The sequence below is a fragment of the Gorilla gorilla genome, chromosome 13 (genome assembly GCF_029281585.2).
Source record: "Gorilla gorilla gorilla isolate KB3781 chromosome 13, NHGRI_mGorGor1-v2.1_pri, whole genome shotgun sequence".
NCBI classification, from domain to species: domain Eukaryota; kingdom Metazoa; phylum Chordata; class Mammalia; order Primates; family Hominidae; genus Gorilla; species Gorilla gorilla.
In genome coordinates, this window is record NC_073237.2 from 131,467,723 (window position 1) to 131,537,692 (window position 69,970).

Below are 69,970 nucleotides of genomic sequence, written 5' to 3' on the forward strand. Positions count from 1 at the left end.
CAGTAGATCTACCATTCTGGAGTCTGGAGGACGGTGGCCCTCTTCTCACAGCTCCATCATGTGGTGGCCCAGTGGGGACTCTGTGTGGAGGCTCTGACCCCACATTTCCCTTCTGCACTGCCCTAACAGAGGTTCTCCATGAGGGCCCCACCCCTGCAGCAAATGGGCATCCAGGCAACAGGGGATGTTTCCATACATCTTCTGAAATCTAGGTGGAGTTTCCCAAACCTCAATTATTGGCTTCTGTGCACTTGCAGGCTAACACTACATGGAAGCTGCCAAGGATTGGGGCTTACACCCTCTAAAATCACGGCCTGAGCTCCACATTGGCCCCTTTCAGCCATGGCTGGAGTGGCTGGGATGCAGGGCACCAAGTCCCTAGGCTGCACACAGAATGGGGACCCTGGGCCTGGGCCATGAAACCATTTTTTCCTCCTAGGCCTCTGGGCCTGCAATGGGAGGAACTGCTGTGAAGACCTCTGACATGCCCTGGAGACATTTTCCCCATCGTCTTGGGGATTAACATTCGGGTCCTTGTTGCTTATGCAAATTTCTGCAGCCAGCTTGAATTTCTCCTCAGAAAATGCAATTTTCTTTTTTTGTCACATTGTCAGGCTGCAAATCTTCCAAACTTTTATGCTCTGCTTCCCTTATAAAACTGAATGCCTTTAACAACACCCAAGTCATATCTTCAGTGTTTTGCTGCTTAGAAATTTCTTCCACCAGATATGCTAAATCATCTCTCTCAAGTTCAAAGTTCCACAAATCTCTAGGGCAGAGGCAAAATTCTGCCAGTGTCTTTGCTAAAGCATAACAAGAGTCACCTTTGCTCCAGTTCCCCACAAGTTTCTCATCTCTATCTGAGACTACCTCAGCCTGGATTTCATTGTCCATATCATTATAAGCATTTTTGTCAAAGCCATTCAACAAATCTCTAGGGAGTTCCAAACTTTCCCACATTTTCCTGTCTTCTTCTGAGCCCTCCAAACTGTTCCAACTTCTGTCTATTACCCAGTTCCAAAGTTAATTCCACATTTTCAGCTATCGTTACAGTGGTGCCCCACTCTACTGGTACCAACGTACTGTATTAGTCTGTTTTTATGCTGCTAATAAAGACATACTCGAGACTAGGTAATTTATACAGGAAAAAGTTTTAATGGACTTACAGTTCCATATGGCTGGGGATGCTTCATAATCATGGCGGAAGGCAAGGAGTAGCAAGTCATGTCTTACATGGATGGCAGCAGGCAAAGAGAGAGCTTATGCTGGGAAACTCCCCCTTATAAAACCGTCAGATCTCATGAGACTTATTCACTATAATGAGAACAGTATGAGAAAGACCTGCCCCCATTATTCAGTTACCTCCCACTGGTTCCCTCCCACAACATGTGGAAATTCAGGATAAGATTTGAGTAAGGACATGGCCAAACCATATCACCCACCAAGCCCTTCACTTGAGGATCTGGGCTGGGCTCTCAGGCGAAAATCAGGAGGCACTGAGTTGGGATTCAGTCCAACAATGGCAAGTGGACGGCATGTCCTGGCTCAGGGTTGGGCAGACAGGGCCTCCCTCTGGGGTTCACACTGGTTCTGAATAACAAGAACCATGCTGGGGCAATGACCTGGGGCCTGAGCCCTGCTCTTAGCCTGCTGGGCACCATGCCAGCCCAGGGCAGCCCACCAAGGCTGTCCACGTGGCATCCTCAGTGATAGTTTCTAGGGCTGCTTCCTTGGCCCCTGACCAGCCCCACATCCCTGGACCTGGGCTCTGTGGAGGACCTCTCTCTGCCCTTCGGCTCCCATCCTCCCATCCTGCTTCCCCTTAGGGGAGCCCCTCCAGCCTCATGGGTGCTGTCTGTCCCCACTGGTCCATCTCCCCCTACACTTGGGCCCTGGACAGCAGACTGCCGTGTCCAGCCTCCTTTTTGGCATCTCCACTTGGGATCTCCTCCCAGGCTCTGACGCCTGCAATGCCCCACAGTGTTCCTGACCTCCCTCCCTTACCCTGCCTCTCTCTGTCTTTGTGCAACGAAAGCCCCTTACTCACCCAGAGCCCCCAAACCAAACACGTAAGCTGTGTCGTTACTCATGTGACCCCTTCCAGTGGCCCCTGGAGTGAGCCCCCCTTCCCTGTAGCTCCCTGTGAATCCTCCTCATCCATTCTCCACAAAGAGGCAGGGTTTTCAAAGGACAAATCAGACACCATCACTCCCTCACTCAAAACCCCAGTGACTGCCTTTTCATGAGGCTGAGAGCTAACGGTCTGTTCAGGGCTGGCAAGGCCCTGCCTGCTCCCCATGCCCTCCCCCTGCACCAGTCATGCTGACACCAACCCCCAACCTTTCCCCAAAGCCACCTACTCTCACCCTCAGGCCTCTGCATGGGGTGCTCTTCCCCACGTCATGGGCCATCTTCCCCCAAAATGCTCCCCGAGTGACTCCGGGCCCAGCATCCTATTCATTAGGCTCACACCACTCAGCCGTGGCTGACGTTTACCAAATTCTTCTGTCTGCTTGCTTGTTTGTTTTCTGACTGTCCCTGCAATTGGCTGAGTAACAGCCCTCCAAGATCTCCATGTTCTCATCCCTGGAGCTGGACATGAACCTTGATGGGTCTTTATTCAGAAGAAGTGGGCTGCAGATATGGCCACATCCAGAGTCTTCCGATCCTCCTGGCTTCTCCCTGTGGGTACTAAATTCAAGCATCCTTATAAGAGGCGGGGGAAGACACATGTGGTTGGGGGGAGACACATGCAGGCGGGAGATATATGCAGTTGGAGGGACACATGCAGGAAAGGAGACACATGTGGGGGGGAGACACATGCGGGGAGGGGAGACACATGCAGAGTGGGGGACACATGCAGGAGAGGAGGTGCATGTGTGGGGGAGACACATGCAGTTGGGGGGACACATGCAGGAGAGGAGGCACATGCACGGGGGAGACACTTGCAGTGGGGGAGACACATGTTGGGGGGAGACACAAGTTGGGGGAGACACATGTGGGGGGGAAGACACGTGGGGAGGGGAGACACATGCGGGGAGGAAAACACATATGGGGGAGACACATGAGGGGGGGAGACACATGCAGTGGTGGGGGACACATGCAGGAGGGGAGACACACGCCGGGGGAGACTCATGCTGGGGGGAGACACATGCACGGGGGGGGAGACACATGCAGCGGGGAAGACACACGCTGCAGGGAGCGGTGGGGACACAGGCAGAGGGGAGAGACACATGTAGGGTTGGGGGAGACACATGCGGAGGAGCAGGGGACGTGGAGATGCAGCAGAGACAGCTTGAAGGTGCTGGCCTGGAAGACGGGAGCAGCCACAGGCCAAGGAACACCTGGGGCCTCCAGAAGCTGCAGGAGGCAGGAAGGATCCTCCCCTAGAGCCTCTGGAGGGAGGACAGCCCTGCCAACACCTTTGTCTTGGACTTCTCGCCTCCAGAACTTGGAGAGAATGAATCTCCGTTGCCTTAAGCTTCTCGGGTTGGGGTATCTTCTTACCATCAGCCCTGTCTGATGTAATAACGCTCTCTCTCCCTCACTAGGGCTCTGTTTGCCTTCAGGGAGCTCTAGTGAGGGAGAGAGAGCCTTACTCCATCACACAGTAAGGAAAGCTAAGAAAACAAAGCAGAGTCCAGGGCCTGAATGAAGCCGGGGCGGGATTCACATGGCGTCAGGGACAACAGGCTCCTGGCAGGAAAGCAGGCATGTCCCCAAGCAGCCTCAGGGCAGGGCAGTGCAGCCGAACAGGACTGAGCGAAGGGAGAGAAAGGGGGTGGGATATAAGAGGTGGTGGGGACCTAATGACAGAGGACGGAGGGCTCTCAGCCCTGTGGGAAGCCTCTGCAGGGTCAGGACCTCAGGGAAGATTCTGTAAATCCACCCTGGCCGCAGGGTCAGGGAGGCGGCAGGGAGACTGGAGGACGCAGTTGAGTGGTTGATGACTCTGTGGGGCGGTGCTGGATAATTCAGGAGGTTGGCCCGAAAGACTTGCGGGTGAGTTGGATGTGAGATTTAAAAGGAAGCGGGTTGCCCGGCATAGCTCCTGGAATTTGGGCCTGGGCAACAGGAAGGGCGGAACTGCTGTTCCCTGGACTGGGAAGGTGGGGCAGGAGCTGGCTGGGTCTCGGGTAGGCTACAAAGAGCCGTGCTGCAGACTCGCCAGGTGCACAAGCACGTTAGATACCAAGGGACACTGTCAGGTGGTGCAGTATGAGCTGGGAATTCAGAGAAGAGGCTATGCTGAGATGTAGGTGAGGGGAGCACAGCAATGGGAGTTCCTGTCCTGCGCTGGAGGAGGCACCTGGCGGGGGGCCATGGAGGACAGAGCCTTGAAACACCCAACCGTTAGAAGGTGGGAAGGTACCAGCCTGGCCAACATGGTGAAACCCCGTCTCTACTAAAAATACAAAAATTAGCTGGGTGTGGTGCATGCACCTGTAGTCCCAGCTACTTGGGAGGCTGAGGCAGGAGAATCATTTGAACCCGGGAGGCGGAGGTTGCAGTGAGCCAAGATCGCGCCACTGCATTCCAGCCTGCAGACAGATTGAGACTCCATCTAAAAAAAAAAAAAAGAAAGAAAAGAAAGTGGGAAGGTGGTGAGGCCCAGCACAGCACAGAGCCTGGGGAGGAGCAGCCAGGGAGGGACGAGGGCATGCAAGGCAGGGGCATGCACCATCCAGAGGAAGCGAGGCTTCCAGGGTAGAGGGAGGAGAGTCTGTGCCGGGTGCCGCTGGTTCCCTCCAGTCAGATGAAGGCTGGCATTGCCACCGTTGCGTTTGATGACGAGGAAGTCGCTGGTGAGCTTGCCCAGAGCTGTGTGGAGGAGCAGCCTGGAGAGATGGGATGTGAACATTCATCTCTGCAAAGGAGGACAGAGAGTTGGGGCGTGGCTGCAGGGGATGAACAGAAAGACATTTCTTTGGTGAAGATGGGCAAAAACGGCAACATGTTTTCGAAGAGAGGACAGGGGTGGGGAGACAGAGCAGGGAGGGAGCGAGCTCCCGGGCCCATGGAATGGTGGTCCTGCATGGGGGCAGAGATGATTCACCTCCTGTAAGGAGCAAGGCAGGGCCAGGCAGGGGTCTGGATGGTGGATCTTGTGATGGGAGCTGAGAGTTGGGCTGGGCCTTCCTCGCTGCAGTGAGAATCATGTCATCTGCCGGGGTAGAGGTGTGAGGAGGAGGGCCGAGGGGCAGGGGAGAGGTGTGAGGAGGAGGACGGAGGGGCAGGGGAGAGGTGTGAGGAGGAGGGCTGAGGGGCAGGGGAGAGGTGTGAGGAGGAGGGCCGAGGGGCAGGGGAGAAAGAGTTAGAGCCCCTCCAAGGGAGTTGGGGCTGTGGGCAGGGGGAGGCAGAGGCAGGATTTCAGGACTCCCTTGGGCTGGGAGGTCATGAATTCAAACAGGGACCAGTCCACAAGGCGGTGTGATTTCCCTGGCCCTGCTCAGCTGTCAGGGAGCAGGGAGGGGTGGACAGAGGGTTGGGTGTCGCCAGGAAGACAGGAGGATGGGCAACGCCAGGGAACTGAGAGCACGGGAGTGACTTCTGGGGGAATCACAGCTGGACAAGCAGGGAAGTGACGAGGGGGAGACCACAGAGCAGGGTTTGGTGCTGCCTGCCCCGGCTGAACATCTGCAAGTGCACGACTGACTCCCATGAACATAAATGTGCTCCTAGGCTGCAAGGATTTAGTGAGAGAATGGCATAAGTTTAGCACGTGCCCAACACACAGTCGGGCTGAGAACTCCAAACCACCCAGGTGGTCCCAGAAGCAGAGCTGGCCACCCTTTCCTTGCTTGACGGCTTCCAAACAGAAGCAGCTGGTTGCTGTGCACAAGTCCAGGGAGCTGATAAGGAGGGGCAGCCTGGGTCCTCTGTGAGCCTGTTCACCACCGCCCCAGGCCGGTGTCCCCAGGGGCCAGGGAGGCCATTTGGGTGCTCGCTCGGCTCAGCTGGATTTGGAGAGGGTGAAGCCGACAGCCTGAAGGCTCAGGGCACAGGCAGCCGATCGCGTGGGTTTTGGGTCCCATTTGCTAGGAAATTCGCAGAGAGGAGGGGAGAGTTAGTGCCGTTGCCTTGGCAACGCTCTGTCACATTCTAATGGGGCTCAGCCGTAGAAGGAGGCTTGTCTTAGAGGAGCACAAAGCAGATCGATTTGCTGGTGTCCGGAGGCAGCTCAGCGGGAAAGCGGCTGCTTCCCAGGTGCCTGCTGCCCAAGCTCCATCAGGAAGGCAGCAGAAGAGGGGTGGGTGGGGGTGTCCCAGGACCCACGGTACCCACCAAAGAGTGAGGCGGGGCTGATGCTGGGTACCCACTTGGCCTCATCCCAAGGTAGCTCAGGATCTCAGAGCTGGGGTGGAGGAGGTGGGTAGCTGCCCCAGACCGACTGGAGCTTTGGGACCCAGGCTCCACGCCCACCTCTACGTGGAGCCTCTGCTCTAGGGAGCTTCCTGATTTTGCAGACAGGAACGCCATGGGATGAGGAAAAGACAAGCATCTAAGTCTGTCAGCAGTGAGGTGTGCTGGTGTCACGGGCTGTGGCCTCCCTGTACCTGAACCTCAGCCAACCCCAAAGGGGTGGACGCAATGAAGAACTCGGAGCAACCTCCTCGAGGGGCCCGAGTGGATGCCAGATTCCCCAAAATCCAGAACTAGAGCCAAATAGCTAGGAGCTTGGGTTGCAGGAGCAAATATAAATATTAAAAGTATGGACAAGATACAAATAATACAAGCAGTACAGATTGAGAGGAGGGACAGGGTGGCCAGAGAAAGAGGAGCTGAATATTACCCACGCTTTCAAAAGAGGAAGTGGGCGTTATTGTCAAAAACGAGACCACGGGATAGAGAATGTCTAATTCCAAACAGTTAACGGTCTTCATAGACTTTTCCTTCTCAATCTTAGAAGGTTCTTCTAGGAAACAATGCCTCGCATGGTGAAGATAAACGCGCTTGAAGTCAGCAGCATCTTCGGCTTGACTTTGTTCCCCTTCCTTCTTTACATTGCAGTTCAATCTAGTATTTCTGGGCTGCAAAGCCTGAGAAGGATGATGTCATCTTTTACACCAGCATTTGCCCATCCTTCCTATTTCTTTCTAGCCATTGCCACATGCCAGGCACGGTTCTAAATATTTGGCATGGCTGTGGCTCCCTGACGCCACTCAGCTGGGCACTGAGGTGGGGCTGCCATCATCAATCCACCCCCAGGGAGATAAATGGGGCCCAGAGAGGGTGACTGGCCCAGGGCCTCAACAGCTCCCAAGAGGGGGGCTCTGGCTTGGAACCCAGGCCATTTGGTCTTAAGGCCACCCTCTTACATTTGCACATTTTGCATTTCCTGATCACGTGCACAGAGGAATGCCTGCAGAGCAGCCCCATGGTCAACACTGGCTATTCTGGGTAGGGGGCTTTCATTACTTTTACATTCTTCTTTGTATTTTATCTTTTTAAAGAAATACAATAATAAGTCTGTATTTAAAAAAAAAACAGCTTTATTAAGATATAGTTCACAGGTGGTGGCTCATGGCTGTAATCCCAGCACTTTGGGAGGCCGAGGTGGGCGGATCACGAGGTCAGGAGATCGAGACCATCCTGGCTAACAAGATGAAACCCCGTCTCTACTAAAAATACTAAAAATTAGCTGGGCGTGGTGGTGGGCGCCTGTAGTCCCAACTACTCGGGAGGCTGAGGCAGGAGAATGGCGTGAACCCGGGAGGCGGAGCTTGCAGTGAGCCGAGATCGAGCCACTGCACTCCAGCCTGGGTGACAGAGTGAGACTCCGTCTCAAAAAAAAAAAAAAAAAAAAAAAAATATATATATATATATATATATATAGTTTACATACCATACAATTCACTCATTTAAGGTGTACAATTCAATGGTTTTTGGTATATTATATTACTATATTTTTAAAACTATGGTTACATATGTGTAACATAAAATTTACCATTTTACCCATGAAGTGCACAAGTTTGTGGCACTGATGACATTCACCATATTGTGCCACCATCACCACTGTCAACTTCCAAAACTTTGTCATCATTCCAGGCTTAAACTTGTACCCATTCACTAATCATGTCTCAACCTCCTTTCCCTTAGCCCCTGGTAACCACTAATCTACTTCCCATCTCTGTGAATGTGACTACTCTAGGGACCTCATAAAAGCAGAATCCTGCAGTACTTGTCCGTCAGTGACCGGCTTATTTTGCTGAGGATAATGTCTTCAAGCTTCATCTGTGTTGTAGCATGTGTTGGAATTTCCCTTCTCTTCATGGCTGGTAACAGTTCATTGGATGGAGCGCATTTGTCTGTTGATGCATCTATTGATGGACACAGGGGTTGTTGCCACTTTTTTGTTTGTTTGCTTGTTTGTTTTATTAAGATGGTGTCTCGTTCTGTCCCCCAGGCTGGAGTGCAATGGCGTGATCTCGGCTCACTGCAACCTCCGCCTCCCGGGTTCAAGCGATTCTCCTGCCTCAGCCTCCTGACTAGGTGGGACTACAGGTGCCCATCACCACACCTGGCTAATTTTCGTATTTTTAGTAGATGCTGGGTTTCACCATGTTGGCCTGGCTGGTCTCAAACTACTGACCTCAGGTGATCCGCCCGCCTCGGCCTCCCAAAGTGCTGGGATTACAAGCGTGAGACACCACGCCCTGTCTGTTCCCACTTTTTGGCTGTTATGAATAATGCTGCCATGAACGTAGGCGTGTACATATCTGCTCCAGTCCCTGCTTTCTCTTCCCTTGGGTGTGTACTCAGAAGTGGAATTGCTGGGTCACCTGGTGTGTAACTTTAAAAATAAAAACCATCCTTGCTAAAATTGGATCTGAGGCCTCAGTCCACTCAAGGAAATCAATGCAGCCTTCCTCCCCAGCCCACAGGAACAAAACCCCAAAGACGGGGGTCGCACTCCAGCTCTATGGCCATGTCACATGTCTCCCAGAGCCCAGACATTTATTAGCGGCCACCTGGAGCATTATTGTGAATGCTGAAGGAGAAACCTGGGTCGAAGCCCGGGGTGCTGTGCGTGCCCCATGCACGTAGAGTTCTTATGCATATAGAGTGTGTTTATTCCCACACTGGATCTCCTCTGCAGCCCCGAGACCTGCAGTATATGCACCATTCATTCCCATTCGACAGATGTGGGGACTGAGACTCAGACAGCCACTACCCGGAGAGCCCTTCAGCTCCAAACACAGGGTCCACTCCGGCCCCTGGCTGCCTCTCTCAACGATCCCCAAGGGGCTTACAAACAGCTTTCCTCCATTCTAGGACAACAAAGACACTGGGGGTAGTAACATGAGGGGGGCAGAGAGAAAAGAAGCCTCCACAGCTGCACCCCCCCCCAATTTCATCCCAGCACCATCTCCTTGAAGAGTCTTGGGGGCCACCCTGCCTCAGGGGCCGTGGCATATCACCAGGAATGCCACTGCTTAAACTCCTCTGAGGCTGGGAAGCCCACCCAGACCAACAGGCGGGCCCTCTGGCTTCCCTGGAGGGAGCTCTGTCCCCAGGGCTCAGAGAACAGAGTCCCCACAGCAAAGGCCCTCAGGGTGCAACGGCCGTGTCGGAGGGCCCCTTCCCATCTTCTCTTCTTCAGCATATGTGCCCAGCTCCTGCACCCAATGCCCAGGGGATGCCTCCCAGATGCCAGCAGCATGGTGGCAGGGGCAGGAGGTGGCATTGTCCTTATTCTGGATATCCCTGGGTGACCCCAGTACGTGACTCCCCCGAACTCCAGCGGCCTCATCTGTGACACAGGGGGCCGGACCACATCATCCTGGGCAGCGCTGCTCTCTGCAATTATTGAGTCTGGAGTCTCTTCTTGTCAGAGATTCTCTTTAGGGAGTTTATTTTCCATAGACTAAAGACTAAACAATAGAGAACAGAGAGAGGCTTCTAGATACCTACTGCAACCTTAGCTTCTCAGAAAATACAGGTGCTTGGGACTCCTCCCACAAAATCAGGAATTTAAATGGAAAACTTGAGCCCCAAGACAGCTCCTTTAGTCAAAGGGTCTGAGTGCACATTAAAGGAGGGTGGAGGGAGAGAGGACATAGAGAGGGAGGAAAGAGGAGGAGGGCACCAGGAAGGGCAGAGCCAAGGGAGTCCTGGGGGTGGATACGCACGTGCCTGTAAGGGGCCCTGTGGTCCTGGCATGTGCCTATAAGAGGCCCTGTCATCGTGTGTTAGGTTGTGACACAGCTCTGCCCGCCCCAGGTGCCTTTTCTGAACCAGGAACCTAAGAGGAGCTCTCCCACCAGGGCCAGGGACGGAGGGCACCAGGACGGGCAGAGCCAAGGGGGTTCTGGAAGTCCCCGGCCCTGGTGGGAGAGCTCCTCTCTTAGGTTCCTGGTTCAGAAAAGGCACCTGGGGAGGGCAGAACTGTGTCACAACCTAACACACGATAACAGGGCCCCTTACAGGCACGTCGTATCCACCCCCAGGAGCACACAGACAGACTCTCGTCCACATGCCCTGTCTGGGGACAGGAGCCCAGCACCCAATGCTTGTTACTGCTTCCACCCCTTTGCTGACCTCCCCACTCATCAGGGCTGCGTGCCAGGTGACCAGGGTTCTAACCCTGGCTTCCTCCCTGACCCCTCCTCCTGGAAACATCCTTCCTGACCCAGCCTCAGTTTACCTCATTGAAGGGTGAATTTTAAGGACCCATTCAGCTTTTATCTCCTGTCACTCCATAGACATCAAGACTTAACATCCCATCCCTCCCACTCCCAGCTGTCATTCCCCCTCCCCAATCTTCGGCCCACTCCCTGTCCAGGGGCCCAGGTCCTCAGCGCGGGCAACCCCTCTGTCCCCATTCCCGGGACCTGGAACCCGCGAGGGCTCAGGCCGGCCAGGATGGAGTTCTCTATCCCAGTTCAATTTCCCCCGCCTTTTTGATGTCACATCCTGTCCCAGCCTGCTTCCCCGCCGGCCGCCGCCCTCCTCCCCGGGAGAGAGCGAGGCGCGCGGGTCCCTCTGCGCCACCCCCGCCCCCGCCCCTTCCGAGCAAACTTTTGGCACCCACCGCAGCCCAGCGCGCGTTCGTGCTCCGCAGGGCGCGCCTCTCTCCGCCAATGCCAGGCGCGCGGGGGAGCCATTAGGAGGCGAGGAGAGAGGAGGGCGCAGCTCCCGCCCAGCCCAGCCCTGCCCAGCCCTGCCCGGAGGCAGACGCGCCGGAACCGGGACGCGATAAATATGCAGAGCGGAGGCTTCGCGCAGCAGAGCCCGCGCGCCGCCCGCTCCGGGTGCTGAATCCAGGCGTGGGGACACGAGCCAGGCGCCGCCGCCGGAGCCAGCGGAGCCGGGGCCAGAGCCGGAGCGCGTCCGCGTCCACGCAGCCGCCGGCCGGCCAGCACCCAGGGCCCTGCATGCCAGGTCGTTGGAGGTGGCAGCGAGACATGCACCCGGCCCGGAAGCTCCTCAGCCTCCTCTTCCTCATCCTGATGGGCACTGAACTCACTCAAGTACGTGCATCCAACGCCATTTTCCTCCCTGCCAGGCGCCCGGCCCGGCCCCCCGGGAGCCCCACAAAGTCCGGGAACGGCTCCGGCTCCGCGCCGCCCCGCGCCCCCGGCCTGGGCGCCCGAAGTGCCGGGGTTGGGGAGGGGGCCAGGGCGCTGGGCTGGACCTGGGTGGGAGGGAGGGGTGCAGGCTGACCGGAGACGGTGCTCCTCCAGCCCCGGCTCAGCAGAGCTGACAGCTGCCCCCTTTTTCCTAGGACTCCGCTGCCCCCGACTCCCTGCTGAGAAGTTCAAAGGGCAGCACGAGGGGGTCTTTGGCTGCTATTGTCATCTGGAGGGGGAAGAGTGAGAGCCGGATAGCCACGACCCCAGGCATTTTCAGAGGTGGCGGGACCTTAGTCCTAGCCCCAACACACACCCCTGAGTGGCTCATCCTCCCTTTGGGCATAACGCTGCCCTTGGGGGCTCCAGAAACAGGCGGTGGGGATTGTGCCGCTGAGACCTGGAAGGGCAGCCAGCGTGCCGGCCAGCTGTGTGCATTGCTGGCTTAATATGCAGGGCTTGGGGGGCTGTGGCCACATGCCCGGCAGGAGGTGAGTGAGGAGCCCTGTGGTGTGCCGGTGTGGGGATCGTGGGCATTTCAAACGGGCTTGTCGTCCCCTGAACAATGTATCGATAGAGAAAGGTCTCTGCTTGGTATTCTCCATTTTAAAGATGCATATTGGAGCTGGCAGGTCGTGGGGGAGGAGAAGGGCTGTCTGTGAGCGCCGAACTGGGAGGGTTGCTTTGGCACTATGGTGCTCGGAAGAGCCTGCCAGCCGAGGGAGCCGGGCTGCTTGGGAGTGACATTAAAATGCCCTTTCAATGATGCCACTGTGCCATGCTCTGAACTGGGAGACTCTGGCCCTTTGGAGTTGCAAGTCCAGGAAGTGATGGGCAGCCAGTACCTTGGCCCCAAGCCCCAGCTGCCCCTGACCCTCCTTTCCTTCCTCCCTTCCTCCATCTCCCTCAGAATAAAAGAGAAAACAAAGCAGAGAAGATGGGAGGGCCAGAGAGCGAGAGGAAGACCACAGGAGAGAAGACACTGAACGGGCTTCCCTTGTTTTGCCTGGAAGCCCGCGCTGGCTCCCTGGCTCTGCCCAGGACGTGCAGTCCAAATCCCAGTCCAGCAGTGGGGTTACGTCGTCCCACTTACCCTCAGAGCCCTTCTCCTGGTGCTGCCCAGACGATCAGCCAGTCCCCCCTGGAGAGGTTCTGCATGGCCTCTAGGAGAGAAGTTTTCTTGGCCCCAGGAAGGCCTGGTGGAGGGGTGATGGTTGTGCACTGTTGCTGGACAGATGCATTCATTCATGTGCACACACACACACATGCACACACAGGGGAGCAGATACCTGCAGAGAAGAGCCAACCAGGTCCTGATTAGTGGCAAGCTGCCCCACAAAGGGCTATGCCTGTGTCTTATTGAGACACCTTGGCAAAGGGATGGCTGGTTCTGGGTGGTCCTGGACATGGCCGCACCCAAGGGCCCTCCAAGCCTTAATGGCACCCTGAAGCCTCCATGCCCAGGCCAAAAGATGCTTTTCCTCCCTAAGTTCTCCTCTTTGTGTCTTTTTAAAGATTCCCTGTTCTGGGGAGAAACTTTTGGTTCAACTTCAATCAGAAGCCTTGTCTCAGTGGTGAAAGTATTTGTCCATCCACACGAAGGGTGCTGGACATCCGAACCCCAGCCAGCCCCTGGTCACACCCCTGCATCCTCACACCCTGGAGTCAGGGCCCAGCCAGCCACCTTCAGGACCCTGGTCAGCTCCGCCAGCCCACAGCCTTCGCGGGTCAGGAAGGGAAATGCTGCTGTTTTCTTTGCTGGCCTGGCACGTTCCTCTCTCTGAAGCTGAACCACAGGCTGTCTCAGGGGAATGTGTCCCTCGACTCAGCCAGGAGGCACCTCCCACCCTCACGGTACAGCTCCACCTTCCCAGGGCTGGCTTCTGATAATTGTGCTTTTGGAATCTTGCATTGGAGGCCAGTTATCCTAATGTGTTGGGATTTTGGAGAAAAGCCTCAGCAGGTGAAATCACGTCAACGTTTCTGAGTCTCTGAAGCGGGCAGAGAGTGGCTGGCTCAGCACCAGCACCCGAGAGCCTGGCTACCCTAGTCCCCACCTGGGTGGGCCCCACTGGGGTTACGCCAGGTGACTTTCATCTTTGACCTCTAAGGTGGCATCTGGGGTCGGGAGTGGGTGTGGGTGCAGGACCAGCCTGCTCTGATTCCAAGAGCTACTGGGGGACATCCATCCCCAAGCATCTTACTTTCTTGATTCCAAAGTTATGCGTTGCGGGTTCCCTGAGCAATGCTGCTCATATTTGTGAGTGAGTGAAGAAGCGTGTCTGGGCTTCAGGAAAGGGTGCTGGAGCTGCCTGGTGTCTGCCTCCCGCTTCCACTGTAGGTAAATTGCTCCCAACAGCCACATCCTTGCTTTTAGCTCCTTCCAAGGGATGGACATGCGATTCTAGGGCCACTGTGTTTCTAAATGAGCGTACGTCGACATAAGAAGATGTCAGAAATGCCTGGATCCTACCTGCACTTAAGAAATGCTGCCTGGAGGATTTAGGCGGGCAGGCAGGGGGAGTGGAGCACATGGCGGGGCCATCTGTTCTCCCGACAGCTTGCTTACGATGAGACACTCAATCAAACGCCAACCGTTGATGGATGGCCTATGACACGCAAGGCTGTGGGGCCAGGTGAACTTTGTCCTCAGACAGAAAGACATTTCACATGGTCTTGCTCTGTGATTTTCAACAAAAGACTGGTATTTCATGCTCTTAGAGAAGCAGGGTAAAGTGGCATCGTACTGAGCTTCCGGGGCAGGGTCCCGAGGCGTTGATCTCTGGGCCTTGGGGAGGGCGGGGCAGGGCAGGGACTCCCTGGGCTCCAGGCCCACCGCCACATCCCCCAGGCTTCCCTTCAGAGTGAAGCATGTCTTTTGTACGTGATAGGGTAAAAGGGGCTGGGAAGCTTTGTAGCAACAACCTTGAACCCAGATGGCCTATTCTCACCCCAATCCCACCAGACACTGGCTGTGTGACCTTGAGAAAGGCCCTTTAACCCCTCTGAGCCTGACCTTCCTTGTTTCACAAGGAGGATTAAACAAGATGATTCTTGAGTAAGATCCCTTCCTGCTACAGACCCCCAACGTCATTCTTTCGTTGGCTCACTCGTCCTCTCCTTAGACAAGCATTTCCTGGGTACCAGCTGGTTGGATTTAACTCGGTCAATTCTGGGCTTACAATGTTGAGTGAGTCCAAACCCTTGCCGCTTGGCACCTGGGGCTGGCTTGCTTTGAGGGAAGACCCCAGGCTCTGCCATAATCATGTGTTTCAGTGGCAAAAGAAGTGTCTGCACCGAGTGCTCTGGGTGGGAGTTGGGGAGTGAGTTCTGTTTCGGAAGCTGGAGGCAGCTCTGGAGAAGGAAGATATTTGATCTGGGTCCAAGGTTGCACCTGGGTCCACTAGTGAACCCCGGGGAAAGAAGAGGACAGAGGCTGGGGACGGTGGCTCACACCTTTAAGGCCAGCACTTTGATCACTTGAGGTCAGGAGTTCAAAACCAGCCTGGCCAACATGAAGAAACCCCATTTCTACTAAAAATACAAAAAATGAGCAGGGCGTGGTGGCAGACGCCTATAATCCCAGCTACTCAGGAGACTGAGGGAGGAGAATCACTTGAACCCAGGAGGCAGAGGTTGCAGTGAGCCGAGATTGCACCACTGCACTCCAGCCTGGGCGACAGAGCGAGATTCTGTCTCAAAAAAAACAGAAGAAGAGGACAGAAATGGCTGCAGACAGAGGCTATAGCAGGAAGAAGGGCCTGGAAACCCTGACTCTCACATGCAATGCTCAGTCCACGTGGGTTGAGGGTATTTGAAGTGTTTGAAGATGGAAGCGGAGCTCTCCTCATTAACCACGCATCCCCAGGCCGGGCCTGGCCTTTCCTACATGACGCCTCTGGATGCCCCTGGTGGGGTTCAAGCTGTCAGTGAACACAGAACAGGCTTGAGTGGCAACCGTCACTGTGACTGTTCGCCTTCAGGTTTTATTGAGTGACTACTGTTTGCTGGGTCTCGGAGTTGGGCCAGCTGTTTGCCAGTCTAGGTGCCTGCATTGAGAAGTGGGCGGACACTGGACTGCACTTGGGGAGTTGTGGGTTGGTGTGAACAGGGCAGACGAGAAGACCAGGGAGGCGATGCTGACTTAGCCTTTCAGAGAACCCCAGTGAGGCCCATCCCTCTGAATCTGTTCCTCATCCGCCCATTTAGCTCATTCTAGAGCTGAAGACCTCACTTCACTGCCCTGAGCAAATCCAACAAGTAGAAATGGCTAAACACTTTTACCTGCTGCAACCTAAGCTTGGGCCAGGTGGTCTGGATGAGCTGTCTTGTCCCCCTGCCAGGCCCTCTTCCCCTCCAACTTCTCTGCCCCCTCTGTTTTGGACATGCTGGGAGGATACAGTGTTTGTAGAAGGGGATGGAGTGCAGGGGTAGGAGGAAGAGTTCAGGTGAAATTGGGGTCTTTTCCTAAACCCATTATTTCAGAATACATGGAATTCATTCAGTCTTTGCACCAAAGTTGGCCGTGGCCTCTCAGGCTGGCAACGCCTCTGGACACACGGAGGGAGAGGGGCACCCTCCCCTTTCCCATTCCCGGGCTGCCTCCCCTGGTGGAGAGGCTCTTGACACCAGGGGCGCTGAGCTGTCAATCCTGCCCATGAGGCCTCTGCTCCGTCTCCTAAAGCAATTTGCTTCTCATTCCACTGACTTCAACCTTCCCCAATCAGAAGAAAGGTAATTTCCTGCCTTGGGTTGTATTTATTACTAAAGTTATCAGGCCCTGTAATCAGTATTAACATCACCGTGTAAAGTAATACAAAACTAATTACTAGCTAAACTGAATTAGATACATGGCAACCACGAGCTGGGCTGACAGGGCGAGCAGCCAATTTCCAGCTCTGAAAGATGCGTCCTGGACGCCCTGCACGCTCGGAAACCTCAGCGCTGTCCCGACCGGCACCGCAGGGCGACCGAAGGGAGGGGAAGAGAGAACAGGAAGTAAAAATGCACACCTCTGAGTTTTTTTGGATTATTAAAATAATAATCTAAATATTATAAATAATAATGATAATAAATAATATACTATATAAGATAAATAATATAAGAAACTGGAGCCTACCCAGAGTTAAAGCCCCAGGAATCCCGCCAGTGGCGAGGACTGATACCGCATGTCACAAGTGTAAACTTTATCATCTTGCGGCGGTCCCAGCAATCCTGGGCAGTTGTCCCCATTCTTGACCTGAGGACACACAGGCGTGGGGAGGTTAAGCAGCCTGCCCAGCCACCCAGCACATATGTGATGACCCCAGATGGCGCTCTAGGTCTGTCTGACACCTGAGAAACCTGAGTTCTGGTGCTTGTTAAGACAGAAAGAAAATGCAAAGTTGAAAAGCAGCGCACTGTCACCGAACACCAGTGCAAAGGAGGTGCTGGCGCTGCCGCCGGCTCGCCGACCTCTGTGGAATGCACCGCAGAGCCCATCAGCTGTGCCTTTCCAACTGTGTGGACACGTGCACGGCCTGCTGCTGACCTTGAAAACGGGCTTTTGAAGGAGAAAGCAGGGCAAGAAGGAGGGGGTCCGCTTGTGGTTTCCTTGCAACCCCTGAGGATCAAAGACCCCAGCAGGCACGTCCACCCCTTGGAGACGGGGATGCATCTAGGAGTGCCTGCCCAGCCGCCTCAGTTCTCTGGGGTGTAAGGTTAGGGGTTACGTAGGCAGCCCTGTGCCCGTTAAATGTCCCAGCATGTGCATGACAACTTGAGATCCAAGAAGTCAGAATTAGGGGCCAGGCGCACTGGCTCATGCCTGTGATCCCAGCACTTTGAGAGGCCGAGGCAGGTGGATCACTTGAGGTCAGGAGTTCGAGGCCAAGAAGTAAGAAACAGGACCTACAGGTCCTGAGCTAAGGTGGCCTCTCAGTGAGGCTCTAAACTGCCCGACACGTGCACCCGACACGCCCGCGGGTCCGGTGACCCCCTTTGTTGCACCTGGCATGCTTTGCACAAGGTGGCTGGAGGGGCCGCCATGGAGAGAATCCGCTGCGTTCGCACTGACCCGTCCTCGTGTGTGGCTGCTCACCTGGAGAAGGTTTCCTGTCCCTGCTTCTTCTGTGCTCGTGTCAAAGCTCACGCCCCTGCCTGGGCTCCAGCTGGTGATGGCAGCTGCAGTGTTATCAGACCTGCTCGCCCCAAAAGGACATCCCAGCAGCAGGGATCTTGCCCGTATATTCCTTATGCATGGTTCAATGACAGTTAAAATCTGATTGGAGAGTGTGTAGCCATGAAGAGTTGAGATGAAAGAGTGTAAGGGGGAGATGGGAATGAGGCCGGCTCCCCAGCCCTTGTCCACATTCAGATCAGCAGTTCACAGCATCGCTTTGGGCCGTCCCTGAAGTGGTTCCATTCCATCTGGTGGTTTTAGGTATACGAGTTGTCTTCGGGGAGTTTAAACCCTGCCGCGGGGATTTCCCTACCATACAAAATGGCTCTCCTGAGTGGTGCTGAAAAGAAAGTCTCCCCCACTTGCTTCTGGTGATGCTTCGGGGGCCTAAGAGTCAAAGAAAGAACATCAGTGTATCGTAAATAACTTTACTCCATGCACTGAAGGATGTGGTTTTTAGACAGTGCAGCGGGACTCAGAAATGGGGAGCCAGCCATTTACCAACAATTTGGCTGTCAACTTGAGTCCTTGAACCCCCGCCCAGCCTCCTTCCCAGCCCCCAATATGCACACACAGGTTTCCGTTCCCAGGCCACTCATCCTCAGCATCTCGTCCCACAGATGCACAGACTGAGTCAGCTGTGAGTGGCAGCAGGTGAGGGGTGTTGACGGACCCAGGGGTGCTTTTTTCCATCAGCAATACAAAGGACGATGAAACAGGAGATTCTCCCAGAGGCTGCAGCAGTCTTGGTGAGAGGTGGCTAAGAACGTTTCCAAGGCCAAGTCCAGGCTCCACAGGGCAGGCCCCATCAGTAATGCCCGGGACCCTCCTGTGCAGAGGCCGGGTGTCGTCTGGATGCAAAGAACTTTGTTTGGAATCTGGCAGCACCAAATCCTTGGCTGTAAGCAAATGGTGCCACCTGGGGCATTTTCCACATTCCCAGCTGGACCCTGGGATTGACTCTTTGATGTTTCTCATCACCATGTCACCTTTGAATTCATGTCAGGATCAATGACTGATTCCACAGAAACCGGGCTGCCTTTCCCAATTAGTTACGGTGAGTTTCCTCACCTGGTAAGCAGGAAATGATTATGTTTGTGGGGTCCCCGAAAAACGTGCATTCAGCCCAGAGGGTGACGTGTCTGCTGAATTATCTTGTCCCTGTTCTTCAAAGTACCACTCCCAGAATTGGCCTCTTTTCCATTCGGCAACTAAGGGAATACAGAGCTGTGGCTTCCCTTGGCCTGGCTGTGGCCAGGCTGAGATGATATCCATGAAAGAGGCGTGGAACCTGCCAGGGAGAGTGCGGAGGGTGCATGAAGGGTCTGGGGGGATGGGGGCCATGGACAAGTCAGCTCTCTGGATGGACAAGGAACTAGGACTGAAGAGCTGGACACGAGGCCAACTGCTGAATGGAGGAAACGTCCCCCAGCAAGAGCCATGGGTCTGTGGGATGCTCTCCCCAGGGCAAGTAGCTCCCCGTCACTGTCACTGGGGGACTTGAAGAGCTGACACTGAGGGAAAGGGGGAAGGACGATACCTCGGAGGAAGTTGAATCTCCTGGGTCGGCAGCTCAGGCCAGCTGTGCTCACAAACCCCAAGCACAGTGGCTCATGATGGCAACGGCGTGCATAGGGCACAGGCTGCCTGGGGGCACCTCTGGCTCACATGTCCTGTCATTCGAGGGCCCTGGGCAAGGGAGGGGCCCTCTCTGGACCTGTTTTCCTCATGACAGAGGCAGAGAGACAGGGTGTGACTGAGACATTTGGCTCTGAAAGCTGCTCAGTCGTGGCCCTTAGCCGTTCTCCCTCCCGGGGCCAAAATTGCAGGTCACACAGCCACGCCTGATGCAGGTGGTGTTTAGGAGACTGTCAGCTTATGGGAGGTGCTGCCAGGCACAGGGAGCCGGGCCAGGATGGAAATCCTCTCCAGGGTAGGGGATGAGGAGCAGTTACGCCTCCACCCATGTGTGAACCCAGAGGCCTCAGAGGAGGGGGGTACAGGGGACACTTGGCTCAGAACACCCGTGCTGGTCTTCTGTGGCTGCCGAGAGGGAGTGCTTAGGGGACCTGTGGCTCCTCCCATTCTGCCTGGCTTGAGGCCAGGTCCTTTCCTTGCTCCTGGAATGTTCCAGCACAGAAAGGGAATGAAAAATGTACATACAACGTAGAAAAAGGAGAGGTGGCTCCATGTGGGACCTCTCTCTGTGTCTCTTCTCTCTCTCTGTCTCTCTGTCTCTCTTCTCTCTCTCTCTTCTCTCTCTGTCTCTCCTCTCTCTGTCTCTTCCCTCTCTCTCCTCTCTGTCTCTATTATCTCTCCTCTCTGTCTCTCTTCTCTCTGTCTCTCCTCTCTGTCTCTATTGTCTCTCCTCTGTCTCTCTTCTCTCTGTCTCTCCTCTCTCTCTGTTTCTCCTCTCCTCTCTCTCTGTCTCTCTCTCCATTTCTTTGTCTTCCTCTCTGTCTCCTCTCTGTTTCTTTGTCTTTCTGTCTCTCTGTCTTTGTCTCTCTCTCTCTCTTCTTCTCCCCTTCTCCCTCCCTTTCTTCCTCCCCTCTCCTTGTTTCCCTTCAAGATATTTGCCAATAGCCTGAGGAGAGTATGCGTATTTTTAAACAGCAACCGGGCATCCAAACTGTGTCCCTTGAGGGCATCCTTTGCCAAGGAGCATCGGGAAGTGGCCCAGAGACTTGCTTCCCTCCAAGCAGTCACTCCTGGCTCTGGGACCTGAGTAGGTTTGCATCCTGCGGACCTCACTGTTCTGACTGTGGGTGTCGGTGGTCGCCTGACTGTGGGTGTTGGTGTCGTCTGTGCCCTCTCAGCTCACCATGTGGCTGTCCTAGGGCTTCTCGAGGTGATTCTCCAATAGCCCACGTGTGTCCGCCTCTTGTAAGGTCTATAGCAAGCTGGGCAGGAGCACCCTCTCACACGTGCGTCTTCTCAGCTCTGAAGCCGGGAGATACAGAGGGGGTGTGCTTGTTTTTATGTGTGTTGATGAATTTGTACAGAGTCCACCAAGGTCAAGGTCTGTAAGGGGCTGGCATGAGGATAGAGACGTGGCTGGTCTAACATGTCATGACAGGGAGGCTGGCGCAGGCTCGTGCCAGGACTCAGAAAGGGGTGGGCAACCTCCTGTCCTTCCCACGAGCGTGGAAGGCAAGGGCCCATGAAATGTCTTCTGGCGGCCTCTGTGGCTCGTGGAACTGTGCGGACAGCCAGGGCTGCTGTGGCCATGCAACTCATGCCACTTCTGGGGCTCGTGAGATTTAACTATGGCCATGACATTTATAAGACGAGGATGCTACCCTGTGTATGGGCTTAGCCCTGGAAATAGGCTGTCACCATATGACCTTGGACAGGTCTTATCATCCTTCTAGGCCTGAGACTCCTCATCTATACAGTGGAGTAAATGCCACCACACCATGCACTTCAGTAAGGATTGGGTGCCAGGCATGGCAAAGCCCCAGTGCCACCAGGGGCGCAGCACCTGCCCCATCAGTATTCGTGTGATTGTTCAGAGCTGCAGGTGTGATGAGCCCTTGCTTTAAGAGAAGTCATGAAGAAATTGGGATTGAAAGTCCTCTTTAGGAACACTTGGTATTGGCTGGCGCCATGGATCCCCTAATCCAAATGCCTTCATTCTTCAACAATCCATACTTTCCTTCTGGAATGCTCCATGGCCTTCTAAATCCAATTACACTTACTCAAACCTTATCTGACGACCCTTTCAAAACCATTATGCCCACTGAATCACAGATTTTAGAAACTGGACAGGACAGTTTGGAGCAGGTGCAGGTTGGAGCCGCTCAGGCGCAGGTTGGAGCCGCTCAGGCACAGGTTGGAGCCGCTCAGGCGCAGGTTGGAGCCGCTCAGGTGCAGGTTAGAGCAGTCCAAGTGCAGGTTAATCTTGTACTTCGTTAAATAAATGTCTATGGCTTCTGAGATGGCCTGACAGTTTTGTGGATTGGATTGGGTTGCATTTGAATTTGTTCCCGCAGAACAAGTGGTCCTTGTCCTTCCGCAGCGGGAAGCGGCGTGAGTGATCTGGACAGACATGGCTTGCGGCCTTGAATCGGTGTTAAACATGCATGGCCAGAGGAGGGGGGCAGAGCCAGCCCAACCGGACTTGTGTCTCGGCCTGGGCCCGGTCCGTGAGCCGGACCTGCAGTCCCAGCTTACACTGGGAGATGGCGCCCTTCCCCAACAGTTGGAATTTCCTGGCATCCGACCCAGCCCGGCTGCCTGAGATTACAGCATTAATCAGAAAAGCAGATCTGAGGGGCTCATTTAACTAGCGGGTCTCACACCCAGCACTCAGGCCAGGATCATCTTGGCTGCAGCTGAAGTCTCTTCAGCCGAGGACTGCGCACACAGAGAGAAAAGCCCCAGGAAGGCGTTGTTCCTCTCAGGCGGGCGCCAGGGAGGCGCGCTCTTTCCGGCCCGGCGTCCGTCTTTCAAATCCCATCCAGGAAGGGAGATTAATTTTCGCCCAGACAGAGAAGAGTCTAGTGAGTGATCTAGAGGATTCTTTCCTTCCCAAATGGCTGGGAAAGCTTAATGGAAGGCCCCGGAGGAAGTGGCTTTCATCTCCGATTAGAAGCCTTCTGCAAATGCAAAAGCCCCATTAACGTGTTTGACTCAGTCAGGCCTGCGCTTCGGGTGGGACTGACACGCGTGAGTCCTGCTGCGGTCGCCGCAGAGGGCCTGGAAGAGGGGCAGCGTGCGCCACTTGCCCTGCCTCTGGGCCTGGGCGCCATGACTCGAGCGCCACCTCTGAGTCAGTGAGGACACCCCCCAACCCACACCCCTCCACCACAGACCCCAGTCCCCGCCCCACACACCCACCTCCCCGCCCCACACACCCACCTCCCCAACACCACGCTCATGGGCGTGGTCCTTCAGCTCCTGAGGTCCAGGCCTGAGCCCCAGACCGTATGCAGCTCCTGCCGGGTGTGCGCCCTCCCAGGGCTCTCACTGCGCACCGCGGGCCACAGCGGACCACCCCAGCCCCCGCCTTGCTGTGCAGGTGTCAGGAGTGCCGGTGGGCTCCCTTCCTCCCAAGCAAGGCCTTAGGGCACCGCGGCTGCCCAGGGATCGCAGGGGCGCCTTTAACTCTCTACCGATGCCCCGACGCTCCCCTGGCGCTGGAGGCCCTCGCGAGTCTGGCTGCTTTTCGGAGCCTGCCCTGCCTGCTGGGTTTCAGGCGAAGGCCCAGGCTGGCTGGGACCCTCGAATCACCGCGGAAAAGGGCTCCAGTAGGCAGGACGGCGCCGTCTCTCTGCCGGCAACCTTTGCCCCAAAGCGGACCCTCTGCGGGGATCGGAGAGGGATGCCCCGGCGTGAGAATGGGAGAAGCCCCGGGGCGGGACGGCCGCGGGCCGTGCCCCCAGCTGGAGTCCCCGCGCCGCCGCCGGGTATTTTATGATCTGGGGGTGGTGGTGTGCCCGTCTCCTCATGTCACCCTGATTCCAACTCCTGGGCGGACTGGAGTTTGCAGACCTCGCTGCCAGCAGCCAGGGGGCGGCGGGGAGCCGAGCGAGAGGAAAAATCCACCCATTTCCTGGGCGGATTGCGTCGGCCCCGCCCGGCCGAGCCCCGCCTCCCGGCCGCGGCCCCCGCGCGCAGCCCGCGCAGCGCTCAGAGCCGGACGGCGCTTCCCGGTGGCGGCGGAGGAGCCCGGAGGGACGCAGCCGGGCAAGGCAGGGCGCAGGGCGGGCGGCGCGAGGCGCAGGGCGCGGCGGGCAGAGGCCGCCTGGCCACCTTCCCTGGCGCCCGGGGAAGGCGCGGCGATGGCCGGGGCGCGCGGGGCGGCGGCGGCGGCGGGCGGGCGGCGGCGGGCCGAGGGGGCGCGGGGACACAGCCAGGCGCCCCTGCCCGCCGCGGTGCCCGCCGCCTGAAGGCCGCCTGGGCGCGGGAGCCGGTGCCAGCTCGGAGCGGGCGCTGGAGGCAGCTCGAGGCGCGATGTCGGTGCCGCTGCTCAAGATCGGGGTCGTGCTGAGCACCATGGCCATGATCACCAACTGGATGTCCCAGACGCTGCCCTCGCTGGTGGGCCTCAACACCACCAAGCTCTCGGCGGCCGGCGGCGGGACGCTGGACCGCAGCACCGGCGTAAGTGCGCCCGCCGGCCGCCTTGGCGCGGCTCCTCCTCCTCCTCCTCCTCCTCCTCCTCCTCCCCCTCCCCCTCCTCCCCCTCCCCCTCCTCCCCCTCCTCGGTCCGGAGCCCCGGGCTGGGCGGGCGCCGCGCGGGACCCGAGTAGCCCAGGGAGGCGGCGGGGAGCAGGGCGGGCAAGGGCAGGCGTCGCGGGCCGGCGCAGCGGTGGCGACCCTGCTCCCCACTCCCCCAGCCTGGGCCACTCCATCTCCGCCCGCGCGCCCCTGGGGCGGTGTTTCCTTCGCCTGGGCCCCTCGCCGCGGGGCCGGGGGAGCTTGGTGGGTTCTCGGAGGCTTGGAGTCCTGGGTCAGTAATCATGAGCCCCCCACTGAAAAGGTTAGGAAACTAAGGCTGGGGACTTGGGGACTTGTCCAAGGTCACACTCAACGAGTGAGGGGTGGAGCCGCCGCTAGACCCTAGTCTGGGCTCGGTCCAGCGGGGACTCTGAGCCCGCCCTAGTTTGTAAAAGCCAGACTGGCCGGACCGGGCTGGGAGTGGGGCCCCGGCCGGTGGGCTCCGGAGCTCCTGCCCGCGCCTGCATTCCCAAAGTCCCAAGGCGCCCTTTCCTCCCCAGTCCATAGGAGGGTTTGTTCCTTCTCCTCCGAGGACGGTGCCGAGGGGCTTGGGTGGGGCCCCTGGGAGCCTACCCTTGGGCGCTCACTCCCTCGCCTTTGCCTTCGTCTTCTGCGCGCACCCCTCCCTCCTGGCCTCTGAAATTGAAATCGCGTCTCCCTCTCGAGCCTAGCGGGAGGGGAACCGTGGCCAGGGCTGCTTCTGGGCAGAGCTGACTTAGATGGCTGAGCGAGGCTGAGCTGAAACCGCCACCCGGAGGGCAGCGCGCGGGGAAGGGGCCGTCGCCGGGAAGGCGCGCCCCAGACCACTGGCCCTTTAGGCTGAAAGGAGAGGTGAAGGACGTGAGTCTCCCTCCCTCTCTCTTTTTGCTGCCAGAGGTTTAGTGCCCTGCGAAGAGGGCTCCGTGTTGTGGCTCCCTCCTAAGACCCCTCTTGAGGCCGCCCCCCTGCTCCTTCAGGAATCGGAGGGCGATTCCTCCATGATGACTTTGTTCCGGCCTGCCGGTCCCGATCTTCTGGGGTTGGGAATGAATGAGATTAAAGATATGACTACTATAGATTCTACCCGCCCAACTTCTCCTCCCCATCTTCATGCTAAAAATAGCAGAGAGATGACCTGATGCCACCGGAGGGGAGCGTGCTCGGAGACAGTAGGGCCAGCAGCAGGATGGAGCGTGTAGGCTCAGGAGTGCCCGCCCCGGTACCTGGCAGGGCTGGGCTGCAAGGTTAGACCAGACATGGGCAGCTCCGGTTTCTTTGGTGATCTTTGGGCAAACCTCAGGACTGAGGTTGGGGGTGACCCCTGCACAGCATGTCACCAGCAATTTGGCGACATCCACCAAATGGCTCATGGGAGGAGCCCACAAGGAGTTGGAAACCTAGTGTTTTCTCGGGTCAGCCTGTGCCACGCTGTCGGCTGGGAGGTTGCTGTAGCTCGGGGTTCATCACAGCTCTGGGCGAATAGGCTGCTGGATCTGGGGCTGTTACAGTGGGTGCTTCGTTGCAAGTGTCAGGGAACGGCAGGGCGAGGCTTGGTGGTGCCGGCCACCCGTGCTTGACTTACGGGAAGGATATCCTGTTTCTGAAATACGTGCCCGCTGCAAGCCACCCAGCGTTTGCTTTCCTGCCTTGCTCCTAGTCCAGCCTGTGGCCTCCAGTTGCCCCTCACATCCACCCAGCAGATCAATTTGGCCAGACGACGAACTCCAGACATCCCTTGAGTTGAACTTAAATTTTAAGAATGTAAAGGGTCTTGCCTCTTTGACATCATTCCAGCCCTGGGCCCCCTAACAGGAGACCTGTGCCTCTTTGTTCCCAGGGACCCTTTCTTCCCTTTGAGTCAAACATGTCTTGGGACCATTTCCTCCCATCTTTTCCTTGGAGGTGGATGTGGACAGTTTCCCCTGGTTGTTGGCTCTGATACACAACCTCATGGTCTCCCTTTCTCTCCTTCCCTCTCCCTTCCTGCCCCGCCCCTCTCCAGGTGCTGCCCACCAACCCTGAGGAGAGCTGGCAGGTGTACAGCTCTGCCCAGGACAGCGAGGGCAGGTGTATCTGCACAGTGGTCGCCCCACAGCAGACCATGTGTTCACGGGATGCCCGCACAAAACAGCTGAGGCAGCTACTGGAGAAGGTGAGTCTGCACAGTGTGTGAGTTTGTGTGTGTGTGTGTGTGTGTGTGTATGCCTGTGTGCTCACACCAGCACCAAGGCTTGGCTAGCTTGCAGGCCCCATTTCGACTCTTTCCTGGCTTGTCTCCACTCAAAATATTTGTGAATGAGTGGAAGGGTGGATGGACGGATGGGTGGATGGGTGGGTGGATGGATGGATGGATGGGTGAATGGGTGGGCAGACAGACAGGTGGATTGAGACTTCCAAGGGTGGCCCAGGAAGAGAGGACTAGACCTGCCTCCCTGTCACCGCAGGCTCCACTGAGAAGTCACATGGGCATGGTGAGACGGGACACAAGGCTCGTCTCTGAGTGATGTCATAATCTGTGTGCACAGGGCTGGGGCTGTCACCCAGCAGCTACCTTGGAGAGCGCCCGTGGGCCCAGGAATGCATGGCCATTTGGATTTTACGAGATGAGATCTTTTTTCTGCCCTTGAATGGTTGTACCTGGCCAGTGGCTGGACAGGTGCTCATCACCATGAATGCCTTCCTGGGGCTAAAGCAGGCCATGCTGTCACCTTCAGAACCACATGGGAACAGCAGGTTTGCATATGTCGTTTGCATAACATATTTTGAATCCGTTATTTCACTTAATCTTCACAAGAACCATGTGAAGTTGGTGGGATTTTTCACTCCAGTTCAAGAAAAGGAAATTTGGCTCCTAAGAGGTGGACTTATTTGTCCCAAGCCAAACAGCTGTTAGTAGGGAAGTGGGCACTCGGACCCACATGGCCGAGCTCATCACCTGGTTCATTCTCCTCCACTCCCCACTTTAGTCAGGGGGCCTTCTCCTAATGGGCACAGCCCACCAGCCTTTTGGCACATTCCACCCAAGGACCCCGTATTCTGTGGTTAACCTAGGTTCTGGGGGCCCCATAGGAGAGTTACCAAGGGAACAAGGAGGAATGGTGGGCCCTTCTGTTCCACCCATTGATTCCCCAGAAGAAAGGGGCATTTGCATGTAGTGCCTATGGGCAGGGAACTTTCCCACCCTGAGGGAGTGGGGTCACACCACACACACGCACACTCACACATACACACTCACACATAGTCACACACACACAGTCACACACACACTCACAGTCACACATACAGTCACACACACACTCACACATAGTCACACACACACAGTCACACACACACACATAGTCACACACACTCACACATACAGTCACACATAGTCACACACACAGTCACACACTCACACATAGTCACACAGTCACACACACTCACACAGTCACACACACTCACACATAGTCACACAACACACACAGTCACACACACACTCACACATAGTCACACACACACAGTCACACACACACTCACAGTCACACATACAGTCACACACACTCACACATAGTCACACACACAGTCACACACACTCACACACACATAGTCACACACACTCACACATACAGTCACACATAGTCACACACACAGTCACACACTCACACATAGTCACACAGTCACACACACTCACACAGTCACACACACTCACACATAGTCACACAACACACACAGTCACACATACACTCACACATAGTCACACACACTCACACAGTCACACACACTCACACATAGTCACACAGTCACACACACACACAATAGTAAAGCCGTGACTCTTCCTGCAGGTTGGCCTTGGACTTTCTGGAATGGGCGTCAGCTCAGGAGTATGGCAGGAGGCCTGTGAGGGGTGGGGGGCCTCTGTGACTCAGGGTTGGCTCCATGCTGGGGGGACAGATGGTGCTGTCACTGCCCACCTCGTTGGGGAAGGCGGGAGCAGCCTGGTGAGAGGACAGCATTGCCCCCACTCGGGTCCACATTCCTGGTGCTGAACCACAAACCCTCAGGAAGCTCGAGACAAAGCAAGTCCCCTTTCTTGGGGAGGGGGAGGGTGGGCTAGAGGTTTCGAGCGCCCACCCAGCTCTGACGGGCCTTGAAAGGTCCGAGTCACTGTCTGTTCTGTGTCCCAGTCCCTGTCTGGAATGGCCACAGGACCCTTGTTTCTTGGGCAAGAAGGATGCATCATGGTACCCAGGGCAACTGGCCTAGTTCGTAAAGCATGCTCACCTTGAAGGAATAGAATTTGTTTTTTCTTTAGCCACCTGAGTAAATCATTTTAAAAGAATTAAAGTAAGATGCATTTAACATTCCACCAACATTTATTAACACCAAACTAGACCAAAGCCTAATTGAGCCTTTAATTATTCAGAAGCTTAGACGGGGGAGGCGGCACTTGGAGGGGCCTCTGGGCTGTGGGGGCCGGCAAGAGTCAGGAGGGGAGAACAGAGCCCTGAGCCCAGGGAGGAGGCATTTGCGGGGAGAGCAGAGAGTTGGGAAATGGATTCCAGAATGCTCCATGAGCCCCTGGGACTGCAGGCCCTGGAATGTTCCTTCCTGCCTGTGCGTGCCACAGCATTACTGCTTAAAAATTTAAAGCCCCATTTGATACCATAGCGGGCACTCTATTTTCAGAGGGCATGAGCCATTTGCTATGAAAGAGGGCCCTTGCTCCTTAATGCACTGTGCATTTTAGCAGGAGGCAGCGCTGCTCCGTCCTCAGCTCCCCCGCACACCCTGGCCTGTGTGCTATTTTCTTTCTTTCCTCTTTCTCTTTTCTTTTCTTGCTTTATCTTCATGGGCAGAAGCAGGACAGGATGCTCCAGAAACCTCAGCCCATTTGCCCTGTTGATAGGGCTGGGTCACAGCTGAGCATATTCCAGCCAGGTCGGTGTTTCTGTGCCCTGGCTTCACCTTTAACCCACCTGGTGAGGCTGCAAGGTACTGAGTCCCAGGCCCCACCTCCAGAGTCTCTGATTTCTGTTGCCCTGGGGTCCCTGTGGGGAACCCAGGCATGTACAGCCCTGGAAGCCTCACCAGGTAGTTCCATGCAGCTAGGGTCGAGCACTGTAGGGACACAGATAGTGGCAGGCGTGTGGCACGGGCTCCGTTCTCTTTGAAGAAGCACTTGGCTCTGGGTTTGAGAGTGTAGGCTTTGGAGCCAGTCCAGCTTGAACTGGCAGGCCTCCTGGCTGGGTGACAGTAAGCAAGTTGCTTAACTTCTCTGAGCCTTGGTCTCCCTATGTGTAAAATGGGACTCAAAATAGTATTTATTCATTTCCCGGGGTTTTGTAAAGATCAAATGAGATAAATAACACAGCAGACTCAGTGCAGTGCCTGGAACATGGGAAAGGATGGGTAATTATTAGCTGTTAGTTATCTTGAGGCCAGGTGTGTCTTCGTGCGTTGCTGGCCCCCCTCCCGCTTCTTAATGCCTGCTGCCCCGTTGGGTAGGGTGTGGGATAGACTGTCATCCCATAGCTCTGTGACCCTGAGCCTGCCAGTTGGCTCCTCAGAGACACATCCTGCAGGCAAGAAAATGAAGGTGCTCAGAGGAAGGGCTGTGCTCAGAGGACCGCCTTCCCTAGGGTTGGGAGATGGGTGTGTGATTGCAATCCTAGACTGACTGTGAGCTGGAGGCAGACCTGTGCCTGTGCCTTGTCCATGGCCAGAAAGGAAAGTGCATTCAGGGTTAGGAGAACTATAGGAGAGTAATTGTTTGGTTTTAAGGCAGCTGAAGAGCTTGGTATCTTTAAAATTTGTTTTTTAAATCTAAAGTCTAATCTCTGAAATCTTTTAAAAGCATTCCTTCTCTGGGGAGCAAAAAGCCTACAGCATCGTGTGTGGTCTCCTGACTGAGGCCAGCATGAGCTCAGCAGCTTCTCCTCGGCACTTGTGGGCCTTCACTCCTGGGGATTTTGCCAGGAGGGGAATGGAGAGAGGGGTCTGGACTGGCGCCGCCATTGGTATTGTTGCTTCCTCCGGCCATGTGGCTGCAGGAGCTACTCCTGTGCACTAGATTTACTGGACTTTGTGCAGGGGTTACAGATGTGGATGAGACCCAGTGTCACTCCCCCCATGAGCATCCTGTCCAGAAAGCTTTGGGGGGACAGCTGTGTGGCTCACTCCTAGGCAGACATTGTGCCAACAAAGTGACGTTGTTGTTTCCAAATAGTTTGCAGCTAGTTTTAACTCAGTTCATCAGAGAAGCCTCCCTGGAGGAGGTGGCATTTGGGCTGGGCCTTGAAGGACGAATATAGACAAACTTTACATCTTTTCTTGAAAAAGGTGCTGTAGTTATTCAAAGTGACAGAGGAAGACAACAAGGGAATCAGGCAGGTGGTATTAGAGGTATGCTTCCATTTCCCAGGGAAGAGAAGGGGTGAGAGGGAGCTAAAGCCACCCCATCGTGTACTTTACAAACTTAAAATTTCAAGATGAGTTTGTGTGTGTTACATTCTAATAACAAGATATGAAATTCCTTGCATTTTGGGGTACTGAGATTGGCAATAGTGGTTTTCCTTCTACTGACGAGGCTTGGTTTGCTCTCTCATATTTTACTTTATTTGGCGGGGTGGAGGATGTATAGTAAGAAGTAGAAACCACACTGTCCTCTTTTCACACTGACCAGGCAAAGCTAAGCCTCATCACCAAATGGTTTTGTTCCTAGAAGGGAGAGTATTTTCAAATTCAGCAAAAAAGTCAGGAGTGAAGATTTGCTGTCATGGAGGTAACTTCCTCTCTAGTAATTGGATTAGATTCTGAGAAAATGACCCAAACACCACTGCAGCAATCCTCAGCTTCCTCCTGCCTCCCCACAGCCCCGAATGCATTTGCACAGAAGCACACGCCAGTTTCCTGCAAATAAAATGCACTGGCAGGTGGCTGCACTAAAACTGTTTTTCTTTTAAGCTCCCTGGAATCCTGTTGAATATTAAAGTTCCATCTTGAGGCTAGACTCAATTCAGATCTGCCTGTAAAGATGTAAAACAGCGATTCTTCATTTGCTGGGTGATTGATTCCTGACTCTATGCTCAGAATGTACATGTTTGCAGAGCAGTCATCTACCTATGATACTGTGGGGTGTGATGGATGGCATAGCAGATAGGGAAAAAAGCTTGATGCAGAGTCAGGGAGAGCGGCTCCCTTGTTCCTTCACTCTGCACTTAAGTAATCAACCTTATCAGCAAGACAGTCAATGAGATTTAGGAGGAAGGAGAATTTATACCTGGGGGCGGGGCAGCCTAAGAGTGCCATTCCTCTCTGCTGGTGTTTATGCTTGCCTAACTAATGTTGTCCTGCAACAGAAAGACTAGGAACAATCCCCACCCACCACTACCAAAAAAAAAAAAAAAAAGAGAGAGAGATCAAGAGAAATCACCCAGCCTGTGCCTGGAGCTACAACGAATAAGGGAACTTGAGTCTCCCACACCCCTGATTTGCATCCCTGATGATAAGAACAGGTTGGCAAAGAAAATGTTTACCCAACCAATTTGCTGTGTTTGGGGAGTGCTGGCGATCACCTTGTAAATAATGCATGGGCCACTTCTGGTTCCCAGTGTGCTGGCTGTGTGGGAAAGGGCAACGTCGGTGCGAGCAGGCAGAGGAGATCGCCTGGCACCTACTGCGGCTGCTTCGCTGAACCTGTTGCCCTTTTGACAGGTGCAGAACATGTCTCAGTCCATAGAGGTCTTGGACAGGCGGACCCAGAGAGACTTGCAGTACGTGGAGAAGATGGAGAACCAAATGAAAGGACTGGAGTCCAAGTTCAAACAGGTGGAGGAGAGTCATAAGCAACACCTGGCCAGGCAGTTTAAGGTATGCATGTTCCTCCCCCTCTCCCTCCCCTTCTCCTCCTCCTCCTCTCCTTCCCCTCCTTCCCCTCCCTCCTCTCCTCCTTCTCTTCTTCCTCCTCCTCCTTCTTCCCCTCCCTCCTCTCCTCCTCCTCTTCCTCCTCCTTCCCCTCCCTCCTTCCCCTCCCTCCTCTCCTCCTCTTCCTCCTCTCCTTCCCCTCCTTCCCCTCCTTTCTCTCCTCCTCCCCCTCTCCCCTCCCTCCTCTCCTTCTCCTTCCCCTCCCTCCTCTTCCCCTCCTCTTCCTCCTCCTCCTCCTTCCCCTCCTTCTCCTCCTTCTCCTTCCCCCTCCCTTCCCTTCTTTCCTCCTTCTCTTTCCCTGCCCTCCTCTCCACCTCCCTCTCTTCTTCCTCCTTCTCGTCTCCCCCTCCATCTCCCTTCTCCCCCTCCCCCTCTCCTCCTCCCCCCTCCCCCTCTCCTCCTCCTCTACCCCTCTCTCTCTCCTCCTTCTCCTCCTCCTTCCCTCCCCCCTCCTCCTCCTCTCATCCTCCTCCTCCTCCCCCTCTCCCCTATTTTCTCCCTTTCTCTTCCCCCTTCCTTCCTCCTCCGGCTCCTCCTCCTGTTCTTCCCCTTCCTCCTCCTCCCCCTTCCTCTCCTCCCCTCTCCTCTTCCCCCTTGCCCCTCTGCCTCCCCTTTCCTCTCTCTCCTCTTCCTCCCTTTTCTCTTCCTCATCCCCCTCCTCCTTTCTCTTCCTCCCCCTTACCTTCCTCCTCCTCTCCCTTCTCTTCCTTCTCCTCCCCCTCCTCTTCCCCCTCTCCCCTCCTCCTCATTCCTCCCCCCGTCTTCTTCCCCTTTCTCCTCCTCATCGCCCCTCCTTCCTCCTTCCCCTTCCTCTTCCTCCTTCCTTCCCCCTCTCCTCTTCCTCCCCCTCCTCCTCCCCCCTTCATCCTCCTCTTCCTCCTCCCTCTCCTTCTTCTCCTCCTCTGAGGCTGGGTATGCTTTCCCTTCATGCTCTCCCTTTCCCTGCAGAAATGGTCATTTGGGGCAGGGAGAAGCATAGCAAAGGTTGTTCTGTGCCTTGAAAGGACTGTTGCCCTTGGCAGTAGGGAGGCCACCACTGGCCCTGGCTTGGCAGAAGCCACCTTGACAGGGGCGGCCTGAGTGGTGGCAGCAGCATACACTCGCCCCCAAGCCCCCGTCAGTGTGGTTTGGAAGCCAGGGGTCTGAGATCCTGCGCTGCCCGAGCCAAGTCGAATATTAGCTGGGAAGGGACATCGTTATTGGCCCTTGTCATTCTGCAGCTGCTGCAGGTAAATCACATTAGCCAAAGATTAGCTGAATTGATGAGGGCCATTCTGGAGCAGGAATCTCTCAGGGCAGTTTTCACATCTGTCCTAATCTAGCCATGACAAGGCATACCATAGACTTGCAGGGAAAAAAGAGAGAGACGCCAGCCTCCTTTCCACCTCGTGGGAAGTGTTCTGCTTCTCCGGGTAACTCTGGACATTAAAACTGGTGTTTGTTTGACCTAAAATCATAGATACAGATGTGCAGCCAGGTAGAGAGATGCCCACAGTTGACTCCATCTCAGTGCGATTCGACTGAAACGTTATATGCCACCTTAAAGAAGGTATACATGCATTTTAATTAGAAATCCAGCCCAGATGTAAATGAACAGGTCAAATTACATAGCCTCGCCTGACTGGAAACTGCTGGTGTGCTCTGTCTCTGTCTTCCCGTCCTTTTTATGCTAATGTTTTTCTTTGATGTGCTCCCTGCATGAGGCAAGAACTAATTCTCTTTTAAAAATGATACATTAAATAGATGAAATGGCAAGCTAATGAAATTATAAATCTATATTATAAATAAAATAATAGCAGGCCCAATCCTGTTGAGGTGAAATGAGCCGATTGTGCTCATCAGAGGCAGGTGGACATTTTGTCCTTGCATCTGGCTGGTCATCATGAACTACTCTGGAAGGAGAGATGTTGACCTGTCTAACCAAAAAGCATTTATGTCTCTGAGCCAGCACTCCCTTCTCTGCGGCCGGCAGACTCCTGTAACGATGGGGGTGTCTTCAGCAACTGGGAGGTAGCTCATCTTGGCAAACGTTGTTGACACAGGCATCTCTCCAAGTTTCCAATTTTGGGGTGCTGTGGCTCTGGGGGAAGAAAAGCAAGCACTTGCCTATACTGTGCTAAACCGCATTAAAAAAATTCCAACAGAAATTGTGATGAGGGAATCTCAATAACTCTTAAAGCCGTTTGTTTTGACTAACTCGAGCATTACAGTGGGATTTTTCTAACTGACCATGCAAATATGTGTTTCCTGATGGCTGTCTGTTTCAGGCAGGCTAGTGAGCTAGTTCTTCAACGGTATTTCATTTTCTTACTTGCAGGGCTAACTTAAAAGAGTTTTTTCAATGCTGCAGTGACTGAAGAAGCAGTCCACTCCCATGTAACCATGAAAGAGAGCCAGAGAGCTTTTTGCACCATGCATTTTTACTATTATTTTCCAATACTTAGCACCATTTCACTAAGGAACCTTGAATACAACCAGGATCCTCCTTTGCATGCGACTGTAGCTGCATTTCATGAATAGTTTGAACCCTTGTCAATGCATTTTTTGAAAAAGAAAGAAAAAAAAAACTTCGTGTATGTGACTCAAAGCATGTAACCTTAAGATGTTGCATTCTAAACTGACAATAAAGACCTTTCCCAAATATGCTGGTGTTCTGAGGACTGTTTAATATGCTCTTCTAACTCATTTGGACCAGAACAAATAAGCCTGTAAATAAAGCGGGAATATACACACTTTCCCTCACCTAGGGAGAAGCCAGGCCAAGGCAGGGTGTGAGAGTTCTTGCATGCATCGCACTGAACCAGCTTATTTTAACCTTGCAGGCGATAAAAGCGAAAATGGATGAACTTAGGCCTTTGATACCTGTGTTGGAAGAGTACAAGGCCGATGCCAAATTGGTATTGCAGTTTAAAGAGGAGGTCCAGAATCTGACGTCAGTGCTTAACGAGCTGCAAGAGGAAATTGGCGCCTATGACTACGATGAACTTCAGAGCAGAGTGTCCAATCTTGAAGAAAGGCTCCGTGCATGCATGCAAAAACTAGGTAGGCCCAGTACCCTGCGGGACGTGGCGCTGCACTGCCCACCTCCGGCACACGCACAGGCTTAGGGAGTGGTGCTGAAGTGGACAGCGCCCGCCTGGCTTCGCGAGGTGATGGCTGGATTAGGGCTCCTGGGCAGGGCTATCTTGAGAGACAGCAAAGGAGGAGCGTAGGCTACACCCATCCTAGGGCATTATTCAGAGCCGGGTCTTGTGCAGAGGCCACAGACCCCGCTGAGTCGCACATCTGGAAAAAAATAGCATACCATCTGGCAGATTGTGTGTGTGTGTGTGTGAATCGTATGTGTGTGTGCATTGAAGACACCAGTTTAATAGGGCTGGCAATAACATCTCAGATTCCTCTGGATTGAGAACGGGGGCTGGTGGAGCTCCTGAAATATTGAATCATGCATAGTTTGAATAAAAAAGGGAACAAAATTCAATCACATCTCAGTAGAGCTGCCATTCACAGCACGGGAGGGAGCCCCCGCTCACAGCCTGGAAGGGGAGGAGACTCTGAGCAAATGAACCCCTTCCTCGGGTGTGTTTCCTAAGAAAGACCCCCAGTGTGGGGTGACCCATTTGGATTCTTATTTCTGATTGATTACCTATTCACCTTATCAACTTTCCAGTTAATTACTAGGAGAAATATTAACACATTAGTGTCTGAGTCTGCTTTTAAATAGCACATTTCAAATCCCAATTCCACTTTTAGTTTTTCTTAAGAAATATTAGCCATCCATCCTCACCAAGCTGTTTTTGTTTTTTGTTTTTTGTTTAATAACACAAAGGTTGTTGTTTTCATACTACCTACTTTTTAGGGTAACTTAGGGTAATTTTAGGGTGATTTTGCCTTATGAAGTTTATCTCAGGCTTTCTCTGATGTTCTAACTGGATTACCTTTTTATTTCTACTCTGCCTTCCACACACACACACTCCAAGTGCCTTATGATAAACCTAAAACATCCAAAAAGAACACTTAAAAAAAAAACCTCTAATGTTAGTCAGGTGAAGAGAGAGAATATTCAAGGGGAAAGAAAAGAGTCAGCCAAACCCTTGGTTTCCCAGGTTCTCAATTTAGGTGATTTTTAAACGCTCTTCTAGGTGTCCTCAGTGAACGCACAAAGCTTTAAATTCCCCAGTCCCGAAACAGAGACAATAAGAAATGCTTGGAGTCAGAGAACTAATCTGTTTTGATGTGTGCATGCTGGCTGTGTCCCACGGGGGCTGCTAACTGCATTCTTTCAGCTCTGTGCTCCATGGTGCCCAGCCCTGGTATGACAGTGGCTGGGTGATCTCAGACAGTCCGAGGAGGGGGGTCTGGGCCAGATGGCCTCTACCATGGCTTCCCAATTTGACTTTCTAGGAGTTGGTGTGAGTGTTTGACTTTCTAGGAGTTGGTGTGAATGTTAACGATGATAGGGCTGTATTAACGATCATGGGGCTATATGACTATTTCCCTTGGGTACTGTCTTCGGCTTGCTACCCATCATGACCTTGAGTGACCTCACCATTGCCCCTCTCTCCAGGACCTCCAAACACTCCCACTTATGGGGTCTCCCTCGGCCTCCGAAGAATCCAGTGGTGGGGTCTTTTTGTTGTTATTATGTATTTCCCCATGAGCAGTGTCTTCCCTCCCTGGAATAGACAGGGCACATCATGGAGAAACCCAGAGAAAACCTCCACATTTTCCAATCAAGGAATCAAGGGAGCAAAGTGAGGATTTGGAGTAAAAAGTTGCAAATAGTGAGAAGCCAAGGGCCTTTCCGAGGGGGCACCACCCCTCCCGGATGAGCTGGCCTTCCCATCTGTGCTTGGCCTATTTTTAGTAGCTGGGTGAGTTTACCTTGCGGCTTAAAATCTTGGGTCTTGTGAAAGAGATCACATGGCTGTCCTTGGGCTGCTAACACCATTGATTTGGGAGTAAAGAGAGAGGGTTAACAGGCCTCCAGAGGCCCTCTTTTTCCCACCTTTGGAGTGCAGCTGCCTGGTTTCACCTCTGCGTTTAATTCTTTCTTTGGAAGGGCTGCGACACGTAGGCGGAGCTGCTGAATCAGAGCGTCTGCAGGTGGGGCCCTGGCATCTGCCCGTAGCCAGCACCCAGCTAATCTTGACACACAGCAAACTGAGCTCCCCCGTTAGAGGAGGCAGTTTTGTAAGGTAGTAAATGCCACTCGATAGCTGTGCGACTCCCCCAAGGCATTTCCCCTCTCGAGTTTCAGCTGCCTCCTCATCTGTAAAATGGTGCAGGGAGTCCCTGAGCTCTGGGGTAATTCACGGAATGGTAATTCATGGAAGTCCTTCAGATCCTGAGCTCAGCACTGTGCCCGGCAGAGGAGGTGCTGGTAGGCAGGTAGGTCGATGGATAGAGAGGTGATGATAGCTGACTGATAACTGGATAGGTAGTTAGATAGATAAATGATTGATTGATTGATTGACTGATTGATAGATGATTGACACACAGATAGATTTAGCAGCTGCTGATCTTCCTCCTCCCTCTTCCCAGGCTTTCATTCAAGCTCAGTAACTTAAGCACCAAATTAATATCCTGCAGCTGCTTAATTTAGCTTCATTTTAGCCTTGCAAATAGGTCCCCATCTCAGGACCACCCTGGCAGCCTGTTTCCTTGCTGGGAGGTTGCTGAGGAGCCTGGCCTTCTGCAAGGTGGAGCCGGCACCCGCTGCCGGCCGTCCTGGGTGGTGAGGGCTTCTGTGAGACGTGGCATCCAGTAGTGGGAAGTTTCCTCCCCTGTCCCGGACCCCGCAGTTTCTTGGTGTGCCTGCTGTTCCTGCTGGTGTGAAGTGTGACTGTAGGTTCCATGGTCTAGTGAACAGGGTCCGGGTTCCCTTCCTGCGGTAAGCCTGGAGGAGAGGCTCTCCCAAAGTCTTCCTGATAGTTCTCTCCTTGCTGCTGCCTTCTTCAAGTCACTGTTGCTGACAAGCCCAGAACATACTCAGAAACAGAGAAAACAAGGACCAGGGCTCCATCAGCTTTCAGTTTCCAATTCTGAAGATCCCTCTTTTGATGGCATTATATGATTTTCCTAATGGCCCAGCCAGAAACTTGAATCTGAACCTCTCCTCTCGGGCATCCTCTGGAAGGGAGGCAGTTTGCCGGTTCCCCTGGAGCAAGTCTTGTTGCCAGGCAAGGGGAGAGGCAGTGCTGCCCCGTGCCCCTGGCCTCGTCCCCTGAGCTGGGCATGGGGCCCTCTCTCCAGGGGAGCCTGCAGAGGCAGATGCCCCAGCAGCAAAGCTGAGCGAAGCCAGAAGCGTGAGGGTCAGTGCACAATGCTGCTCTACCCATGGAGCTCCCGGGGCGTGGCATGTGCCTGTCAGCTTCAGGCCTCCGTGGTCCGCTCTATAAATGAGGGGTGAGGGGGCCAGCTGATTTGAAGGGCTCCTCCCAGATATACCATCCTGGCACTCTGGTGCTAAAGGCTTCCTTAGTTTCTTTTTTTTCCCAAAGGGTGAGAAGGAAGCCCCCAGACACCCAAAAGCACAGACAGAGCCTGGGCTTCAGGGTCAGTCGAGTCTTTTTGTTTCACTGGAACGCGTCTTAACAAAGCCCGCTGGCTCCAGCTTCAGAGTCCCCTGTCAGCCGCTGGGAGCTGGGCCTGCCTGGGTATCTAGGTTGATGCAAGTCCAGTTGCAGGCCCCCGTCCCAGCTCGGGATGGCAGGGCACGGTGCTTGGCTCTGGCACCATGCCCTACACTCTGTCCTGGGGGAGACAAACCTGAAGCCTCCCTCTTGTTCCCTGACCCTGAGATGTGAGAAAAGGTCAGCCAGGCAGAGAGAGGGTCTGTCTTCTCCTGCCCCCGGCCCTGAGTGGAGCTAGACAGTGAGCCACTGTCACCGGCACACATGGTGCGTTCAAGGATAGAGAGTTAAGCCCTTGCCGGTGGATTCTGAAGGAAAACCCACTAGAGTGACAGGGGAGGAAATAAACCAAAATCTAAAAAGCCGCTCAGAAGCACTGACTGAGTGGGGCCCAGGCGGCCAGGGCTTCTCCCAGGAAGTTCTCCAGATGACAGGCGGTGAGAGTCTCCTGGAGGCCCGCCCTTCCTGCCATGTGAGGAAGAGGGTCTGCCGTGACCCTTTCCTCAGTGGCCGCCCCAGCCCAGGCCCTGGGTCTGATCTCGAGGCCTGGCGGGGATGCAGCATGGTTCTCAGCTTCTTTCATCTGCATTTTGGACATTGGTTTGTCCAAGTTCCCAGCTTTGCAGACTTCTTCCAGCTTAAGTCTTCCCGGATTGCAGGGGATAAAAGCTGGGACCAAGGAAGATAGGCTCAGAGGACAGGCAGCAGGACAGGAACCCCATCTGCCTGCTTCAGGGCACTCAGCCCTCCTGGCCTGTCTCCGTTGTTGCCCAGAGACCCCTCTGTCTCTGGCCTGAGGTCCTCAGTGGGCATCTCCCCGGGCCTGTTCTATGAGATCGTCCATGCTGCTGCGTAGAAGTGGCCTCCTGCGAATAGCAAGAGGCAGGTTGTCTCATCCGCAGGGGCATCAGCTTGTCCAGGCTCCGGCCTTGCACAGCGCTCTGCCTTCTGAGCCCGTCTGGGGCCCTCGGGGGGCCTCTGCCCCTCCAGCTGAGCATGCTGGCCCTCCAAGCCCAGGCCTTCCTAGGAGAGAGAGCCCGTTTGGGCCATTTCCTGAGCCTCCAGCAGTGCAGGAAGCCCGGCCAGCCCTCTCCTGCCTCTCCCCTCCTCTTCCCTCCTTGTGCGTGCATCCTGAGTGCTCGTGACTGGAGAGGGACGCTTTCCTGAACTGCATGTGCCAAGATTCTGCTGAGGCTCTGCCATGGGCTTTTTTGGATCCTGTCAGTTCCTGAGGTCTTGGCAGAAGCAGTCTGGATGGAGAACCAAAAATAACTCCCTGACTCAAGGAGGGCAGGTGGCCTCCAGCCCCAAGGGCCCTGGGAGCTGTGCCTACAGCCAGCAGTTGGAAGATCAGGGTGCAGAGCCAGCCTCACCCTTCCCTGCCCTTGCTAAGCCAGGATTTTAAGGCTCATTTCAAGGGGTCACTTTTGCATTTAAAAGAGGGAGCTGGAGAGGGTGATGCTCAGCTCTGAGCCAGTGGGGCCCATGCAGGAGGGAAGAGGGAGCCCTTGGCCCGGGGCAGGGTGGGCCTGGGGAAGAGCCACCCTCTGGAGAGCAGAACTGCAAGGTCCAGGGTGGGCGGGATGAAGTGGGAGGGGTGAAGACCACGTCCACCTGGGCTCGCCTTTTCTGCACATCCTCAGGCTGAATCCCCAGTGATGCCTCCTGACCTCTGTGGAGCTCTGACTCTGTGGCAGGTGCTATCCCAAAAGCTCTCTGGTGGTCCCTGCCCTAATTCTCACAGCAGCCTTCCGAGGGGGCACTGTTGTTATTAGCCCATCTATAGAGAAGGAGAGGGAGTACACAGCAGCCCCCAGGGAAGAGGGTCACCCTCCCTCCTTCACTGAGACAGAGAGTGAAGCCTTCGACTTAGGAGGCTTTTCTGAGCAATGAGTCATTCGTTCATTCATTAATTCATTCCATACAAATCCCCAGGCTGAGTTTTGGAGGAAACAGAGTGAGTGCAGGAAGCTTCTTCCCTGGGGCAGTAAGACCCAGACATTCCTTGGCAGCCCCATGAGATGTACGGTGGGAAGCTGGCTCTGGCTTCAGTGAGGACAGGCAGACCAGGCAGAGTGAAGGAGGGGCACGTCTTTAGGGCAGAGGTGTCAGTTTGGGGCAAGCCAGTGAAGGTAGGTGGGAAGGTGGGGCTGGGGCCGGCACACCAGGTGGAGGGACAGCTGGAGCAAAGCTGCGTGAACCAGCAGGGCGGGGCTCTGGCCAGGCGGCGGAGAGGAGCCCGGCACTGACTTGCTGCCTCTGGCCTCTGCCAGCTGCCCGCAAGGTGGAGGGCAGACACCTGGTCTCCTTCCGGTAGGTCATGCGACTGGGATGAGTCTGCTGCGGGTGTGTTTCCGGGCATTAGTGTGGGCCAGCATCACGGAAGGCCCCGCGTGTTGACTGAGGAGGCTGAAGTGGCCAGAGCCCGTGTGCGCTGCTGGATGGAAACCCAGCATGGGGCCGCCACTCCTCTAGGCTTCTCCTTCCGGACAACTAACAGAACCACGGCGTGGAGAGTCCTCATGGGATGTTCACAGGGCCAAAGCACTGTCTTAGGGGACACCAGCCTCTGGATGGCAGGGAGGGCTGCAGAGGGGCTGTGAAGGGCTTCTCCCAGCACCCACCCAGTGCAGAGGGAGCTGCTGTCTCCCCCGAAGCCCAGGGCCCCCCAGCAGCCGGAGGGTGAGCCCAGCCATGGCTCCTGCCTCCCACCTCCTGCCTCCTGCTCCTCCAGGGCCTTAGTGAAGCCGCCCTGAGCTCCCCCTCTCCGCCAGCGAGTTGCACTGGGGTGAAAATCTGGGCCGGGCTCTCCTGGAAGAGGAGTCTCTTGTGAGACTTCTCAGACCCCCCACATCTTCTTACTTCTCATCCCCATAGACGCCGGTCAGCTGTGGCCATCTCCTCTCCGTCCCTTTCTTCTGCTGCTTCTCCTCCCACAGATGGGGAGCATGGCCTGGCCCAGAGCCCGTGTGGACCACGGCCGAGAAGACCCTGGCAGCCTCTCACCCGGCCCCACTGCCGGGAAGCCTGCAGCCATGAGGGGACAATATTTACTTGGGAAAGCACATAATTCCTCCTGAAAGTAGGAATGAGGGACTAAGCACGGAGGAGGAAGGGAGGGAAGGGCTGTGACATTTCTTCTTCCAATCGGGGCAGAGGCGGCAGCCCGGGAGCCAGGTTGCCGGGGCCTTGGAGCAATGCAGCCCGACTCGATGGGAATTTGGGGGCAAACCCAGTCTTTTTCTGTGGGCAGTGGGCTCCTCGTCCCTCTGAAAGCCCCTGGTGCCCGGATGCACGCTCTCCCGCCAACCCACAGAATCGGAGAAGCCTCCACACCGGCGGGGCCGGGAGCGTTCCTCTTTCTGGTCTTGTGTGATGCCAGTAACAGGCCACTTCCAGTTGGGAGAGAGTGGGAGGCACCCTGAGACCCGCGCTGAGCATGGGAGTGGCCGGGCCGCGTCCTCCCGGGGACCAGCCTGGAGCCTGCCCCACCCTGCTTGCCGACGGGATTATCCTGGCTGAGTCGAGGTCCGGGCGCACTCACCCGCAGTCTTCCCCCACACGTGGATGGCCTCTGAACTCGTGTGCTCGTGCAAGCCCACCGAGGGTGCCACGCACCCTGGCGGGCTTGGCCAGGAGGGACAGGGAAGGGTGCGGGGGCTTGTGGCGGAGGGGCCCTTCCTCTACCCTCCCCAGGAAAGCCACCCACTTCCCATCCAGGGTCCCTGTTAGAATCAGGAGCGTTTGGCCCTTCAGAGGGCGGCCGAGGCTCGTGCATTCCGGAAGAGCTGCGTGGCTGCGCAGACACACCGGCCTCCGGGCAGGAGGAGTTCTGTTCCTGTGCAGTGGGTGTGGAAGCCGCCCTGAGCCCTCGGGGGTGTGGGGGGCTCCAGCCTCAGCCCAAATCACCGGGTGGCCCGGGTGTGTCCCTCCTCACCTCCATGGTCCTCTGTGAGACGGGAGGGCTGCTGAGGTCACATCCAGGATCCCATCCGCCCTGGTGCGCTCCAGCCTGGGCTCCTCCCACCGGCAGAAGCAACCGGCTCACGCCTGTGGGAGAAGCGTGCAGGCTCTTCCTGCGGGAAGGCAGCTGTGGCCTTTGTCCCGGGTCAGTTCCGGAGCAGCTGGTGGTGCTGCTGCTCCATCGTGGGACAGGGCCTGCCTGGATGCAGTGTCTCACACTGGGCCTGACTGTGCCCCACGCGGGCTGGGCTGTCAGGGCATGACCTCTAATGCCCTTGGGGGTGGAGCCGCTGCGTTCCCATTTCCAAGAGAGGAAAATTGAGTCTTGGCAAAGCTGACCCCCTCTCCTAGAGGTGCTGCTCCAGCACCCCCATCCCCAGGCCATGGGTCCAGCAGGCTGAGGAGGCGTGAAGCCTGGGAGGGCGGCCGTCTGCCCACGGCTCTTCCCTGCTATCCTGGCCACAGCTGCTCTGTTTTGGGGAGGAGGTGGCTTTTCCGAGACTGGGGGAGTTGTCTGTGAAAACAAGGGCGTGAGCAGCTTTCCACAGCACCCCAGACCCCGAGGGCAAGAGGAGAAGCCGCCACATGGCACGTGTGCTCTGGGCAGTCGGGGTCAGGGTGACCACCGCGGGCCAGGGCCCCCGCCCTCCCTCTCCTGACCTGCGTGCTCTTTTCCAGCTTGCGGGAAGTTGACGGGCATCAGTGACCCCGTGACTGTCAAGACCTCCGGCTCGAGGTTCGGATCCTGGATGACAGACCCTCTCGCCCCTGAAGGCGATAACCGGGTGAGTGTCCCCTTATGTCATAGGGGGTCATTTGGGCAAGGGCGCTCTCGGACACCTGGTGGGCCCCAGACATGGGTACAAGCCACGCCCACCCTCCAGGGCCTGTGGACTGGGCAGCTTGGTGCCTGGGGGCGTTTGTTCCTGGAAGACTTTCAGGAGGGACCCAGGCCTCTATGCTAATCCAGAGCTGTAGATCATGGGCCAGGGAGTGACATGAGGTTGATGGTATCCCATGACATGGCTGTAGACCCCTTCAAGGCCTCCTCCCCGGCCCAGTGGGCTGGGCTGGGCTGGGCTGGTGCCCCAAGTCCATTTCTCTGGAGCTGAAACCCAGCCCTGACTTTTCCGGTCCTTGCATCTGCTTCAGGAAGAGAATTCATTAGGCCTTTCTTGTTTTAATGACATCTCATTTGTATTTCATTTGCCATTCCTTTCATGGCTGATGGAGACTCATGTTCCTTTTGATTTAGGAAAGAGGCCATGTTCTTTTTTCCCAGGCTTTTCCCCCCTCGGTGAAACCTCAGAAGAGGAGAGAGAAACAGGCATCATATTTGCCTTTATCTGGGGAGCTGGGTTTTATGTTCGAACCCCTTTGAAAAATGGGGAAGTGAGGGTGGCTGCCCGACCGATGGTGAGGCCCGGCCTCGCTCGGCCCCTGGGCCCCAGACCCCTGGATACAGGCAGCGTGGGCTTGTAGACTCCCTCCAAAGCGAGCACCCTCTGAAGGCTCTCGATGGGGGAGGGAAGCTGTCAGGGCTTCGCTGTCCCTTGATTTGCAAACTGACCTCTGGCTGCCAGAGTGGGCATTTCTCACCCAGCAACCCCTTCCTTCAGGGGTTTGCAGGACACTTAGAAAATAAACACTTAAAAACAAACAACCCAGCTCTGCCCTGGGCCGACTGAGAAAGGCCCTTTGAAATGTGAGATTCTCTAAGCTTTATCTGGAGCGGGTTTGATGGAAGGGATGGACCCAGCTCTCTCCCCTCTGATTTCTGATCTCTTTGCCTCCCTCCTTCACCATTGCCACCATTTCCACGAAATCTCTTATATTTAAAACATGGGCGGCACGGCCTCTGGCACACTCCTTCCTTCCAGGAAGATGGCTGGGGAGGGGAGGGGGACTGGCAGACTTGCTAGAGCCTGTTGCATGTGTCTTGATCCCCCAGCCTCGCATGGGAGTGGCCCCCGCCCCCATCTGGAGGGGCTGGCCAGACTGCAGAGCCGGGATACAATTGGTGTTGGGTGTTTCTCGGGGAGGTTTTTCTGTTTTCTAAATTGTGACAGCTGAGGCTTGGAAGTTTTCTAACAATTTAATTAGCTGTGAAGACTCTGACCACTCTTTTATTACACATCCCACCTGGAAAACCCCACTTATGTTCAGAGTTAGGAACTTGCTCCTGCCACAGATGTTTTTGTAATGATCATAATACAGAAGAAAACAAGGTGATGCTGGCAGGCACTTAGAAAGCAGGCCCGGGCACAGTGGCTCACACCTGTAATCCCAGCACTTTGGGAGGCTGAGGCGGGCGGATCAGCTGAAGTCAGCAGTTTGAGACCATCCTGGCCAACATGGTGAAACCCCATCTCTCTAAAAATGCAAAAATTAGCCAGGCGTGGTGGCGTGCACCTGTAATCCCAGCGACTCCGGAGGCTGAGGCATGAGAATCGCTTGAACCTCGGAGGCAGAGGTTGCAGTGAGCTGAGATCGTGCTACTGCACTCCAGCCTGGGTGATAGAGCGAGGCTCTGTCTCACAAAACAAAAAACAAAAAAAAACAGCGAGCGTGTCCTGTGTGCAGGTGCTGTCCAAAGCACTTTCTTTTCATGTATTAACTCCCTTAATAGCAGGGGGAAGGACGGGGCCTTCATGCAGCCATCTGCGTGCCCTTCCTGCTTTGTCCTCTCTGGGACCTGCCCGCGTCGGGGTCATTGGCATCTCAGTGTGGATGACAAGACTGTTCTCACCCCCAGAGGCAGAAGGGTCTCAGGATCATGGAGTGCCTGTCTGCAGCATGCATTGACACTCCAAGCCGAGTCCCTTATACCACCCTCCCCCTACAAGTGCCCTTCCCACACCTCCCCGCAATCTGGCCCACCCCACTATGCAGAGCAGGAAAACCATCCCACAAACCCATGCTGGCCACATTGAGATCTGTGAGCAGGAAGCAGTCACCTCCCTGCTGCAGAGGGCAACCCCAGGGCTGGACTGCTCTGTCTGTATCTAACACCCCCCAGGACTGGACTGCTCTGTACCTAATGCCCCCCAGGACTGGACTGCTTTGTCTGTACCTTACACCCCCCAGGGCTGGACTGCTCTGTCTGTATCTAACGCCACATGTGTGTGCCTCTTGACTTCTGTTTTTGTATCACCTTCCTTTGTCGTAGGGAGCACTAGTCAAGTTATCGTTTTTCTAGGTACCAAGGATCTGGGGCTCCTGGAAGCCCCGGCTGTTTGCTTTGCACAGTGCAGCGAGGGTGTGGGTTTGCAAAGCTGTCGCGGTGCTGATGGATGCTTTTGATCATTAGGCATCTATTTTCTGCTTGATGACTGGATCGCCCTCCAGGAAAAGAGACTCTGATGATGGGTAGAATGTGGGGAGAAGAAGCCCCAGGAGAAGGGATCCCTGGCAAGGGGGTGGGGGAGATGGGTTTTGGGGCTGGCAGAGGAGCCACCGGGGGCCTGCTCAGAGCACCCTCGGCTACGGCCATTCCAAGCCATACGCTCAGCACAGCCTCCAACTCCCAGTGTGCTAAGTGACATGTCCCCAGGTCCTGCCATTGATCTAGGCCAGCCGTGGTTTGTTTGTTTTGATCTTTTCCAATCTCCCATTCAGTTTTGATCACACACACAGGAGCCCAATAACTCGCTCCAAAAAAAAGAAAAAGAAATCAATGTTGGCTTCAGTGCAGGCTGCCATGGAGGGCATTGTAAGGCGGGTGTGGCCAAGGGCAGAGGGGAGAGGTTCAATGGGGCTGCCTAGTAGAGAGCCCGGCTCAGGGGACCTGCAGAATCTCTGTGTTCATGTGACCACAGGAGGGATGATCCTGAGCCAGCTTCAGGGCCTTGCTAAACTGTCAGAACAAGGTTAGCTTGGGACGCCTTTGCATCAGGCCTTTCTGGATTCATTTATTAGCACTGACTGTATGTCCAGCCTGTGCTGAGCACTGAGAACCCCCAAGTTCTTCTCAGCAGGAAGCCACCCCTGCGCTTCCCAGGGCACCGGGCCCCACAGCCCCTCCTTTCCTTCCCGCCCGTCCCATTGCCTCAGTGTTGGAGGAGGGAAGGGCTGTGTGGAGGTTGGCCAGCTCTCAACCTGATGCATGAATGCCCTGCCAGGCTGTGTTCCCGCCCACTGGGAGACCACATGAGTTCTGGGACCCCTTCCCCAGCTCGGAGGCTCCTGGCCTGCTCTGACCATGGGCTGCCTTCCAGAGCCCAACATCTGCCTCCTCCTTTCTGACCCGCTTCCTATAAAAGTCTCAGGTCAGCTCACATCAGACACCACACACCAAAAAGGGGGCCAGCGCTACTCCCACCACCCCAGGAAGTTCATGTTTGAAGGGGTGATACAATTAGGAAAACACTGTCATTTACAAACAGCAGCAAGCTTAGCTTAGCGTTTCAAAGTCCTTTCCCATCATCTAAACAGCGTCAAGGCCATCTAGATATTTTATAAGGATCCTACAGAACTTTTTTTCCAGAAGGTGGAAATATCCAAAATGCATAAAACCGTGTGGGTGCAGGCAGTGGGCTGCCCACCGCCAGTGGTGCAATAAACATCAGCGTCCCTTCGAATCACTTCTCAGTGTGAGGAGGGACATTCCCAGGACCGAGAATCGTTGTCTGTTCCCCTTCAGCCTTCACTCCCCAAGTGGAGCCTCCGGCAGAAACTGCCAGCATCCCCCCCACCTCTTTCCCACCACCCATTCAGCTACGGCCCCCTTTAGAGCGTCTTTTCCAGCGGCCCAGGCTCCTTGATGTTAGGAATTCTGTCAGGAGGACATGTGACAGATGCTCGCCAAACCAAAGGGAAGTGCCAGCGCGGGCCCAAGTCCCTACGCCAAGACCCTTTAAATAGCATCCACTTCCCACTTCCCGGGGGCTGCATCAGAGGCATTTGGGACGGCAGTGCCAGATCCATGCCCATCGTCCAGCTCTACCCTGAACCGAGAGGCCCTCTTCACTGGGAAGCTGATGAAAGTAATCGGGACAGTTAGGAAAATCCCACGTTCTCAGTAAACTGCACCACATGTGGCTGAAATGCGGTGCAGAGGTTCAGACAGCCAGTTTTTCTTATACGGGAAGCTGTGTTGGGCCTCGGTTTCGGAGAAGCCTGCTCCCCTGAAAGCATGGTATTTACAAATGCATTTTGTGTTTGCGTGAGAATGAAGAACCCACCCATTGCTTTATCTTTTCCGGCAAAGAAACCCTCATGGGTTGGGGAGGGGATTTGGGCGGGAACTTGGGGCCTTCCAGCCTGTGTCGTCGAATTAGAGTGAGGCTGTGCTCGGGGCAGGGTGGCCTCGCTCACCGTCTGGCCACAGGCTCTCAGGGACTGTAGCGCATGGCCCATTGAACTAGAGAAGGATGATCAGTGTGCAGAGACCCCCACGACCCCCAGGAGGCCTGAGTCCAGCCCTGACCCCCTGCTTTTCCTAGATCTCGGGGCTGGGAATCTGAACTTTCCTGCCTGTGCTGAGGGTGGGTGTGTTGTGGAGCTTGGGGACATCAGATGTCACCAGTGAGCTCCTGTGTGGGGTCCCTGTGGGTGGCGTGGTTCAGAGCTGGGCACAGAGGTTCAGAGCTGCTCCACACTGGAGTCTGCGTCTCTCTGCTGCCCCTCCCAGCTCTGTGACCTTTGGGATATTCTTTTTTTTTGAGACGGAGTCTTGCTCTGTCGTCAGACTGGAGTGCAGTGGTGCAATCTCAGCTCACTGCAACCTCCGCCTCCCGAATTGAAGCAATTCCCAGGCCTCAGCCTCCCGAGTAGCTGGGATTACAGGTGCATGCCACCACTTCCGGCTATTTTTGTGTGTGTGTTTTTTAATACAGACAGGGTTTCACCACATTGGCCAGCATGATCTCTATCTCCTGACCTCATGATCCACCTACATCAGCCTCCCAAAGTGCTGGGATTACAGGCGTGAGCCACCACTCCCAGCCAGGACATTCTTAACCTTCTGTTCCTTGGGGTCATGATCAGAAAGGGCACACCTGCACAGGGGGCTCTCAGCATACATTGTGGGGGCAGCACCAGTGGCTCTAATACACCAGGTTTCAGCTCATGGCACACAGCAGCCCGTCCAGCTGTGAATGAAGAGCAGTTAGGTCAGGGAGGGACATGCACTGGCCACTGATCTGCCAAGAGGGCTCCATGGAAAGACAGCACCAGGGGCCACCCGCCCTGTGGGGCTCTCAGTTGGGAGAGGCACCTGCAGAAGAGTCTCTGGTCTCTGCTGTCTAAGGTCCCTGTTCCCTCCAGGCTGCACTGGCCTTCTGTTCCCAGAATGTTCTCTCTGGTCTCCTCTTCCTATGCCTGGGGAACCCCAAGATTCTTCCAGCACGAGGATTTTTGCATGGAGCCATGGCCCCTCATGAGGTCAGAAGCTTTGGGAGGACAGGGCCTGTGTCCCCAGCACCTGGAAAATAGGAGATGAATGGTGGCCCTTGATGGAGCTTGGGGCCCAGCCTTGGGGCTCTGTGTAGCCAAGACCTGGGGCAGGATGGCCAGCCAGCCATGCACACCTGCTTTCAGGCACCATTCTCCCAGTCGGTGGGTGACCCGTCCACCCAGTCCGCACAGGGCCACTCTTGGGCGGGCGTCTCCTGGGCCACTATGGATGCCTTGACCCTGGGAGAGCTCAGCAGCAAGGGCTTGTGTGGACACCGTGGTGTCCTGGGAGGATGGCGGCATGAGAACTTGCCTTCTGCAGGGGCACAGACAGAGGCCACCACATGGGGCCGCCAAGTGAGATTGGGACAAGGTCCCTGAGGGGGAGAAGGAAGGGGGATGAGAAGAGGCCATGGCAGGAGGGAAGAGGGCATTGCTGGGGGCATCCAGCCAGGGATGAGCAGGTTCGGGGAGCTGCTGTCTCCTTCATAGATGGAAGCCGCTTTGTGGCGTGGGGGAGGGCAGCCTTGGGAACCTGGGTGGAAGCAAGCTGTGTCGGGGTCAGGGCAGGCTTTGGATGTGCTGTGTGCAAAATCCAGACGAGCCTGCACGCTTCCTAATGCACAGAGCAGGTGGCAGCCGGCACAGCTGGCCATGTGACCCTGAGAGAGGCCTTCCTTCTCTCTGGGCCTCTCTGAAGCGGGGATTTGGGGACGGGGTCCCTAAGCCTCTGTGATTCTGTGGAGGGATGGATGTCACGGCCTGTCTCGCTGCATCCTGGGCTAGTCCGGAGGCCAAGCCCCCTGTGGTCTCGGTTTTCAGATGGGCTGACCCTTCCACCACGTCCCCACAGGTGGTCTTACGGCCTTCTTCCTTTGGGTGGTGCCTGGGCCTGGTGAGCTCCCGCAGGCTCTGAGGGCCGTGTCTAGCCTACCCAGAACCACCAAGGCCACTCGGGTCCAGGCTAAGGACATAAATGATGATGGCTGGCATTTATTGAACCACTACAGGTGGCAGGTCCTCACAGGACCTATTTTACAGCAGAGGGAACTGAGGCACAGAGAGGGGTGGAAACTCCCCAGGTCTCACTGGAGACTGGCGGTGGCTGGCGGTGGAGGCGCTTCTTGTCGCCGCACTAACAGGAGTCCAGCCATGTGGACACCCCTCACTCCGTGGGATCCACAGAGCAGTGCTTGGGAGGCCAGAAAGCTTTGGCAGACCCACGGTGTGCCCTGAGCTGAGTGGGGGTGCTGGGTCACAGTGAGGCGGCAAAGCCTCCCCTCCGGGCTCACGGTGGGAGACACATGCCTGATGCCCCAGCACATGGGTGTGGAAGCCCAAGAGGTGCCCTGTGGCTGCTGCAGGAGCTCCCACAGCCTGGGGGGGCACCACAGGGGCTCACTGCCACCCAGTGCTGGAGGCTGGAAGCCCCAGACCAGGGCGCCTGCAGGGCTGCGCTCTGAAGATGCCAGGGGAGGACCCTCCTGCGTCTCATGGCTCCATGTGTTCCTGGCTGTGGCTGCATCACTCCAGTCTCTGCCTCCGTCTTCACATGGCTCCTCCCTGTGTCTGTGTCCCCTCTTCTGTCTCTTATAAGGACACTTGTCACTGGATTTAGGGCCCACCTTCATCCAGGACCAGCTCATCTTGAGATTCTTTTTTTTTTTTTTTTTTTTTTTTTGAGATAGGGTCTTGCTCTGTTGCCCATGCTGGAGTGCAGTGGTGCAATCTCGGCTCACTGCAAGTGATTCTCCTACCTTAGCCTCCCGAGTAGCTGGGATTACAGGCACGTGCCACCATGTCCGGCTAATTTTTATATTTTTAGTAGAGACGAGGTTTCACTGTGTTGGCCAGGTCTCGAACTCCTGACCTCGTGATCCACCCACCTTGGCCTCCCAAAATGCTGGGATTACAAGCATGAGCCCCCATGCCCAGCCGAGATTCTTAATCCTATCTGCAAAGACCTTTTTCCCAAATAAGGTCCCATTTGCAGGTCCCAGGATGTGGACCTATCTTCTGGGGGCCACTATTCAGTCCACTATAAGAGTGGACACCTGCCTGCCTGGGGGTACAGGGGTTTAGGAAATACCTCCCAAGGGGGTGAGTGTGGCCTGGGGCAGGGATGGGGACGGGGTGGAGGGGCGGCTCCCGCAGGCACAGAGGCAAGAGATGGTAGGTCTGGGACTGAAGGATGTGACTGGGCAGCCCGGGAAGGGAGGGAGGGGCTGGCTGGGCAGCAGAGTTTGGAGTTTGGGATCAGGAAGGGTGTGTACAGGGGACTGGGTAAGGGACAGGCTGGACCGGCATTCTAGAAGGTTCACACAGGCCACACCAGAGCTGCAGAGGCCAGGAGGGAGCTGCCAGCACCACTGAGGAATGAGGTGGCGGGAACCAGGCCCCGGACACGGATTATTCCCATGTGCATGGGGAACAGCCCTCTTCGCACGCGGCACAGTGTGGCCCCCGGAGCTGATGTCATCCAAGTCCCCCACCCACCCCTGCTCTATGGCAGGAAGGATGAGGCCAGGCAGGAACAGCAAGCTTCTCCCTGCAAATGCGTCTGCCCTATTTAGGACAATTTCCCCGCTGGAGCTCGACACACACAGATCCTTTCCTCAAGACCGCTAGGGCCACAAAAGGTCAAGGGTGAATGTACTTCTTTGTAGTTCAGCCCTGCTAGGAAAGAAATATCCTCTATTGTGGGAGCCACCGAAATCTTCAGCCAGGGGTGCCATCTTCACCTTCCTACACATTCACCCTCAGGTCTGCAGCTTCAGGCCAAGCCTTCAAACCCACGTCCACATCCGGGTTGCATCCTTCGGAAGAGGGAGAAGGCCGGCGAAGCCTTACCTGGCCAGGCCCCACTTCCCCAGCACAGGGACGAGATTGCTTGCCCAAGGTCAGGCCTGGTGGGTGACGCAGGGACAGAGGGTTTGCCCTCCAGGTTCCCCTGGGGGGCAGAAAGGATAAGTGGACGGAGGGAAATGGACCGTTTACCTGGCAGGTTCATGGCATGGACAGCAGCGCGTCAGGGCTGGGGCTTTTCAGCCTCACCCACTGACGTGTGGGACCGGATCATGCCTCGTTGCAGGGGGCTGTTGGTGTGTGGGGATGGGTAGCAGCACCCCTGGCCTCTGCCCCTAGATGCCAGCAGCACTTTCCCCACTTCCCAGTCAAGACAATCCAAACTGTTTCTGGGCATGTCCAGTGCCCCCAGGGCAGATCACCCCTGGCTAGATTGGTGGTTTCAAGCTCAGGGTTTGGAGTCCCCTCCTGGCTCTGACCACTGGAAAGTCACCAAACCTCCCTGGCCTCCATTTTCTAGTCTAAAAATGGGGCGATCACGGCTCCCTGGGTGCACGGGCTCATGTGATAATTGAAGGCAACAGATGATGCCAGCGTCCGGCACAGTGAATGCCCTGAGTAAGGGCACACAAGTGACCTGGCATCCAGGCAGCCTGGTTCCGCTCTTGGCCTTTTGCTGGGTGCCCTTGGGTCTTTTTGGAAAGAACGATAGGTCCTGCCCGGAGGCACAAGTGCTCAATCTCCCTAAAAGCTGGTACTGTATTTGGGGCCGCCTCCCCAGAGAGGAAGCTAGCAGGCATTGATGGGATTTGACCTGAGCCTTGGGACTTGGAGAAAGGGGAAGAAAAAGGCCTTTCAGATGAGAAGGTTGAGGGAATGAACTCAGAGGAGGGGGCCTACTGTGAAGCACCGGGCTCCTTATCCCAAGGCCTGTGGGGTTCTGAGTGCCTCTCTTTGCATGGGTGCCTTCCCATTGGCAACTGGATCTCAGCCTCGAAGGAGTTTTTACCCCACAGAAACTGGCAGACGCTCAGAGCGGCCTCCCCTGAACCCTGCCTGAGCCTGTGCACCATGTGCCGATTCTCCTTCCCACCCCCAATTACATCTTCAGAGTGCGGTGTCCTGTGTATGATTTGCTGGTGTACTGGAAGAGAAGGTGATTTAAAAATCCTTAGCAAGTTGATGCTGGTGTATCCCCATTCTGCCCGTGGGAAGGAGGCTCTGGACCCAGGGTACAGGGGTGAGTCACCCTGGGTCCCCGCGATCAAGGGCTTGTTTGTGGGGGTGATGTGTGAACACAGTCAAAGGTGTTCTGTGTGCTGCGATGGCAGGGGTGGTTCCCCTCCAGGCAGGTCAGGAGAGGGCTTGGGGGAGGAATGGTATTAGATGTGAGTTTCAGAAGCAGTGAGCTCCCTGTCTGATGAGATAGCCAAGCAAAGAGGGGGCAAGAGGGCAGCTTTGTGGCAGTGTCATTAAGGGGGTTTCAGCACATGGCCCCGTTCCCTCCAATACCCCTCCTGGTTCTAATCTGTGACCCACATCATTGAGGTTTGGTCTGTGGGAGGCTAAGGATAATAGCCTCAAATGAGGCCCAGCTGGAAAAAAAAAAAAAGATCTCATTAAAAACAAAAAGCACATCTGCTTGTAAGTATCTGAATGGATGTCTTGAGAAGAAGGTTATAATTTTTTTTTTAATTTTTAGCGCATGTGTAATGCCAAGTCTGAAAGCTTCCTCATCCTTAGTCTCCTGCAGCTCCAGAGCCCTCGACGGATAAAGCAGCTGTCTCATTGCCAGACAGATGCATGCAGAGCGGCACCAGCCTGCCAGACTCCTTCTGCCTAACTGCGTTGCTTTCTAATTTGCTCCCACATTGGTCGAAAATGACTAAAGCATTCTGCGCAAAGTCCAGACAGTTCTCAAGTCAACTGGCATTTCATCAGAAATCTCTTCTTCTGTAACCCCAAACTTGGGCCATTACTGGGTTTGCTATCTTGGTTGCTTTCGACAACCAGAGCCTTCTTCAAAGCCCATATTCTTCTCAGAGAGGCACTTTTGCTGGATTAGGGGTGACAATGAGTGATTACACTCACAGCATCCCAAATGCCAAATTAATGACGTTCCGCCCTGCAGACAGGATGACTCAGTCCGTGCCGCAGCGATGGCCTGGTGGGAGGAGAGGCCTCGAGCGTGGTGTCTTGTTGGGATATGGGAGCTGGCCCTTCCCGGTGACTTTGAGAGTCGATCCTCACTGCAGACAACAGCTGCCCGGGGCTGTGAGCATTTGCCATCGGCTAGGCCAGGCGGCTGTGCCCCTTCGAAGGCCCGCTTCAGCGCTGGGTTCTGTACTGAAGGAGCTCCTTTCTTGCACACGTGTGTATGACCCCCACTATGGGCCAGGCCCCTGGCTAGGGGTATGGCAGTGAACAGATAGGTGCAGCTGCTGCCCCACAACCTGGTGTCATCCCAAGCAAGCAGAGGGCAGGATTAGGGGCGAATGGCTGCACGTATATGCCTGTGTGCTCCCATCCCACCTTCCCGCTAGATTCTTTCTTCAAACTGGGCCTGTGTGTCCCATCCCAAATTCCCACTAGATCCTTTCTTCAAACTGTGTGTTCCCATCCCACCTTGCCACTAGACCCTTTCTTCAAACTGGGCCATCCTTTCTCTGATAGCACAATAGCTGTGTCTCCTTTTGAGGAGTGTGCTGGGTTTGGAGGTAGGACGTGGCACCCTTTGGTTGTGACTACTCTTTCCTGGCTCTCTGGGTTTGGAGGGAGGACATGGTACCCTTTGGTCGTGACTACTGTTTCCTGGCTCTTTCAGCAACTTCTCCTGAGGTCCAGGAAATTCCAAGTCGGGGAACAGCTTCCCGCCCAAGGAACAGCTTTCCACACAAGCCTGTTCCACCCCACTTTGGAAGTGCTCGCCGGGTCTTTGGAAGTGCTCACTGGGTCTTTGGAAGTCCTCACTGGGTCTTTGGAGTACTCACTGGGTCTTTGGAGTGCTCACCGGATCTTTGGAGTGCTCACCAGGTCTTTGGAGTGCTCACTGGGTCTTTGGAGTGCTCGCTGGGTCTTTGGAAATGCTCACTGGGTCTTTGGAGTGCTCGCTGGGTCTTTGGAGTGCTCGCTGTGTCTTTGGAGTGCTCACTAGGTCTTTGGAGTGCTTACTGGGTCTTTGGAGTGCTCGCTGGGTCTTTGGAGTGCTCGCTGGGTCTTTGGCATGCTCGCTGGGTCTTTGGAATGCTCGCTGGATCTTTGGAAGTGCTCACTGGGTCTTTGGAGTGCTTGCTGGGTCTTTGGAAATGCTCACTGGGTCTTTGGAGTACTCACTGGGTCTTTGGAATGCTCGCTGGGTCTTTGGAGTACTCACTGGGTCTTTGGAGTGCTCGCTGGGTCTTTGGAAATGCTCACTGGGTCTCTGGAGTACTCACTGGGTCTTTGGAGTGCTCACTGGGTCTTTGGAGTGCTCGCCATGTCTTTGGAGTGCTTGCCGGGTCTTTGGAGTGCTCGCCGGGTCTTTGGAGTGCTCACTGTGTCTTTGGAGTGCTTACTGGGTCTTTGGAGTGCTCGCCGGGTCTTTGGAGTGCTCTCCGTGTCTTTGGAAGTGCTCACTGGGTCTTTGGAAATGCTCGCTGGGTCTTTGGCATGCTCGCCGGGTCTTTGGAGTACTCACTGGATCTTTGGAATCACTGGATCTTTGGAGTACTCACTGGATCTTTGGAAGTGCTCACTGGATCTTTGGAGTACTCACTGGATCTTTGGAAGTGCTCACTGGGTCTTTGGAGTACTCACTGGGTCTTTGAAAGTGCTCACTGGGCCTTTGGAAGTGCTCACTGGGTCTTGGGAGTACTCACTGGGTCTTTGGAGTGCTCACCGGGTCTTTGGAGTGCTCTCTGTGTCTTTGGAAGTGCTCACTGGGTCTTTGGAAATGCTCGCTGGGTCTTTGGCATGCTCGCCGGGTCTTTGGAGTACTCACTGGATCTTTGGATTACTCACTGGATCTTTGGAAGTGCTCACTGGATCTTTGGAGTACTCACTGGATCTTTGGAAGTGCTCACTGGATCTTTGAAAGTGCTCACTGGGCCTTTGGAAGTGCTCACCGGGTCTTGGGAGTACTCACTGGGTCTTTGGAGTACTCACTGGGTCTTTGAAAGTGCTCACTGGGCCTTTGGAAGTGCTCACCAGGTCTTGGGAGTACTCACTGGGTCTTTGGAGTGCTCATCGGGCCTTTGGAAGTGCTCACCGGGTCTTTGGAGTACTCATTGTGTCTTTGGAGTGCTCACCAGGTCTCTGGAGTACTCACCGGGTCTTTGGAGTACTCACTGGGTCTCTGGAGTGCTCGCTGTGTCTTTGGAGTACTCACTGGGTCTTTGGAGTGCTCACTGGGTCTTTGGAAATGCTCACTCGGTCTTTGGAGTACTCACTGGGTCTTTGGAGTACTCACTGGATCTTTGGAAGTGCTCACTGGGTCTTTGAAGTGCTCAGTGGGTCTTTGGAGTACTCACTGGATCTTTGGAAGTGCTCACTGGGTATCTGGAGTACTCACTGGGTCTTTGGAAGTGCTCACTGGGTCTTTGGAAGTGCTCACCACCGGGTCTGCTCTCTCCACAGGTGTGGTACATGGATGGCTATCACAACAACCGCTTCGTACGTGAGTACAAGTCCATGGTTGACTTCATGAACACGGACAATTTCACCTCCCACCGTCTCCCCCACCCCTGGTCGGGCACGGGGCAGGTGGTCTACAACGGTTCTATCTACTTCAACAAGTTCCAGAGCCACATCATCATCAGGTTTGACCTGAAGACAGAGACCATCCTCAAGACCCGCAGCCTGGACTATGCCGGTTACAACAACATGTACCACTACGCCTGGGGTGGCCACTCGGACATCGACCTCATGGTGGACGAGAGCGGGCTGTGGGCCGTGTATGCCACCAACCAGAACGCTGGCAACATCGTGGTCAGTAGGCTGGACCCCGTGTCCCTGCAGACCCTGCAGACCTGGAACACGAGCTACCCCAAGCGCAGCGCCGGGGAGGCCTTCATCATCTGTGGCACGCTGTACGTCACCAACGGCTACTCAGGGGGCACCAAGGTCCACTACGCATACCAGACCAATGCCTCAACCTACGAATACATCGACATCCCCTTCCAGAACAAATACTCCCACATCTCCATGCTGGACTACAACCCCAAGGACCGGGCCCTGTATGCCTGGAACAACGGCCACCAGATCCTCTACAACGTGACCCTCTTCCACGTCATCCGCTCCGATGAGTTGTAGCTCCCTCCTCCTGGAAGCCAAGGGCCCATGTCCTCACCACAAGGAAACTCCTGTGAAACCGCTGCCAAAAAGATACCAATAATACTAACAATACCAATCTTGAAAAATCATCAGCAGTGCGGATTCTGACATCGAGGGATGGCATTACCTCCATGTTTCTCCCTTTCGAGCCGGCGGGCCACAGACGTCGGAAGAAACTCCCGTATTTGCAGCTGGAACTGCAGCCCACGGCGCCCCGGTTTTCCTCCCCGCCCTGTCCCTCTCTGGTCAAACAACATACTAAAGAGGCAAGGCAATGACTGTTGGCCAGTTCTCACTGGGGAAAAACCCACTGTTAGGATGGCATGAACATTTCCTTAGATCGTGGTCAGCTCTGAGGAATGTGGCGTCCAGGCTCTTTGAGAGCCGTGGGCCACACCCGGCCGTAGGCTAGTGTAACTCGCATCCCATCGCAGTGCCGTTTCTTGACTGTGTTGCTGTCTCTTAGATTAACTGTGCTGAGACTCCACGTAGCTCCTGGACCTGTGTCTAGTACATACTGAAGCGATGGTCAGAGTGTGTAGAGTGAAGTTGCTGTGCCCACGTTGTTTGAACTCGCGTACCCCGTAGATATATTGTGCAACGTTCTTCTGTTATTCCCTTGAGGTGGTAACTTCGTATGTTCAGTTTATGCAATGATTGTTGTAAATGCAATGCCGTAGTTTGGATTAATAAGTGGATGGTTTTTGTTTCTAACAAGAAAAAAAAAATCAGTGTTCACCCTTATAGAGACATAGTCAAGTTCATGTTGATAATAATCAAAGGAATTACTCTCTTCTTGTTAAATTAGCTAAATCATGTAACCGCAGATAGGAAGGGCTTGCCTGGGGAAACTCTGGTTTCCGATGGGACAGGAAAGTCATACGGGCAACAGTATGCGGAAAGTACATTTTTTAAGTAAAAAACAAAGGCAAACTTTGTACTATCCAGTTATCTAAGGAACAATAAAAACATTAGGAGATCTTTTTGCTTCACTTGTCATTTCTGAGAGTTTTAAAAATGACCGAGACTTCCAGGTCCTTGCAGACGGATTCCTGGGTTTGAGTGGCCCTTTGAGAAAGGGAAATAAATCCTTTCTTTCGGAAGAGGGCAAGGACAGGTCCCTGTTGGATCTCCAACCTCCCATCCCCCCAACCTGGAGAAGCAGCTTAGAATCTACCCGCCACCCCTTAGGTGACTCTGGGGCGCTACTCCAACTTGGGGCTGTGTGCCAGGGACCCCACCCACACCCCATCTCCACCCTGCTGTCCCTCCACAGACACCACTGGAGGGGGCCTGGGGCGGCACCCACTTTAGTCAGCCCTGGCATGGTGGGCAGAGACCCTGCTGAGGAAAAGTTCACTCATCTAGGGCTGCAGCAGGCCCTGGAGATAAGTGACAGCCCTCTCTGAGACCCGTATCTCCCCAGGCCTTGGAAACTATGGCCAGGTGTGTGCAGCCCTTGGCAACCCTGAGGGGCCCAGGGCATCACATGGGCTAGATCCTGGGAGCTTCGTGAGGCCCCTGCCACTCAGCAGGCCCTGAGGTCTCTGCAGGACAGGCCACAACTCAATGTTTGGAGTCTTTCTGGAATGTACTGGCACTTCCTGTCAGCCAGAGAAGGAAGAATGTCAGAGTAACTCCCTCACAACATTCCTGGCACCAACTTGGCAGAAGAGGGCTGCTCGTCTGGGTCCCCAGGTATAGTGTGAGGTTGGGAGCCACCCTGCTCTCACCTGCCCTCTGCTTGGGGGCAGCTGGCACCCCCAGCAACATGGGTGGCAGGGCAGTGATGTGGGGCATTGGGGAAAGCCGGGCAACCCTGTGAGCCTAGCCCAGTGGCACCTGCTCAAACCGGTGAGTGGATGAGCTTCCAGCATTTCCGTCATTTGTCCTGGAAAGACAGCCAGCCGGGCGGTACCCAGGTGGAATCGTGGATGACACTTAGTCAGACAAAGCTGATGTCTGTAGTAGCCGGTGGAACCGAGTCCAAGAATGTCTGAGAAGGTGCGACACCAGCTCCTGAAACCACACAGAAGTTGGGGCTGCTGAAAGAGTGAACTGGTCAGGGAAGGAGGCAGCTGGGGACATTTGGGGACCATGTCTAGCTCCCTTGTTACCTGGCCCTGGACAACAGTTAGGAAAATACGGGATGACAAATAGGGCACAGGTGAGCCCTAACCCACTGGGTAGGAAGGGAAGGAGAAGCCAGCATCTCTGGAGAGGTGCAGAGCCCAGCTCCCAGTCCCCGTGGCCATCAGCCGCTCATGGAGTCGAAGTCTGCCCCAGGTCCCTTCCTCCCTGCCGCTAGGGCCACGTTTCTACAGTGGGTTGGGTGGGCCAGTGATGCCCCAGTCCCAAGCTGCCTAGAACCCCATGGCAGGGGCTCAGTGCCTGTCTGTGCCCTGCACACGCCTCTCCCAGTCGGGGTGGCCACTTCCCATCTGCTCTCCTAGGCCCCACCTGCCCCAAGCCTCTCGCCTGCCCTGCCTGCCCTGTGTGCCCTTCTGTCCCCGCTCTCTGCCTCCCCCAGGGGCCAGCTCAGGGGCCATCATTTTGGGAACGACTCCTTCTCACCTCCAGGGAGCATTCCTCCTTGGCCTGCGTTCCTCCAGGCCTCCGTTCTCCCGTTCCCTGGCTCTCACCAGCCCTTGCATCCAGCATCTATGAGTCTCTTGCACCTGACATGACATGTTCTTTGGGATTTGAGGGGGATTTGGGGGTATCCAAAATAGGTGAATTTCCAAACCCAATACAAAAAAGCCCGATATTTGGGAGGGAGTGGGGCAGAAATGCCTAATCCATAACTACAGCCTCACTGGCAGGAAGGCAGCGCTCACACGCCACTGCGGAGTGCACTTTCAGTGAGGACTTTCAGGGCTGGAGGCACGTTTATAGTTTTCTGTTTACAAATTGTCTCAGAGCGCGATGGCACACAAAATGCCCCCTGCAAGACACAGGAGTGGATATTCAGAGAAAAGCCCTGAGTTTCCATCAAGCCATAACTCAGTCTAGCAGGCCAATGACTTTACCCCGACAAGACAGAAACCTGTCCAAGCACAATCAGGTGGGAACTATTCTATAATTACAGGCTGTGATTACGGGCTGATTTCCTTGTAATCTCCCCTTAATGACATAGTAAAAAACAAGCATTCAAATATCTGTTCTGAGTCACCAGAAGACAAAATAATGACCTGACAGGTCCAGAATGGATTTGCTGTCTCACGCTGAGTATTTCCTAGGGAAAATATTCCTCCAGGATATTACATACGCAAGAAAAATGGTTCTACCCAGAGAGCAAATAAAATAACCAGGCTGTCATTAAATCTCCCAGATTCCAATAACCGAGTATATTGGCTGATGGTGGAACATCTGTGGATGAATTTTCTTTATTAAAAGTTTGGCCCAGAGTCCAAATCTGGCAGTTATTTGCAATACTCAGAGGCCAGAGCCAGAGACAGTTCTGTTTGCAGCTGGGTCCGAAATTCTCCTAATTTCCAGAGGGAAGACTGTGACTGTTGGTCTCACAGCTCCCCACCGAATCCTCCCCTGGCCCTGTCAGAGCTGCAGGTGCTCAGGTAGCACTTGGTGGGGGAAACAGAAGATGTGGGCGGCTCTGCTCTCTGAACCAGTGAGCAGGAGGGGTTGGCTCTGGGTAGGCGGCTCTGGGTGGGGTGCTCCGTCTCCACGATCCTTGGGAAGTGCTGGGTGGACAGCCAGTGCCCAGCTCTGTTCTTGGAAGGGATCCAGAAATGAAAGGCACTGTTATTTCCATAGCTGAACACTCTGGAACAGCCAACAGTCAGCAAGCCAGGCGACGTCGGGGCAGGTACTGAGCACAAACGGGCCCATTGTCTCAGCCCGAGGGACTCTTCAACCCAGAAACCCTTAGGTCACCTAGTCGTAGTCCATAAAGCTGTGGAGTGTGAAAATGTTTTTTATTGGAACATTTCACCTAATTCCCTTTGAAAGCAGCAAGTGGGCTAGGCACAATGGCTCATGCCTGTAATCCCAGCACTTTGGGAGGCTGAGGCAGGCAGATCACAAGGTCAGGAGTTCGAGACCAGCCTGACCAACATGGTGAAACCTGGTCTGTACTAAAAATACAAAAATTAGCCAGGCGTGGTGCAGTATGCCTGTAATCCCAGCTACTCGGGAGGCTGAGGCGGGAGAATTGGTTGAACCCGGGAGGTGAAGGTTGCAGTGAGCTGAGATCGTGCCACTATACTCCAGCCTGGGCAAGACAGCAAGCAAGCAAGCAAGCAAGCGAGAGAGAGGAAGGAAGGAAGGAAGGAAGGAAGGAAGGAAGGAAGGAAGGAAGGAAGGAAGGAAGGGAGGGAGGGAGGGAAAGGAAGAAAAGAAAGAAGAAAGAAAGAAAAAGGAAAGAAAGAAAGAAAGAAAGAAAGAAAAAAGAGAAAGAAAGAAAGAAAGAAAGAAAGAAAGAAAGAAAGAAAGAAAGAAAGAAAGAAAGAAAGAAAGAAAAAGAAAGGAAGGAAGGAAGGAAGAAAGGAAGTGGTGGCTTGGAGCAGATAATACCTGGATGCCACGCCCCCGGCAACCCTTGGACCTCACCGCCCCGTTGAAGAGGCGTCAGGCCCCATGCTAGATGGAAAAAAGTCAGGCTCTGAGACACCAGCAATTTCCCCGGGCCACTGGGCTTCCAACCCAGAGTCTACAAGATGAGCACAGCCCAACATGGAGAAGGGTCTAGGACAGCAGTTGAAGCTTGGAGATCAGCTGAGCCTGCGATTTGGGACAGCAGACAGTTCCTGGTGCTCAAGGGGGACCGGGAGGCAGAGGAATTGGGTCAGCTCCTGGTCCAGCCTCCTATAAGGCCTGGCCAGTGAGTAATTTTGCCTCTGTTTCCACCCTCAGGGGGGTGAGGTGGAAGGGAGCCATCATTCAGGGCAGCGGGGAGGACTGACTCTGTTTTCTGTGAACTTTCAGTTCCTATCTTCTGCCTATTGTTTTCTATTCAGTTGCTGGTCTTTACTCTCAAATTTTAGGAGTTCTTTCTATGTGTGGAAAGTCAGCCTTTGTGAGTCTGTGATCTGAGGTGCACATATTGTCTAGTCTGTCATTTGTCTCCTGATGTTGGTTATGTGTTGTGTGTATGTGTGTTGTGTGTGTCTGTGTGTGTGTTTGAGTGTAGTCAGAGTTATCTATCATCCTTGTGATGCTTGTGGCTTCGGGGTTGGAGTTAGGGCCGCCTTCCCCAACGTGATCCCTGCTTCTCTTGGTTCTTGCAAAGTCTGTCTGTTTACCCTGGGGCTGTCCATGCCCTGGCTTTGATAGTGTGAAGTGTGGAACCAGTTTCATCTTCTTCCAAAGGCTGCTCCTTGGCCCCAATGCTATTTGTTAAATGGCCCAACTTTCTCCCCTGGACCCTTTGTCCTGGGGTCCATCCCTGGGCCCTCCTCTCCCTGGGTATGTGCTGGCCTCTGTGTCCAGAAGGCATAAGGACCCATTGACTCACCTGGGCAGGGGATTTTTCACAGGCAACCACCTTGCACACTTCCTATATGGTTTTTTAATTTTTAATTTTTTAAATTATTTTTATTTTTATTATTATTTTTTTGAGACAGGCTCTTGCTCTGTCGCCCAGACTGGAGTGCAGTCGTGCAATCCCGGCTCACTGCAACCTCCACCTCTTGGGTTCAAGCAATTCTTCTGCCTCAGCCTCCTGAGTAGCTGGGATTACAGGCAAGCACCACCATGCCTGGCTAATTGTGTGTGTGTGTGTGTGTGTGTGTGTGTGTGTGTGTGTGTGTGTGTGTGTGTGTTTTGTTTTGTTTTTTGTTTTGTTTTTTTCTAGTTGAGACAGGGTTTCACCATGTTGGCCAGAATGATCTTGAACTCCTGACCTCAAGTGATCCATCTGCCTCGGGTTCCCAAAGTGCTGGGATTACAGGTGTGAGCCACTGCACCTGGTCCCTGGATTGTTTTATAAAGTGATCTCTGAGTAGCTTATAAACCATGATGCCTAACCCCTGTGATTGTCAGGCCCTACTTCAGGAAGCATCTGGAAACCTGAGCATCATCTTTTGCCTTCACCAGTGTTGTTGGGTCAGTAAAGACCATGGTGACTCCGGGGTGCTGTGTCTCTCGGACACAGTTCTTGGTTGTTCTAAACCAAGTGCCTAACTCCAGAGACGCTGCCAGGATTCTAAGGCAAGGTGAGGTCTTGTCTTCGGAAGGATCTTTCAGGGAAACCCTCACCCCACAGGGTGCTGTGTGACCTCCGTCTTACAGAAATAGACACGGGGAGATTACGCAGCAGCCCAGACCCACTGATGAGCCGCAGCTCTGGGTGCAAACCTAGGGCTGCCGAGCCTGGGCGCTGCTCTTTCCCGCCTTCAACCGGCCTGCTGGCACCCACGGTGCGTCCTCCAGTTGGTGAGTCACCGGCCATTTATTCATCACTCAGCAGGCAGTGGAAGGTGCCAGAATGGTGTGCCCTACGAAGCTCTGTGCTGGTGAGTCACTGCTGCCAGCATGGAGTAGGGCGGCGGAGGGAGGCGAGGCTCTGGCCAGGGAAGGCCGAGCCAGCAGGCGGTACCACTTCCGCCTCTGCCCTCTCAGGGGAGGATGGCTGATGTGGAAGCTGAGCCTTTCCTCTGTGTGCTCTCTATCCCTGTGCCCCACCACACACACACATGTGCACACACACACATGCATGCATACAGCATGCACGCCAGCTAATACTGAGCACCCCACCAGAGGCCGAGCAGCTGCGGGTTAACAAGCGGGCCTTGCAGACTCGCTTTGCTCCCTCTGGTTTAATCTCCTCCCTGGAAAACGGGAGTGGTGAGCCCACCCTGCCTGTTTCCCGGCAGACTTCTGCTCCCATGTCCCACAGCTCCAGTCCCCCAGCCTGGCAGGAGGAACAAAGCTCAGGCATGAAGTCACCCAGACCTGGGCTCGAACCCTGCCTCCACCACGCACAGCCTACTCTGGGCCGCAGTTTCCCCACCCGACACCCGAGGATACCAATGCTGGTGTCACAGCGAGGGGGCTGTGCTGGGGAAGCATGGGTCCAGTGCCAGCAGACGCCGCTCCCCATTCATGGAAGTGGCAGCCACGGCTCTTGCGACGGCTCCCCCAGGCTGGCGGGGGCACCGGGCATCACATCAGATGACTTCAGGGGTCTCTTTGCTCCCTTTACCTGGAAAAGGCCTCAAAGTAGGACTCTTCCTGGCCTCGAGGCAAAGCACCCTCTGGCCGGGTGCAAACCTCCCTCTTCTGTGCTCATGCAGTCCCTCCCTCCAGGGGCTCCCACCGCCCTTTGCTCTGCCTCTGAGGCATTGTCATCCCCACTCGGCAAGTAGAGACATCGCGGCCCGGAGAGACTAGTTAACACCTGCCCAAGTTAGCACGGTAAGGGAGAGATGGGCCTGAGACGGAACCCAAGTCCCCTGACACCCAGCCTCAGGCTTTTTCCAACAGCCGTGTTTGGAGAAATTGGCATGATATCGAGCAACTGCCTTCGAATGGGCCAAAGTTTTCAGAATTGCTGGGGGACCGGAGCCCACTCCTCCGGAGGCCGCTTTCTTCCTTCCCGAGTCAGACTCAGGAGGCTGGGCTGTAGCAATACTGGAGGTTCCAGCAGCTGACTCTGTGAAAAGAAACAGCAATTTCCTTATTGATCTTCTCCTTCCCGCTATGGGCTGGAAAATAAGGTCACCAAGAATGATGTTGTTGCTGCGTGTCTCTCGTTGTTTCAGTTTCGCTTATTGAATTGTTATCCCCGGAGGACCCCAGCCTCACGGCCACTACTCCACCCCCAAACAGCTTCCTGTTTCAAGGACATCAGTGGCTTATCCAGATTCCACGAAAAGTGCCTTCTCTGGCTAGTGCCTCCAGCACTGACCCCTGCGCTGTCCCCAGCGCAGCACAGCCTGAAAGGTGGCCAGCTGTCCGTTCACCAGCATGGCGATTCCCCAGCTTCCAGCCTCCTCACTTCTGTAATTAGCAGGACGGGCCCTCCTATCAGCCCCCAGGCTGTTTGTCTCGCTCAGGCTGGCTCCTGTTGTCCCTGTTAAATTGGCTGTGGCAGGCCATAATAAAGAAGAAAAACTGGCTGCATCAGGTCATTCCAAGAAGCTGATATTAGCTCCAGAAGGGCTGGGAAAGGAGAGATTCAATTAAACTTTTACTGCGGCCCGTCGGCTCCTGGCCTGGCCTGTGAGTTCTGGAGCCGGGCTGAGGTTTGGAGAAGACTCACAGCCAGAGGAGCTTCCCCGGGGTCCCTCCTACCAGGAGACTGTCAGTCTGCACTAGTCCCAGGCAGGCGGGGGGAGCGTGGCCCTGTGGGGTTACCCTGCAGCCCAACTCTGCAGAAGGTTAATGATCGCACAGCTCCATGCCAAAGGCTCAAACCAGACACCCCAGCCTCAAGGGGCTCTGAGCCTACCACAGAAGACACAGACAGGGACAGACAATTCCAGAAGGTGTTCCTGAGTCTGCAGTTCTTGGATATGAAACCAGCGGCTAATTTAGCCCACTCAAGTGCAATAAAATCACAGACAAATGCGGCGGCCTCTCCGGGCCCTTACCGATTCTTTATATACAGGCTGAGACTAATCTAAAAGGTGATTTTCTGGATAAAACCATGCGATTCTTAGACCCCTTCACCTTCTCTTGCTCCCCTCACTAGCACAGGCTTTTGGGGGAGCCATTTTCCTCAAAGGAAGCAAAAAGAAACACACGAGTTTAACGCCAAGAGAGTTTCTGTGGACACTGAGGTGGGGTGAGGGCTGGGGATACTGGGGATCCCATCAGAGTGCTCCAGCACTGGCTGCTGTGTGTCCCTTAATGGGCCTTAGGTTTCAAATCTGTAAAACGGGATGCACATAGGACCCACCCCTGGGGACCTTTGAGAGCAGGCCCTGAGCCAACCCTGAAAAAGCAAAACGGCCGGGGGTGACACAGGGTCCCAGGGCTGCTGGGGCAGTGAGGTGGGGACAATAGGGTGCCAGGGCTGGGGAAGTGGGGTGGGGATGGCAGGGGGTAACACAGGGTCCCTGGGCTGGGACAGTGGGGTGGGGATGGCAGGGGGTAACACGGGGTCCCTGGGCTGGGGCAGTGGGGTGGGGATGGCAGGGGGTAACACAGAGTCCCTGGGCTGGGACAGTGGGGCTGGGATGGTGGGAAGTGACACGGGGTGCTTGGGCTGGGGCAGTGGGTGGGGAGGACAGGGGTCTTGACTGGTGGGCACCAAGCCTCCGTGGGGATGGTGGTGGGAATGCAGGGGCAGTGAGGTGTGGGCCTGGGGGCTGCTGACTGCTCGCAGCTCCTTGTCACCCCCATTTGCTGAGCATGGGGTGCTGGGCTGCAGGCTGAGCCCTCGTGTTCATTACCTCCTCTCATCACTACAGCAAGCGCCATTTCTCATATTGGAAAACTAAGGCTGGGAGTAGTCAGGTGACTGCCACTGGGCCTCAGAGGGCCAGGCAGGCTGTGCCTAACCACCTTGCTGTGCCCCAGTCGGGCTGTGTCCACATCCCAGCCAGGCAGCTCAGGTGCTGGCTCCATTGTGAGGTCTCAGTGGAGACAGCTGCCGCTGTCTGATGGGCTCTGCTTGCCGTCCCTGGGCCAGGCCTGCTCTGGGACACTGATGGGCTGGCAGCTGCTCCATCTGCAGATGAGCTCAGGTCCCTCCCAAGCACTGTCTACAGGTGTTATCTGGGGAGAGTCTTGACTATGAGTTGTCCAGGTTCTTGGCATTTTGAACCTGAACAAAGAACCTGAACAAAGAAGTGGACAAAATACACAAACAGAGCAACAAAGAATGAAGCAGGGAAAGCACAGATGTATTGAAATGAAAGTACCCTCCACAGAGTGGGAGTGGGCTGGAGCAAGTGGCTCAAAGAGGACTGGTTACAGAGTTTTCTGTGTGTAAATATCATCCAGAGGTTTCCCATTGGTTACTTGGTTACACCCTATGTAAATGAAGTAGTGGTCCGACATTGGTTTGATTGGTCTGATTGTTCACAGTCTGATTGGTTACAGGAGGCAACCAATCAGAGGCTGAAGGGAAGTTACCAGGTTCCACCCGTATGCAAATGAAGACTTGGCTGGCGGCCAGTCTGATTAGTTGTGGGAGGGGAACAATCAGAGGTACTTTCCATTTTTCCTCTGCCAGGCAGTGCAAAGTGGGGGGTTGCAAAGGGAGTGGCCTCTGATTGTTTTGTTACTTGGGCATGGAGATGTGGGGTTTTCCTTTTGATTTAGTTCTAGGAAGTCAACGTGACTCAGCCTTAGGTTCTCTGCCTCACAGGAGCCCGCTCCTGAGTGTCTGTTGTGCCCTGCAGAAGACTCCAGGCTAGACGGGAGTCCCTACGGTCCTGCTGGCCTCTGCTCTCCTCTGGGCCTGCCCCGTGCCTGCACACGAAGGTTCTCAGTCTGTGTGTGTTGAATACACGAAGGACGGTGCACACCTCCCACCGTGAAGCATTGTGAAAGCATGCAAGGCGGGGATGGGCCTTCAGAAGCAAACTGAGGTCTGGAGGCAGCCAGTGCCCAGCTTCTGGCACCTTCCAGTCATCGTTCCACTTCAACAACCATTTCCAGAGCTCCTTGGGGGCGCGCAGCCAGCTGAGCTGGTGAGATTGTGAAGAGGTGGCTCGCCCTCCCTCGAGGCAGGGCCCGGCCTGGTTCTGGCTCTTGTCCTCACCTGGACGCTCTGTTTTTGGAATGAGGGCCACTCCATGTGCCCTGGACATTTGGCTGCGATTCTCTGAGGCACGGAATGGATTCTCCTTTCTGCTTCCCAGAACTGAGACTTGGGCCATGATGTAAAAGGAGGAGAAGCACCCGGGAAGCCCCGAATTCCTGACACAGGAAACCTCTGGGGGACAGGGAGGCCGGCCCTGAAACCCTCTTGTCTTTTGAAATCGTCCACAGACCCTCATCAGGGACAAGGAAGAGGAAGCCAGCACCTCCTTTCTGCTCGCCAACCCCCAGCCAGGCCCTGCAGACTCTCCCTCCCATGTCTAGGCAGTCTGAGAAGAAGCAATTTGGTGCATGTGAATTATTCAGAGCAGTCAAAGTGAGAGGAAGGACTGAGGCAACCCATCTAGAAACAGCCAGAAAAGAGATCCCAGCTCGAAACCACTGATAAGGTTGATCTTGAAAACAAATTAGCGGTGAGTTAAGGAAAACATTATTTGATTAGATGCAACCGGTTGTTTCAAGAACAATACTCATCAATTGTTTTTCTCTAGACAGGATTCTGGATAACCCTGTGCTCTTCTGCAGGCTTTTCAATTACTGGCCTGCTGACGTTCACCTCTGGCAACCCCGCTTCATCACTGACTCCAGAGAGCAAAGGTCCTTTGGACTCGCTCATGGTCCTGTCCCAGCCACACTTCCGGCCGGCTCAGCGCAGGTGCACAGTAGCTCCCTGTGGAGGGCAGGAAGTTGTGTCTCTAATGATCTCACAGGAGCACCTCCTGTGTGCCTCAACACTGGTCACAGCCTGTGCCCCTGACCCCAAGCCAGGGCTCTCCACCACCCTGCTCAGGCCCCGTCATGAGGCGCATCGCATGCCTGGTTGGGACTGTGCACATCCCTTTATTGTAAAATTATCCCAAATTTGGTGCTGCTGGCTTGGGGCCATCTCCAAAGACACTGCACGTTTAGCCTTAGCTGTGAAGGTTCATGTTCACCCCTAGACAGTACACTTCCTGTGGAAAAAGTGGGGGTAGAGCAATTGTGCAGATAACAGGCAAAGCAGGCAAAGACCTCAGGAGTCTAGAATTTTCCCCCGCAGGCAAGGCGGGGTGTGGGCACGGGGCCTGGGGCCGGGCAGCACCGGACATCAAGGTATCGCGGAGAACGAGATGCACCATCATGATGGGGAGAATCTTTTCCAGCTTCTCATCATCACACAAGCGTAAGAGGCGAGAGACGGGACGGCGTGCAGGGAGCTGGAGTGTGGGTCGGCGTCACCTGCCTGGGACAGGACGGCTGAAGCCCGTGGCTGTCTCCACATGGCTTCCCCTTCTGAGTAGCTGGGTCACTGTTCAAAGGTCTAAGGCCCTTCCCTGCCGCCACTCTGTGTCCTGTTCATGGGGCTCCTGCCGTGTGGAAGGTCCCAGGTGGGAGCTGTCCGCCCAGCACAGGGAGGAAGGAGCTCCTGCCCTTGTAAACGGCCAGGGGCCCCATGGTTCTGTGGCTGCCAGGATAGGCTGACGGCTGGTGGATCGGGGCCATAGGTATCCATTCATCCACTCTTCAGCTCAGTTAACCAAATAACCATGAATCACCATTTGTTCCTGATGCCATTTTGGGCCTGGGAACACGTTGGTGACCAAGACATCAAGGCCTGGGCCTCATGTGCAGGAGGGGGAGTGGAAAGGACAGATCAGCGGATGACAATGTCAAGGGTGGTGAGTGACAGGAAAGCAGTGGCAGGGAGAGGTTGACAGTGCCGGAGAGAGGAGGCAGCTGCAGGAGCATCTTCGGGACATCACCAGGGAGTGAGTCCAGGAAGAGTCGGCCCCCGCAAGACTTCACCCGAGACTAGCAGGACAGAGCAGAGGTGATAATGGGCAGTCAGGGCCTGAGGGGGGTGCCTTTCCATCTGCTCTGACTTTCACATTGAGGCGTGAGTCAAGGTCAGGGTCAGATGAAGGGGAGGGGCCAGGGCATGTAGGAGGGCTTGCAGGGAGCAGGTGTAAGCCCGTTAGTTTGAAGGGTGGGAAACTGGTTCGCTAGGACTGTGCAGGGTGGGAAGTTCCTGCCAGTCAACAGAGGAAGGGAGCGAGGGGGTCAGGGAGATGGTGCTGGGCGAGTGGGAGTGAGGGGCACTACCTCAGGGGCCATGGAAATCCAGTGGGGCGAGGCAGAGGTGGGCAAGGACAAGGGGCAGGCAGGAATTAAGAGTGAGAATGCGGCTGCAGCCAGGAAGTGAGGTCTGCGCGCAGCCAGGGACTGGAGCACTCCATCAGGCGAGCTGGAGAGAAGGGGGCTTGGAACCAGGATTCGGGAGGAGGAGCTGCCGCCAGGGCTGACAGGGTCAAGGG

At 55.1% G+C, this 69,970-nt stretch overlaps 1 protein-coding gene across 1 annotated transcript; it reads left to right on the forward strand.

Annotated features, from left to right (window-relative positions):
- Positions 1–23,344: 23,344 nt before the first annotated feature.
- LOC101131736 (noelin) lies at positions 23,345–57,926 on the forward strand. Its single transcript, XM_031014268.3, has 6 exons — positions 23,345–23,838; positions 25,937–26,086; positions 31,627–31,782; positions 34,659–34,878; positions 43,113–43,219; positions 56,250–57,926. Exons 1-6 carry the CDS (start codon positions 23,689–23,691, stop codon positions 56,922–56,924), a joined length of 1,458 nt encoding a protein of 485 aa, XP_030870128.1. The 5' UTR covers positions 23,345–23,688; the 3' UTR covers positions 56,925–57,926.
- Positions 57,927–69,970: the final 12,044 nt, after the last annotated feature.

Coding starts and splice junctions, on each gene's coding strand:
- LOC101131736 (XM_031014268.3), top strand. CDS start 23,689: ATGTCGGTGCCGCTGCTCAAGATCGGGGTCGTGCTGAGCACCATGGCC. Junction 26,087..31,626: donor TGAGGCAGCTACTGGAGAAG/GTGAGTCTGCAC, acceptor CCCTTTTGACAG/GTGCAGAACATGTCTCAGTC. Junction 31,783..34,658: donor ACCTGGCCAGGCAGTTTAAG/GTATGCATGTTC, acceptor TTAACCTTGCAG/GCGATAAAAGCGAAAATGGA.